The 72089-nt window shown below is 37.0% G+C and overlaps 2 long non-coding RNA genes and 3 other non-coding genes across 5 annotated transcripts; all 5 read right to left on the reverse strand.

Annotated features, from left to right (window-relative positions):
- Positions 1 to 2605: 2605 nt before the first annotated feature.
- Positions 2606 to 3150, reverse strand: LOC131244446 (uncharacterized). The gene is made up of 3 exons (XR_009170283.1): positions 3060 to 3150; positions 2886 to 2977; positions 2606 to 2803 (listed from the first exon to the last, which is right to left on the reverse strand). It is a non-coding gene; the product is annotated as an uncharacterized LOC131244446 (long non-coding RNA).
- A 6935-nt stretch (positions 3151 to 10085) lies between these two features.
- On the reverse strand, positions 10086 to 10192 carry LOC131244735 (small nucleolar RNA R71). Its single transcript, XR_009170511.1, has one exon. It is a non-coding gene; the product is annotated as a small nucleolar RNA R71 (small nucleolar RNA).
- Positions 10193 to 29027: 18835 nt separating this feature from the next.
- On the reverse strand, positions 29028 to 29134 carry LOC131244915 (small nucleolar RNA R71). Its single transcript, XR_009170683.1, has one exon. It is a non-coding gene; the product is annotated as a small nucleolar RNA R71 (small nucleolar RNA).
- A 24909-nt stretch (positions 29135 to 54043) lies between these two features.
- On the reverse strand, positions 54044 to 57739 carry LOC131242988 (uncharacterized). The gene is made up of 3 exons (XR_009169796.1): positions 55312 to 57739; positions 55174 to 55223; positions 54044 to 54101 (listed from the first exon to the last, which is right to left on the reverse strand). It is a non-coding gene; the product is annotated as an uncharacterized LOC131242988 (long non-coding RNA).
- LOC131244964 (small nucleolar RNA snoR136) lies at positions 54175 to 54314 on the reverse strand. Its single transcript, XR_009170729.1, has one exon. It is a non-coding gene; the product is annotated as a small nucleolar RNA snoR136 (small nucleolar RNA).
- Positions 57740 to 72089: the final 14350 nt, after the last annotated feature.

The following is a 72089-nucleotide window of genomic DNA, read 5'->3' on the forward strand; positions in this document are numbered from 1 at the left end:
GTGTTACTCTCATTGATTTTGAACCATCAATACCAGTCACTTCAGTGGTAGGTGGGTTCTATTCAGTCACTGTGGCTTGCCACACACTCTCATCCATTGATTTGAGGAAGATCCTCATCCAGGCTTTCCAATAGGCATAATTGGAGCCATCAAAGGGTGGAGGCCTAGTGATTGATAGGCTATCAAAATTTGACATCTTATATATAGCTTCGATCGTTAGCTCAGGAATTAAATCCAAATAAAAAACAATAAGAGCGAGCTATTAGGATCTGATACCACTTGAAATAGCCAAGCTATATGTCCTAGAGGGGGGAGGGGGGTGAATAGGACTATGCCAAATTAAAAATAAATATAGCGGAATATGAACCAAAGAATAGATAGCACTATACATCAATCACAGTATAAGAATGAAAGGCAACCTAAAATAGAGAAATAGAAACAAAAATTGTTCTAAGGACAACCTTACACAAAAAACCAAAGTTTATGGTAGGACAACCTTATTTCTAGAACAAATAGAGAAACTGAAGCTCAACATAATAAAGAGATAGCAAAAATATAATGTTGAAATGTAAATCTAAATTATTACAACATTCCCCACTATGCTTGAAATGAAATGATTACAACATTCACATTCACACATACATTCCACAATTCAGAATGATAAAAGATAGGAAATATAAATCACACATCCACAACACAAAAAATTATAGTGGTTCGCCTGTGTGTTCACCAACTGTTAAACAACAGCCACACAGAATGCTACTCCATTCCTAATATCCTCACACAGGGGATATTAGCGTTCACTATCAAATAGGTTTTCACAGGTTCACCCAAAACCTTCACAATCGTGTCTTTTTCAAAGGGCTTACACAATTCAAAAACCCTCACTTCTGAGTTTTCTGACTCTCCTCAGATAACCAACAACTTTGAGATTTTTCTGGCTTAACCTCAAATAAAACCAAAACAATGTAAATTACACAAATTGTAAAATACCTGATTTTCTCCTTCATTGTAGCAGCCCAAAAGAACTAAGTCGGAGTAGAGATTTGAATGTCAAAGTTCAATGTCCAATACTCACTTTATAATGGTTCTAGGTTCTAATAGATTTTAAATTAAAACAAAAGGGCTAACTCTAATTGATTTTGATTCCAGAAAAAGGAAAACAACAATTCCTCTTTTCAGATTAGATTGGAATGCAAGAAATAAAATCAATTAAGAAAGCTAAAGAAAGAGAATATTAAATATGCACACTTAGCTTAAATGGAGCACCGACTTATCTCTCAGAAGACCGAATTAAATTAACTTGAATTGCTTGTTTTATTCTAAGATTCATGCTCTATTTATAGGTGAGCAAATCACGCCTTTGACTGGTCTAAGGACCTCTACTACTGGTCATAGAACCGACAGATATTTAAAAATTTAGGTGTGATAAGATTTGGCAGTTTCACGACTGGTCGTAGGTTTCCTTCGACTGGTCGTAGGTCTCCTTCGACTGGTCGTAGGATCCCTTTCACTGGTCATAGGTGGCTGAATTTCACCGCTATTCTTTGAGTCGTAGGTCTACGACTGGTCGAAGATGTAGTCGACACTGTTCTTACGACTAGTCGAACAGTCCCTAGGACTAGTCGAAGCATAACAGAAAATTTTTTATTTTTATAACAAACTTACGACTGATCCAGGAAATGTTTAGACAGGTCAAAGCAGTGCTAGGACTAGTCTTAGAACAGACCAAACTCACTTATATAAAACATATGAATTATGTATTCAAAATGGCCTACTCTAAAGGTCAACTTAAGGTCAGTTATACCTCAATAGTGAAGTAAGGACATTGAAACTTTAGAGACGAGTGACCTTTGAAAGTAATGGAGCTTGAAGTCTTGCTATCATTTAAACTTGAAAGCTTTTTGAGATCTTGAGATTGAACTTGAAAGCTTTTTAAGATCTTGAGTTTGAACTTGAAAGCTTCTTGAATTTAGTCGAACAATCTCACTTTCTCGAGTCTTGACTCATGAACAGTGCTTGTTAATCAAAGTTGATCTTGAGTAGAGCATTGTTCTTCATAGATGTAAGCTTCATAAAAGTGTCTTTGGCACCACAAATTTGACAACACAAAGGGCTATAAACTATGACACTTACACAAATACATATAAGTTTAACATTCGTATATAAAATAAATCATAAATAAAATATAAAAAATCACAAAGATGAAGGCGGAGCCGGTGGGGCATCGGTGGGTAAGTGTGCAGCGATATCCTAAAACATCTCTGTCATCTGTCGCTCATGCTCCACCCACATCTCCTCGATCCTCCTCTCCTGCTCCTCCCTTTGCCTCTCATGCTCCTCCATCTGCCTCTCCAGCTGCTCTCTGATGTCATCGACGACAACCTGTAACTGCTGAACCTCTATCTCTGCGATATCAACTCGGCTTAGGGCGCTGTCACCAGTGCCGGATCGGCTGGAGGCAGCTCTAGCGGGTGTCATGAGCTTGACACCATAGCCAAGCCCACGCACATATCTAGAACGGGTGACAAGCACATCGCATAGGATCTCTGGCTCACTCCGTTGAGTACCATCGGGAGTAGGCTGACTCCGTAAGATGTCTATTGCCGCCTGTAATGAAAACATATAAATTTTCATAATGAATGACATTATTATAATTCAATGCAATTAAATTTTATAATGTAAGGATTTTTACCCAATTCTTGCTGGCTCTAGGATGTACCCAAGATCCCATCGCCTACCGACAGTGAGTCCCTCTGTAGAGGTCTACTAGTCTGGGCTCCTGGCCAGTGACAGAATCTCGCTGCGCAATCGAAAGGACAATAGAGTTAATATAAATACATGGAAACAATATATCAACTTAATAATCACCAGTAATTTCTTACCATGTCGTGACGAAGTTGTACAAATGACTTTGAACCAGCTACGTGGTTCACTTCTAACTTTTCCCTGTTGTTAGAATTTATTCTGCTCATTTCTGAACACATTATTCATAATACATTGTTAGTAATTACAAATTTAATTGTTACCTTAAGATATCGTTAATATGTAAATATTACCTGAAAAGATTCAGATAAAAATCTCTCGCAGAGTATCCGCCAGTCGTCAAGGGTCACATGCAGCGGTGTGGACAGTACGCCCTCCTCGTGGCTCATGTACTACTTGTACCGCTAGTGTAAGTCACCGCAGTACTCCTTGCATCGCTCCTTGACCATGTCATTGACGGCATGGGAAATGTACGGAACAGTCAAATTCAAGACAAATTTATCTTGTAGTTTCATAAATAATAGATTAAAGCAATAAACTCATTGAGAAAATAACTTAACCGTAAATGAACTTTTACAAAATAAATTTTAATTCACTAAAATTTACCTAAAGGCGCTGACGGATGAGTTGCCGCACATCATCTGTCACGTCTGCCCAACGGGGGGTGGTGGCGGGGATCAGAGATCGCCATAAGACACCAAACTCCGACGTAAACAACCTGACATTGTCCCCAACAGGTATAAGGCAGTCCTATGGGAACTCTACCGTCACCCTACCCTCACGCGTAAGTTGCTTTAAAATTAACCCATGCGTGGGTCCACGTCCTCGTCGATTGGTCGACAATGCTGTCGCAAAAGAAATATGTAGGTTTAAACATAAACAGAAGTCATTAAAGTCTAGACTTACATGCAGTACCCGGTGTATGCATGACTGGGGGATCAGACGCCTGTGATGTAACATGTGGCAGCGATGCTGTCTCCGTCGGATCATGGGTGGAAGCGGTAGATCCAGTGCATGAACGACGTGATCTCCCACTTCGTGCCATCACTGAATATGTGTGAGCTATAAACTTCTAAATTTAAACAATGTTAGTACAAGTGGATATACTAAATATTATACAAGTATTGTTGATGGTATAATGCATTTGTACTTATACTTAGAGAGATGATTAAAATATGATTAGACCATTACACTATACTGCAAGTAGAATATAATAAAACTATAAACTTTAATCTATAACCTTTGAAAATCCCATTATATATTGTCATTCTATATTAAATACACATATTTCATTATAATACGAAACAACTTTGAGGTGAACTATCCGAAGTACTCCCTGCGTAAGTTATTATAAGCTGCAAAAGCATATGTCAAGCTATGTGAAGCACTCGACATTGTTACAGCCAACATGCCAGTCACAATAGGAGAAATCTGGTCTCTCGGGACTCCATTCAGATGTACAAGTGACAAAACTGCATTTTCCATATGAAATTTCCCGTTGTTATATTCCTCCATCAGCTTAGGAATTTTTTTGAGATTGTATAATATTTCATATGAGTCATCGTCGATATATTCATCCCTACACTCATTGACTAGACCGAGTATCTCTTTGACCCTACCAGAAGAAGATAGGGCTGGAAAGTCTATCCACAACAACTGATGAAGTATGCCGCGTGCTTCCGCTACGCTCCAATTTGAGGAGGACATGATTAGAAATTGACTCAACTGCAAATGTGGATTATAAACAAGCCGATTAAAGGAATAAATCATGACTTGTAATTTTCACGTATACATGTAATACATAAATTATTTAAATTAAAAAATGACATGTAAATCATGTGTACATTTAATAATCATCATCTGTATCACTATCGCTTAGGACTATTTCTTCTTCACCATCACTATTGCTGCTCAGTATTTCCTCTTCATCGTCTATAACGTCGTCATCAATGAAACTGCTATCATCTCTAACAATGTCGTGTATTATTGAGGCATCAACATGATCAGGTGACACATCATCTCTGTCTAATTGTACCACATCAATATCAACATTTGGATTAGTCCCTATATTTCCAGATGGCATGTCTTCTTGATATGTTTATTCAACCCTATACGTTTCATTTCTCCCATCCACGCTATCTTCAACTTCTGGTATGGGAACATTAAATATGTTCCTGTGCTTTATTTTCTACACCATATGCCAAGAGCCGCCTAACTTGGTGTTAGCGAGGTAAAATACTTGTTCGGATTGGCTAGCGAGGACAAATGGGTCGTCCTTAAACCACTTCTGAGATAAATTTATGCTCGTAAAGTAGTTCTCAGTCTGTATTCTCAACTTCTTATTTTCAATGTCCCACCAATCACATTTAAATAAGTACACCCGCTTTCTCATACAATAACTTAGCTCAATAATATCCGTCAAAATGCTATAAAAGTCAATTTCTATCTCCTTATGCATTCCTTTCATAACCACCCCTCTATTTTGTGTGGTCCTATACTTTTCACGTTCTTTAGTGTGGAACTGAATCTCGTTTACAATACAACCTGTATATCTAGATACACATCTATCAGGGCCACACGCTAGTGATTAGAGTGCATCAGACACATCAGCAGAGTTGTTAGCACGCAACATCTTCATCTATTATCACGTACATAATGTAATTGTTTAGGGATTTTCTTAGGTTTAAATATTGTCCAATACAACAAAATTCAAGTACGGTGAGATACAATGTGAAATCTTATACGTTTTGCAAACCACTCTGGCACCACAAGAAAATTCACTTTTACCGATGAAAATTTTTGTTGCTAAATCCATAAAAATCGTAGGTAAGAAGTTTTACCGACGAAAATTTTCGTCGGTAAAAGACTGATGGTAAAGGCTTTTATCGACAAAAAAATTTTCGTCGGCAAAGGTAAGACTTTTACCGACGAATTTTTCCGTCGGTAAAATATAAGTAAAAAAAACTTTTACTGACGAATATTTTCGTAGGTAAAAATATTTACAAAACTTTTACCGACGAATTTTTTTGTCGATAAAAAATAAGTAAAAAACTTTTACCAACGATTTTTTTCGTAGGTAAAAACATTTACAAAACTTTTACCGACGAATTTTTTCGTCCATAAAAAAATATGTAAAAAACTTTTACCTACGATTTGTTTCGTATGTTTCACGATACTTTTACCTACGAAAATTTTCGTAGGTAAAAATATTTACAGAACTTTTACCAACGATTATTTTCGTAGGTAAAAATATTTCAGGATACTTTTACATACGAACCTTTTCAAAGGTAAAAATATTTACAGAACTTTCGTTGGAAAAAATAAGTAAAAAACTTTTACCAACGATTTTTTTCGTAGTTAAAAATATTTACAAAACTTTTCCCTACGAAAAGTTTCATAGGTAAAAACGTGGATGAGACTTTTACCTATGAAAATTTTCGTAGGTAAAAAACGTGGATGTTTTGTAGGTAAAAGTCTCTTTTTTTTTTCAATATTCTAGCACAAAATTCCTGATATACACCTATCACAATATATTTCATCATATTCTTCCTGGTATACACCTGTTATATAATATATTTCATCATATTCACATTCACATCCATCTAAACCCAAATGTTGAGGGTCAAATATTGCATATCAGACCCCAGTCATTGCCAGGATTTACAAACATAGTATTGTTTAACGGCCCGATTTAATCATGTTTGTGATACAGGGCATATTCACGAGCTTGGACTGGAAAAGGGTACTAAGAGCATGGATTTAACAGTCTGAAGTCACCAAGGCAAGCGACGGACCCTAGGAGACCAAGATCGACAGATTTGCACGCCAGGGATCCAAGAAAATCGAGGAACTGAAGCTCAAGTGGCCTGAAAAGTGTCCAGAATGCAAGATCATAGGGTTCCCACCATCTGATCAGTTCGAAACTTCATACGTGGCCTGAGGACCATAAAGTAACCGTACACATTGAATTTCATCCATTTGATCCCTGTGGAAGTGGCCTAACGGACATATCAGCCCATAAAACCATTGATTTTGGGGCCCACCTGATATCTGGATATACTTCAATTTTGGTTTCAACCCCTTAAATGAGATAGAAAAACGGATGGATGGAGCGGATTTCGCATGAACATCATGATGGGCCCCACCTTAGGTTGCATGTGTACACAGTACATGGGAGGGTGATGTGCACCGAACCCATGAAATCGGTCAGCGTGCTCGCTGACCGATCCCTTCTAAAAAAAATGAGTCTCTCACCTGCGAATGCAAAACAGAGCTTGCGGACGTGTCTTTGTGGGCCACCATCATGATGCGACGGTCCGATCTGGACCGTCCATTGGAATTCCACGGGTCCACTGGCCAAAACCTAGGTGGCAGTTTTGCTCCAGGCAAACACCGTACATACATGAAGACTCAAACGCAGGAATGGACGGTGGGAACGAAGATCGCATGGGCCACATTGAATCTAACATAAAACCAGCCGAATCTTACTGGTTTTTCGACGAAAATCTAATGGTCGGCGTGGATTTATCCATCACCGTCAATCTTGGACCCCCCTGCCATCACAGCGCATAAACCGGAAGCTCTGTTCACGAACGGCTTCTGCGGACGAGCCAGGTGGGCCACCATCAAGGTCTCAAGTGTCTGATCCGGACTGTCTACCTTGTCTGGGGCATAGTTCAATTCAAAACCGCAAATTTTGGAGAATGCATGCAAGATACAGCGTGCACAGGTTAATTCGCAAGGGAAACCGACTCCTTGTGAAACTGGGGAACCTTGGTCGTTCTGTGATCAGCGGGCCACTCTCTGATGCGATCAGGACCATGAAATCTCATCCCAGGGCTCAACCGACCAATGCCAAGAAGTCTGACCGGATCAGATCATGCAACAAGCCCTGCGTTGCTGAGTTTTATTCCAAGAAGCTGTCGCGTTTTTGTTTCGCACGCGGTTGCGAAAGAAGCTGCGAAAACTCCACTGATTCTCCTTTTGCGTAAAGGAGGCTTCCGCACCGACCTGCTGGCTCTATATGAGGAAAAAGAAAAAGAGAGAGAGGGGTATCTACGGCTTTTGGTGAGAGGCAGTTGGGTTTGTGAGGGATTAGACCGTGGGAGGTTAGACGGGGGGCTTTTGCTAGAGACGGTTGGGTTTGAGAGATCAAACAGAGAAGACAGGGAGCAAGCTCCACCTAAAGGAGAAGCTGGAAACGTGATTTGAAGGAAGGACAGTTCGGTTTTGGAAGCTGGCAGCGTGTGGAGATGAGAAAGGATTGAGGAGGTTGGCCTTATTTTCTCTTATTTTCTCTTGGCTGTCATTCCTTTCTTTCCTTATGAATCCTAAGGATTTTAGCCTAATCATGGTCGGCTAAACCTCTTCGCTAGGGCTAAGAGGTGAAGCTCGTATTGAGATGGGAGACTTTATTTAATTATTTAAATTAAACTTGATTATGGTTTGATTATTCAAGGAATATTTTTCTTAGTTTTTAATGGTCTGTTGTGACTGAAATTACAATGGGTTTGCAATGACTTTGAATATTTCTTTCTTTTTTTTGTTTATGAAGTCAGGAAGCCCTGTTGTTCATCATTGTTCTATGGGCATGGTAGGATGACAGTACCCTTCCTGATCTTCATACATTGTTGATATATGGTAATTAGTTTAATCCTATTGTTTGCTTTGTCTCCTGGGCATGGTTAGATGATGGAATCCATTCTAATTCATATACTTTTCATCTCTTAAAAACCAGATCAAGTAGGTTCAGTTTGATTTCCATAAATCTTAATGCAGGCATAAGATCTCCCTGATCCCTACAAGTGGATCCTCTGAATCCCTAGTTTCCTTCCTCTGAATTCCTTAAAGTTTTACATTAATCTCTCACCATTATTCATCAATTTATATTTGATTTAGACTGTATCTTAGACTAGTTCTATTTCTACCTAGTTTCAGGAAATGTACAAGTTTCAGTCCCTGTGGATTCGACCTCGGTCTTACCGAGTTTATTACTACATCACAACCCTATACTTGGGGAGTGAACAAGTTTTTGGCGCCGTTGCCGGGGACTGACGGTTACGATTCTCTGAAATTAATTGGTTTTAGGATTAGTTTAAGATTAGGATTTTACTAACCTTAGTTTTTTATTTATTTTTATTTGAGTTCAAAACTAACTTGTTTCCTATTTTATAGGATCTTGACATAAGTTTCTCAATTGGTAATTCCTTCCTAATCTCTCTACTTTTTCCTATTTTTAGAATTAGGGTTTAAATTTTAAGAAATTTTCTAATTCTAGTATCCTCACTTCTGTAGGAAATAGTTTATTTTTAGAAATTAACTTTCTATTTTTATTTTAGTAACTTTCTAATTTTAACTTTTTTAATCTCTAATTTGTTTCTTAAATTATTTTTGTTTAGAAACTAACCTTCTTATTTTGTAGGCCTTTAAGATAGAAATCTCTAATTCGGTAAGCTCCTTCCCTACTTTTTATTTTTCAGTTCTCTTTTAATAATTTACTTTCTATTTTCGATCTTTCCTAATTTATTTTAGAAATTTTTACTTTCTTTTAAGAATTCCTTCTTTTAGAAATTAATTTACTGCTATTTTTCTTTTAAAGGATCATTCTTCTCTTTTTAGAATCTAACTTATTTTTGTTTTATTTTGCAGGTTTTTAACTTAGGACTCCAATTTGGTAATTTCTTTCCAACTCTCTCTTTCTTTCTAGATTTTCTTTTCCTTTCTTAGGATTAGGTTTTTAATTGAGGGCTGCGAGTGTTTTCATGCCCAAGTGGGCCCGTGACGACACTCGACGTCTCTTGACTGAAGGAGGATTGGTTGAGGGGTTGACTATCCATCGCAGGACTAGACACCACTCGAAATCCCCTGAGTTAAGTGAAGTTATGGCTGAAGACCAACCTCCTCTACTTCCACCCAGGGTGGAGGATACCCAAGATGAAAATGAGGTGCAACAGGCACCCCCGCCTCGTACTTTACGAGATTATCTACAACCGGCGGGAGTGAGTACGCCCTCATGCATGATTTTTCCTGAAAACACAGGACAAATGGACATCAAGCCAGGAGTTATCCAACTCCTTCCCAAATTCCATGGACTTGAATCAGAGAGTCCATATTTACATTTGAAAGAGTTCGATGAGATTATGGCTATATTATGTTTTCCTAATGTATCTGAGGATACAGTCAGGCTGAAACTCTTTCCTTTTTCCTTAAAAGAGAAAGCTAAGACGTGGTTACATTCACTGCGTCCTAAATCCATTGGCACATAGAACGACATGCGGAGGGAATTCATAAAAAAATTCTTCCAACATCATAAAATGATTACCCTCAGAAAAGCAATAATGAACTTTGCCCAAAAGGTAGATGAAACATTCTTCCAATGTTGGGAAAGGTTTAAAGATTTGGTCAGTTCATGCCCACAACACGGATTTGAAACGTGGTGCATTACAAATTTTTTCTATGATGGACTGACATCTTCCATGCGCCAAATGGTCGAGACAATATGTAATGGAGAGTTCATTAATAAAGATGTTGATGAGGTATGGGATTACCTCGATAGTCTTGCTGAAAAAACACAATCATGGGACTATTACCCAATGGCGAACACCACGTCTAGGCTGACTCAATTAAAGGAGAAAGGTGGATTATATCTCTTGAAAGAAGAGGATGATCTCAAGTGTAAAGTGACTACGCTCATAAGGAAAGTTGAGGCCATGGAAGGAAAGAAGGATAAGGTCAATGAAATTGTTTGCGGCATCTATGATTGCAACATTCACACAACTGAAAACTATCCTACAATACCTGCCTTTCGAGGAGTGTTGAATGAACAAGCCAATGCCGTAAATAACTATCAAAGACCTTTTACTGGGCCTAACTCCAATACATACAATCCTAGCTGGAAAAATCATCTAAACTTTAGTTGGAGGAATGGACAAACGGCGACTCCTCCAGGTTTCTTCAATCAAAATCCAAATCAAGTGAAACCTCAGGAGGAACCGGTTCAAAATCCCATACAAGAGCTGGCTCAGGCAATGCGGGGAATTACAGATTTTATGCAAAAGATAGATTCTCGTATGACGATTATAGAAAAGGGGATGCTTCCTGCACAACCTCTCCCCAATCCTAAACCGCAGTACGAGAATAACGATCCCAGCTCTTCAAATCAGATGGGGCATGCTAAATCCATCACCACTCTTAGGAGTGGGAAGATCATTGATAAAACTCTTCCGGTTAGGCTCGAAAAGCCTCAAGAACCAGAAGAGGACAACAATGATGGATCCAGTGATGCCCCACAAAAAGTAGAACTGGAACTTCTAGAGAAGCCAGTTGCTCCATTCCCCCAACGGTTGGTTTCACCAAAACCTCTCTCTAACTCTCAGGATATCCTGGAGGTGTTGAAACAAGTGAAAGTCAACATTCCTCTACTTGATGTCGTTAAACAGATACCTTCATATGCCAAATTCCTGAAAGACTTATGCACGACCAAACGACGGAAAATTATTCAAAAGAAAATCTTCTTGACTGAGAAAGTGAGTGCTATCCTGAAGCAAGACGTGCCACAGAAATTCAAGGATCCCGGTAGCCCAACCATATCATGTGTAATCGGGAACCATCGAATTGATCACGCACTTCTTGACTTAGGAGCGAGCGTCAATCTGATTCCCTACTCGGTATACAAACAGTTAGGTTTGGGTGAATTAAAACCCACCCTAACCACACTACAACTTGTTGATCGCTCTGTTCGTGTACTAAGAGGGATAATTGAGGATGTGTTGGTCCAAGTTGATAGATTTTATTACCCTATAGATTTTATCATCCTGGACACCGAACCCATCAATAACATGAGCACTCAGATTCCTGTCATTCTTGGTCGCCCATTCCTTGCCACGTCAAATGTAATTATCAATTGCAGGAATGGTGTCATGACTATGTCTTTTGGAAATTTGACATTAGAGTCAAACATTTTTTTCAATAACGGCAGCAGCTCAGAGGATGATGACGATTTTCATGACATTAACATGATTGACTCTTTCGTGGAAGATACGACACCGCTGACCTTATCCTCCGACCATCTGGAGACGTGCCTAGCCCACTCCCATGATTTTGATGATAACATGATTAGGGAGATGTGTGCCTTGCTTGATATTGCACCGGTACTTGAAGTTAACCGGTGGAGGCCACAATTTGAAGAATTGCCACAAACCGATGTAGTGCCTCTACCGTCTAACCTCAAGCCACCGAAGCTTGACCTAAAACCTTTGCCCTCTGATTTGAAATATGCCTATTTAGGTCAAGATGAGACATACCCGGTGGTGATCTCTGCCCACCTGGAGAAAGAACAGGAGAGTATGCTCATATCTACTCTCATTGAGCATAAAGGAGCCCTAGGATGGACGATAGCGGACCTCAAGAGAATCGATCCCTCGATTTGTACACACTGCATATATCTTGAGGATAATGCAAAAACCGCTCGGCAACCATAACGTAGACTAAATCCAAACATGAAGGAAGTGGTTAAAGCCGAGGTTCTTAATCTATTGGACATAGGTATTATATACCCTATATCTGATAGTCAATGGGTGAGTCCAACTCAAGTGGTCCCTAAGAAGTCCGAAATCACCATCGTAGACAATGCTAATAACGAACTCGTGCCAACTAGAGTCACTACTGGTTGGAGAATGTGCATTGACTACAGGAAGTTGAATACCGTCACGAGGAAAGACCACTTTCCTTTACCATTCATTAATCAGATCCTGAAAAGGTTAGCTGGTCATTCCTATTACAGTTTTCTTGACGGGTATTCGGGCTACAACTAGATAGAGATAGCCCCTGAAGACCAGGAAAAGACCACATTTACATGTCCCTACGGCACCTTTGCCTATCGAAGGATGCCATTCGGACTATGTAATGCCCCTGCCACCTTTCAGCGATGTATGCTTAGTATCTTTTCTGATATGGTGGGGCAATATCTAGAGGTCTTCATGGACGACTTCTCTGTTTATGGTCCATCTTTCAGCAAATGCTTGGAAAGTCTTAAATGTGTGCTGAAAAGATGTGAAGAGAAGAACTTGGTACTTAATTGGGAGAAGTGTCATTTCATGGTTCAGAAGGGAATTGTCCTTGGGCATATCATCTTGTCCAAGGGAATCGAGGTAGATAAGGCAAAAATCGATCTTATCTCTAACCTACCTCTACCCAAGAACATCAGAGACGTGCGATCCTTCTTAGGACACGCAGGATTTTACAGGCGATTCATAAAGGACTTTAGTCTCCTCTCTCATCCTTTATGTAATCTTCTTCAAAAGGATGCTCCGTATGAGTGGACTGAGCAATGCCAGGAAGCTTTCACCAAGCTTAAGGGCACGTTAACCACTGCACCTATCATACAGCCACCCGACTGGAGCCTTCCTTTTGAGCTTATGTGCGACGCTTCTGATTATGCTCTTAGGGCGGTCCTAGGCCAGAGAAAAGATAAGAGGCCCTACGTCATTCATTATGCGAGTAGGACTCTAAATCCTGCCCAGGTGAACTACTCGACTATGGAAAAGGAACTCTTAGCTGTAGTGTTCGCCTTGGACAAATTTAAGTCCTACTTGATTGGATTCAAGATCATTATCTACACAGATCATGCGGCACTTAAGTATCTTCTTTCGAAGAATGATTCTAAGCCCCGTTTGATATGATGGATCCTTCTACTCCAAGAATTTGATTTAAAAATTAAAGATAAAAAGGGAGTAAAGAACGTAGTGGCCGATCACCTTTCTCGCCTTAATACCTCTGAGTCCCTTGAGACGCCCCATATCAACGACATGTTCCCTGATGAACAACTGTTCAGAGTTTCCCATTCACCTTGGTTCGCTGATATTGCTAATTATCTTGCTACAGGTGCCATACCGACACAGTGGACTGCGCAAGATAAGAAGAAATTTTTCACCGAGGTGCGCAACTTTTTCTGGGATGATCCTTATTTATTTAAATATTGCCCAGACCAAATTCTAAGGAGATGTGTACCAGACGATGAGCATCAAAGTGTCATCTCCTTCTGTCACTCATAGGCCTGTGGTGGTCACTTTTTTGCTAAAAAGACCACGGCCAAGATTCTGCAGTGTGGCTTTTACTGGCCCACTATGTTTAGGGACACTCATGAGTTTTGCAAAGCTTGTGAGCATTGTCAGAAATTGAGAGCATTGTCCCGTCGAAATATAATGCCTTTGAATCCCATTCTTATCATTGAAGCATTTGATTGCTGGGGCATCGATTTCATGGGACCATTCCCTCAATTGTTTGGAAATCTGTATATTTTGCTCGCTGTGGATTATGTCACTAAATGGGTCGAAGCGATTCCGTGTCGAACTAATGACCATCGCACGGTCATTAAATTTCTAAAAAAAAACATCATTTCTCGATTCAGAACACCTCGAGCCATCATTAGTGATGGGGGCTCACACTTTTGTAATAGACCATTCGAGAGCTTAATGAAAAAATACGGTATCTCTCATAAGGTGAGCACCCCATACCATCAACAGACAAGTGGGCAAGCTGAGATTTCTAATAGGGAAATTAAACACATCTTGGAGAAGACGGTCAACCCTGATCTTAATGATTGGTCAATTCGATTGACCGATGCCTTATGGGCATACCGTACTGCATTTAAAACCCCTATTGGAATGTCTCCCTTTAGACTTGTCTATAGGAAGGCTTGTCACTTGCCTGTGGAGCTGGAACATAAAGCGTACTGGGCGATCAAAAATCTTAATTTCAATCTTGACAACGCTGGCTCGCTACGCAAACTTCAATTGAATGAACTTGAGGAAATCCGGAATGATGCATACAATAATTCGAGAATTTACAAGGACAAGATGAAAGTATTTCATGACCAACATATTTTGTGAAAATCATTCACGCCTGGTCAAAAGGTCCTTTTGTATAATTCTCGATTACATCTCTTTCCGGGTAAGCTTCGATCTCGTTGGACCGGCCCTTACATTGTTGTTACTGTTTTTCCTTATGGGGCCGTTGAGATAAGAGATCCCGACAATGGCAAGGACTTTAAAGTCAATGGACAACGATTGAAACCATTTGTCGAGAAATTTGATTCAGAGGACATGTCCATGCCCCTGACTGCTCCTGTTTACCAGGATTGATCTTCTAGTCTGATGGAGGTACAGGTAAGTTTATCGCTTTCATAGGACTAGGGTAGCTGCTTTATTTGTCTGGCTGAAGACGGTAAACTTAGCACTCCTGGGAGGTAACCCAGCTCTTCATTTCATTTCGTTTATATCATTAGTTAGTCCAATGTTTGTGGGTAACATTACTGCAAACCCTCACGAGACTACAACTCGTCCACTAGGGGCAACCTAGGGGTTTAAAGGCTTGTTGCATATGCTAAATGCAATCGAGAGTACCTGCGAAAGTGGTATAGGTAGGATTTTATCTTTACTTTTGTTGGTTTCTCTCTTGTACTGACCCCCTTTTATGTAAATAGCTATGGAAAGCCTCTTGATTCTTTCAGGTATTATCTTCCCATCACTTCTCATTTACTTATTTTGTCCCATGTGCATTGCATGCTTATTTCTTTTACATTGAGGACAACGTAGATTTTTAGTTAGGGGTGGGAGATTAGGTTACCTAATTAGTATTTTTTTGGTCTTAAGCAGAAATTGTGAAAAAAAAAATTTCAAAATTTTTTCTGGAATTTCTTATGAATTCGAAGTGATTTTGACGGCCATCTAGGGCACTTAGAATTTCAAGATGCGTGATGTTGGTACTTTATGACTCTTGGATTCAGTTATCTATCAAATTTCACAGCTAAGTTTGAATTGTTAATCCATTATTAGAATTTGTAAACATTGATTGAGTCATGAATTCGAAGGACACATCTCGCTTGCATATTAAGGTTTCAGTTCGATATTAGAGGATTAACTTGGCAATCACTAAACATGAAAGGAACCAACTTGAGAAATCGAATGGATTGGGCGAACAGTCTTTACCATAGGTTTGCTCCCTATAGGTGAGGATTCGATTCCCCATGAATGATATGTGAAAAAGTTGGGTGTATAGTCCTTACCTTAGGTTTGCTCCCTATAGGTAAGGATTTGATCCCTCTTCTTGGCGTTACTTTTAATGAAAAAGTAAAAAAATTAAAAGAATAAAAAGATAATGTGTGAGGCAAGTTTTGGTTATCGTGAATTCTCTTATTGGTTACTAATGATATCCTTAAATAGAGAAGTGAATTTTAATGTTGATAATTCGATATTAGACTATGCATCCATGGAATTTAATGTTTAGAATTTTTCTAATTGATGGACTAATATTTTGAATTTAATTATGAAGTTACCGTGTGCTTAGTTCTAGGAGAGAAAGTAATGCCAACATTCATGAATCTTATAACTCGAGTATCGGAATTGTTTTGCATAAATCTCTTGAGTTTGTAGAAAGTGTCCAGTAATTCTCAATTTATTTTTCGCATACCTTGCTCGGGACTAGCAAGATACTGGTTGGGGGTTGTGTTGAGGGTCAAATATTGCATATCAGACCCCAGTCATTGCCAGGATTTACAAACATAGTATTGTTTAACGGCCTGATTTAATCATGTTTGTGATACAAGGCATATTCACGAGCTTGGACTGGAAAAGGGTACTAAGAGTATAGATTTAACAGTCTGAAGTCACCAAGGCAAGCAACGGACCCTAGGAGACAAAGATCGACAGATTTGCACGCCATGGATCCAAGAAAATCGAGGAACTGAAGCTCAAGTGGCCTGAAAAGTGTCCAGAATGCAAGATCATAGGGTTCCCACCATCTGATCAGTTCGAAACTTCATACGTGGCCTGAGGACCATAAAGTAACCTTACACATTGAATTTCATCCATTTGATCCCCGTGGAAGTGGCCTAACAGACATATCAGCCCATAAAACCATTGATTTTGGGGCCCACCTGATATCTGGATATACTTCAATTTTGGTTTCAACCCCTTAAATGAGATAGAAAAACGAATGGATGGAGCGGATTTCACATGAACATCATGATGGGCCCCACCTTAGGTTGCATGTGTACACAGTACATGGGAGGGTGATGTGCACCGAACCCATGAAATCGGTCAGCGTGCTCGTTGACCGATCCCTTCTAAAAAAAATGAGTCTCTCACCTGCGAACGCAAAACAGAGCTTGCGGACGTGTCTTTGTGGGCCACCATCATGATGCAACGGTCCAATCTGGACCGTCCATTGGAATTCCACGGGTCCACTGGCCAAAACCTAGGTGGCAGTTTTGCTCCAGGCAAACACCGTACGTACATGAAGACTCAAACGCAGGAATGGACGGTGGGAACGAAGATCGCATGGGCCACACTGAATCTAACATAAAACCAGCCGAATCTTACTAGTTTTTTGACGGAAATCTAATGGTCGGCGTGGATTTATCCATCACCATCAATCTTGGACCCCCCTGCCATCACATCCCGTAAACCGGAAGCTCTGTTCGCGAACGGCTTCTGCGGACGAGCCGGGTGGGCCACCATCAAGGTCTCAAGTGTCTGATCCGGATCGTCTACCTTGTCTAAGGCATAGTTCAATTCAAAACCGCAAATTTTGGAGAATGCATGCAAGATACAGCGTGCACAGGTTAATTCGCAAGGGAAACCGACTCCTTGTGAAACTGGGGAACCTTGGTCGTTCTGTGATCAGCGGGCCACTCTCTAATGCGATCAGGACCATGAAATCTCATCCCAGGGCTCAACCGACCAATGCAAAGAAGTCTGACCGGATCAGATCATGCAACAAGCCCTGCGTTGCTGAGTTTTATTCCAAGAAGCTGTCACGTTCTTGTTTCGCACGCGGTTGTGAAAGAAGCTGCGAAAACTCCACTGATTCTCCTTTTGCGTAAAGGAGGCTTCCGCACCGACCTGCTGGCTCTATATGAGGAAAAAGAAAAAGAGAGAGAGGGGTATCTACGGCTTTTGGTGAGAGGCAGTTGGGTTTGTGAGGGATTAGACCATGGGAGGTTAGACGGGGGGCTTTTGCTAGAGACGGTTGGGTTTGAGAGATCAAACAGAGAAGACAGGGAGCAAGCTCCACCTAAAGGAGAAGCTGGAAACGTGATTTGAAGGAAGGACAGTTCGGTTTTGGAAGCTGGCAGCGTGTGGAGATGAGAAAGGATTGAGGAGGTTGGCCTTATTTTCTCTTATTTTCTCTTGGCTGTCATTCATTTCTTTCCTTATGAATCCTAAGGATTTTAGCCTAATCATGGTCGGCTAAACCTCTTCGCTACGGCTAAGAGGTGAAGCTTGTATTGAGATGGGAGACTTTATTTAATTATTTAAATTAAACTTGATTATGGTTTGATTATTCAAGGAATATTTTTCTTAGTTTTCAATGGTCTGTTGTGACTGAAATTACAATGGGTTTGCAATGACTTTGAATATTTCTTTCTTTTTTTTGTTTATGAAGTCAGGAAGCCCTGTTGTTCATCATTGTTCTATGGGCATGGTAGGATGACAGTACCCTTCCTGATCTTCATACATTGTTGATTAGTTGGTAATTAGTTTAATCCTATTCTTTGCTTTGTCTCCTGGGCATGGTTAGATGATGGAATCCATTCTAATTCATATACTTTTCATCTCTTAAAAACCAGATCAAGTAGGTTCAGTTTGATTTCTATAAATCTTAATACAGGCATAAGATCTCCCTGATCCCTACAAGTGGATCCTCTGAATCCCTAGTTTCCTTCCTCTGAATTCCTTAAAGTTTTACATTAATCTCTCACCATTATTCATCAATTTATATTTGATTTAGACTGCATCTTAGACTAGTTCTATTTCTACCTAGTTTCAGGAAACGTACAAGTTTCAGTCCCTGTGGATTCGACCTCGGTCTTACCGAGTTTATTACTACATCACAACCCTATACTTGGGGAGTGAACACCAAACTACGTAAATCCATCCAAACATAAACTACATTCATCCAAACATAAACTACATCCATCCAAACACAAACAATCTTCTCCACATCACATTCATCCATGCATAAATACGTATAAGTTTAATATCATAAATAAAATATATAAAATTATTCATAGCCTATTTCCTGGTGGGGCTCACAAAATTTAGTGTGGTGAACACATCGCCGGCTGTGCACACACACCTAGGTCCTTACTCATGCCTTCATGGTAGATTCAAAATAGTTTCATTATAAGGTCACGAGTTCAAGTACCCATTGTGGCCATAAGCGACTCTGGTGTGTGAATGTGTGTTAAAAGAAAAAGAAATAAGAAAATGCTGATTTATCTTTTTGAGTTGAACCTAATGGTACTTGGTGATTTCTCATTAGGTAGAAACTATTATTAGTTGTTTTTAAAAAGGTGAGATTAGGCCACTTATAATTATATTAACATGATAAAATGTTGTACGTGAGAAGACACCATAAAATAAACAATCCTATGGAAAAAAATAAATGAAAAGAGAGAGAACATATGAGAGGTGATCCTTATCTCCTTTGATGGATTCAAGCTGCATGTGCCCTACCCAACTTCCTATAATGAGAAGTTATATGGGTCTTGAAATAATGTTGGTGACAAATCCACCTTGTCTATTAATATTATCATATTGTGTTAGGACATGACTCTAAAAATGAGATAAATCCAAATCTTAAATAATCTATGCTATAAGAGATAGTGGAGATGGAAATAGATGCATTGTGATGCTTGAGTTCGAGTATGCTTGCCAACAAAGCAAGATTTTCTTGTTTGTTGCCATGTGATTGAGCTATATTATTACATCAATCGGGTTTGGGTTTAGGTTTGGGTTTTCAAGTTTAGGTTAGGGAGTTGACATTAGGATTAGGTGTAGGTTTAGGTTTAGTGATTTGAGAATACATTTAGGTTATAGGTTTAGGTTATAGGTTTAGGTTATGGTTAGGTTATAGGTTATAAGTTTAGGTTATAGGTTATAGGTTAAGGTTTAGTTTATAGGTTTAGGTTTAGGTTAAGGTTTAGGTTTAGGTTATAGGTTTAGGTTAAGGTTTAGGTTTAGGTTATAGGTTATAGCTTTAGGGAATTGAGAATAGGTTAAGGTTTAGGTTTAGGAAATCGGGTTCAGGTTCGGGATCGAGTTTAGGTTTGGGTTTTTAAGTTTAGGTTTAAGTTTAGGTTAGGGAGTTGAGATTTTAGGTTTTAGGTTTAGGTTTAGGTTTAGGTTTAGGTTATAGGTTTAGGTTTAGGTTATAAGTGTAGGTTATAGGTTTAGGTTTAGGTTAGGTTATAGGTTAAGGTTTAGGGAATTGAGTTTAGGTTATAGGTTAAGGTTTAGGTTTAGGTTATATGTTTAGGTTTAGGTTAAGGTTTTGGTTTAGGTTATAGGTTTTGGGATTTGAGAATAGGTTTAGGTTCTAAGTATAGGTTTAGGTTAATGTTGTAGGTTATAAGTTTATGCTAATGTTGTAGGTTATAGGTTTAGGTTTAGGTTTAGGTTTAGGTTTAGGGATTTGAGAATACATTTACGTTTTAGGTTTAGGTTTATGTTTTACGTTTAGGTTAAGGTTACAGGTTCAGGTTTAGGTTTAGGTTTAGGTTATAAGTGTAGGTTATGAGTTTAGGTTTAGGTTAGGTTATACGTTAAGGTTTAAGTAATTGAGTTTAGGTTATAGGTTTAGGTTATAGGTTATAGGTTAAGGTTTAGGTTATAGGTTAAGGTTTTAGGTTTAGGTTATAGTTTTGGGTTTAAGTTTAGGTTACAGGTTTTGGGATTTGAGAATAGGTTTAGGTTATAAGTATAGGTTTATGTTAATGTTGTAGGTTATAGGTTTAGTTTATAAGTTTGTATTAATGTTGTAGGTTATAGGTTTAGGTTTAGATTATAGGTTTAGGTTTAGGGATTTGAGAATGCATTTAGGTTTTAGGTTTAGGTTTAGGTTTTACGTTTAGGTTATGGTTACAGGTTATAAGTGTAGGTTATAGGTTTAGGTTTAGGTTAGGTTATATGTTAAGGTTTGGGGAATTGAGAATAGGTTAAGGTTTAGGTTTAGGAAAGAAGGTTCGGGTTCGGGTTGAGGTTTGGGTTTTCAAGTTTAGGTTTTGGTTAAGGAGTTGAGATTAGGATTAGGTGTAGGTTTAGGTTTAGGGATTTGAGAATACATTTAGGTTTTAGGTTTAGGTTAAGGTCATAGGTTTGGGATTAAGTTTAGGTTTAGGTTATAGGTTATAACTTTAAGGATTGAGAATAGGTTAAGGTTTAGGTTTAGGAAGTCGGGTTCGGGTTCGGGATCGGGTTTAGGTTTGGGTTTTCAATTTTAGGTTTAGGTTTAGGTTAGGAAGTTGAGATTAGGATTAGGTGTAGGTTTAGGTTAGGGATTTGAGAATACATTTAGGTTTTAGGTTTAGGTTATAGGTTATAGCTTTAGGGAATTGAGAATAGGTTAAGGTTTAGGTTTAGGAAATCGGGTTCGGGTTCGGGATTGGGTTTAGGTTTGGGTTTTCAAGTTTAAGTTTAGATTAAGGAGTTAAGATTAGGATTAGGCGTAGTTTTAGGTTTAAGGATTTAAGAATATATTTAGGTTTTAGGTTTAGGTTAAGGTTATAGGTTTAGGTTAGCGGTTTAGGTTAGGTTTAGGTTTAGGTTATAGGTTATAGGTTATAGCTTTAGTGAATTGAGAATAGGTTAAGGTTTAGGTTTAGGAAATCAAGTTTGGGTTCGGGATCAGGTTTAGGTTTGGGTTTTCAGGTTTAGGTTTAGGTTTAGGTTTAGGTTAGGGAGTTGAGATTAGGATTAGGTGTAGGTTTAGGTTAGGGATTTGAGAATACATTTAGGATTTAGGTTTAAGTTTTAGGTTATAGGTTTAGGTTTAGGTTTTAGGCTATAAGTTTAGGTTATAGGTTATAAGTTAAGGTTTAGGTTATAGGTTTTGGTTTAGGTTAAGGTTATAGGTTTAGGTCTGCGTGAACTTACCAACAGGTTGGATCTCAAATAACCAGCATGGTGGGTCCCAGGAAGGAATCAACGGTCGGGGGCACTGTCCCCATCATAATGTTTAGTTTTAGGTATTAGTTTTAGGTGTAGGTTTAGGTTTAGCGTTATACTAGGGTCCGCTCCAACAATTTCGAGCTAATACATAAACAGGGCCTATCCAAATGGCCAGGCCACTTTAATATCATATATAGGAAATGGACAGCTTCATCATGGTCATAATAGCAGTTCTCACCTTCCAGGGACCCTTGCTCAACATCCGGATAGCTCCGACGCACATCTGGGTCTGCTCCATCAATTTCGAGCAAATTCATAAATAAGGCCTGTCCAAATGGCTAGGCCACTCCAATACTGTCCATAGGAAATGGACAACTTCATCATGGTCATAACAGCGGTTCTCACCTTTTAGGGACCTCCGCTAAACATCCGGATAGCTCCGATGCACATCCGAGTCTGCTCTATCAATTTCGAGCTAATACATTTAAAAACAACATAAAAGGTAAGTAAAGCAAGAAACATCCATGTAAAGATATTGAGGGGAATTACTAGTGTATCTATATTCCTTCTTTGTACTAGGTTGATTTTGATTTGATTATGACTAAGATGTTGATATTACATATATGTGATGAGGGTTGCATTACTAGTGTATCTATATTCCTTCAAAGCGATCACTTGGACAGTTATGGATCACCAAATGGCATGCCAACACATGTACAATTTGCTAGTCCTTGTAAAATTAGTTGACTGAACATTGTGTATTTCCTCTATTTAAAATGGTGTTCATTAAAAGAAATTCTTAGAAGAAACTCACAGTTTAATGGGCTTAGAACTTCTTTTCTCCTGCCTTCCAATTTCTCCTTCATATCAGAAAGAGACTCGAACTGACGAACATATGAAACCTATAGTTGATTCCCGAGGAAAATAAACTCATCTAGTTTCCTCTTTGCAAACCTGCAAAAATCAGGCCACATATTCAAATACACCATGCTATGGCCCTACATTCACAGTTGAATACTCCAATGGCCACATAATGGAAATTATGAAAAACAAAGGTATATTTGTTTCATTTTGAATCGGTTGCACCTTATTGAAAAAAAATGTACATATTTAATAAATAACCCAAATTAGATGCTAGAACATGTTATAATTAAAAATTCATTATGAAAGAAATTCAAATATTCCAAACAAAAAGTAAAGATCGATGAGGGAAAAACTTTCTCAGGTTCATGGTAACTAAGTGGAGTCTTAAAACTTAGTCGAGTCGAAGAACTCAACTTGTAGAAGAAGGTAGGCCCATATTCTTTTTTATTTTTTACTCTCTTTTTTTTTCCGCACTTCCTATAACTGATATTCTTCTTAGAATTTTAAAAATTAAATTAATTGACTTGCAGAGTTCCAAGTTGGCTCAGCCTGGTTAACCAGCTCTATTTTTCAAGCCTTTTTGTGCATGGGTATCAACCAAGAATTGTGAGGTAATGAAATACCGTGAAGAGAGTAACATGCAATTGAAATAAAGGCAGCTTGTCAAGGATGCATTGAATGGCAACCCGTAAAATGAATTAAGAGGACAGAGAATTCAAAAAGTAATGTACCTAGTCTTTTTAAGAGGACAAAGAATTCAAAAAGTAGACAATGGCATATGATCAATTAGTTCTGGATTCTAGATTGAACGCAGCCCCATTTGCTAACGACTTCAGTTATTCCAAGTATTTTAGTTAACACATTAACAAAACCATGAACAATGACTTTTCAAGCACTTTAGTAGCATTGAAAAAGACCTTATATAGAAACTTTCATTTTAGATGGATTCAAACATTCCATAAGAATTACCAAGATCATTGAGTACAAATGCAACAACAACAGTTCTGCTTTGCTCAGACCTGTAATATTCTCTGTAATTTGGTCATCATATTCATTAGTTCCAATAAAAGAAAATTTTAAAATTCAGATGACTGCATTATCATTAAATCCACAAGAAAAATAGAATTTTTGGAATCGACACTAAATATATGAAAATTGCACAGTAACTGTTGAGAATGAAAAATCTCTCAGCTGAACTAAATATATGGGATAGGTGAACTGTTGCTCAACATTTTTTAACTGTCCATCTTCTCCATACATGAATGCCAACCAGTTTAGTGAGGCCAAGAAACATACTTGGTGGATCTATCTGATGGATGGCTCTCACAAAGCAATACATGTGACATGCTGGCAAGTCTTATCCGCAAGCATCATCTCTGAAGCATCTGGATAGAGACATTTATAATTGTAAAGGTGTAAGCAATGCAAATGCCTATCCCTGAATTGGTCAAAAAGGACAATTTGAGGATTTTTATGTCCATATGCTGAAGTGCCTATGCATTGCATCCAATTTCAAGAAAAATTCAAATCATTGAATCTCATCTCAACACTAAGATGCGACATGGCATTAAACATATAAGCATGTATAAATTGTTGAAAATGCAAGTGATGGTCATCTAATAAAAAATTATATGTTGAAGAACTTGGGAAGAAGCTAAGCGACAAATCAAATATCAACCATCATACTATTTGCTGAAGAAAAATTTAGCAGATCTTTAAAAGAATGAACTAGTTATACCAATATGTCTTCCTTGAGTGATGCTTTCATATAGCTATCTGATGCTGTACGTGCAGAAGGCAGGGAAGCCCTTTCCAATTCTTGTTGGAAATCCTCATTGTTTAGGGTGGGTGCTGAGGGAAGAACTTTCAAATCTTTTCTAAGATTTGATGGAGATGCCAATATCGAGGCTCCTGCAATAGCTGAAGGATCTCTGGACCTTGTTTCAAGGTGAATTTCTTCAATAGGTGCACTCTAGTTTCCTGTTATTCTAACTGACGAAGGAGCAGCTAGAGTAGTTAAGTTCTCATTTCCCAGTTGCTGAAAAATCTGAAATTTTGTTAAGGAATCTGTAAAATCAGTCAAAAGTCATGTATATCATTGCCATGATTGGTATTTATTTGCAAACCAAGCAATACATCATAGTAGTGACAAATGGGTCACTCAAAAGAAAAAAAAAAGGTATAATAATCCATATAAGCAAAATCAATCATAAATCATGTATATCATTCCCATGATTGGTATTTATTTGCAAACCAGGCAATACATCATTGCCTTCCTTTGATTCATGTTGGCCACTGGTTTCACCTCTCCTAATGTTTCTCCTGTAATCTGTCATTAAAGAACGTCTTTCAGCAGTATAAGAAAATGACAATAGATGGTAGAAGCAAGAGAAGAAAGGCATCTACTTACTTCTTTGCACATGAGAGTCCTCAGTATGATCCTATAAAGAAAACCCATCAAAGAAAAGGTCAAAAACCGTTCATTAATCCAATGAAAAGCAAAAAACCATATCAGAAATCATTCCTTTTTTTATGATTATGTTGGTTTTTCTCACCCTAAAACATGCCCTCCTCCTTTATGAACAACTTCAGAAACTAGTCCCACATTTTTTGATGGGTTTTCCTCATTTTGAAAGCTTCTTCAAGGTAATTATCCTAAAAATATGGCGTAAGAAAACACTGATTGAATAACCACATTTATGTGGGAACAATCTTTTTTTTTTCATGGGAATGATTTGTAATGGTTGGTACCTAAATCATGTCTACGGTCTAAAGTGCTTCCCCACGTGTGAAAATTATTGCATGATTTTGATTTTGATCGGAATTTGAACCACTAATAAATGATTAACACCATCTACTTGCGATTTGGGCCATGAACATATGGATAATGAGAAGCACATAACATGAATAATGAGAAGCACATAAGAAAATCAAACCATTAAACTATAAAAGTAATTTTTTTGGGAAAGCCCTAAACCTTTTCCCATTACAGATTTTAGGAAACCCCTAATTCCAATATTGTTTCTCTATAATCTGCGGATTTGTAGATTTATAAACAAAAAAACCTAAATCTCCATTTGAGAGAAATGAGTACCTGTCAGGGAAGATGTGAAGGGTGGGAGCTGCTGGCTGCACCAGATTTGGAGACAATGATGGTGGCAATGGAGACGATGGGCCAAGAGGGAGAGGTAATCCGAGACAGAGAGGGAGATGGAGCAAGAGGCGAAGAGAGATGGAGCACTAATGAGGGTCGAATATTACATATCAGACCCCAATTATTACCTGATTTTACATATATGATAATGCTTAACGGAGTATTTTAATTATATTTTTGTTGCAGGATGAAATCAGGAGCGTTGATGGAAAAAGACTACTACAAGCATGGATTTGATGTTCCAAAGTCACCAGAGCAAAAGACGCACTCCAGAGAACTAAGACTAAAGAATTTACATGCCAGGGACCCGAGGAAATCAAGTCGTTCACGTTAAAAAAGCCCGAAAATGGTCCAAAATGCAAGATCACATGGTTTTCATCATCCGATTGACTCAAAATTTCATACATGGCCTGGAGGCCATAAATAAACCGTACATATTAAATTTCAACCATTGGATATCTCGAGAAGTGGGCCAATGGATAGATCAGCCCATTAATCTCCAATTTTAGGCCAGCCTACAATCTGGATATACTTCAAAATTGACCTAGACGGTTTAAATAAGATGAGAAATAGGATGGACGGATTGGATTTCTCAACAGAATCATAGTGGACCCCACCTTGTGTGACATGTGCATAGTGCACATGTGCACTGCCTGTGCACCGAACGAACTCACGTCGGTCGACAGCGCTAACCCGACTTCTTTTCAAAAACGGCAGTTGCCGTTTCTAGCACCGTGTAACGGACGGAAAGTCCGTTTTTACGGACCGTTGTGGGCCCCACTGGTAGCACGTATGTCTGATCCAAGCCGTTCATTGTGTAGAAGGGTTCAAGAGCTACAAAAGCATGTTTACAGTTTGTGCCCATATGTGCACACGTGTGAGATACAGGGGCCATAAGTGGACTGTCCTGTGACGTTCAAAATTGATTTTATTATAATTTCTTTTATGGGTCGCGTCAATGGATGTTCAAAACCATCCATATCTGACCGAAATTTCGTCGTGCATCCAATGGATGGCTTGAATTTCTCCAAAAACGCTTATGTGGGGCCCACCGAGCATCACAGCGCCGGACGTGCGAAGGCTTACGCACGTCCGCGAAAAGCAGACTTTCGGGAGGTTGTGGCCCACCATCTTTGATCAGATGGAAGATCTAATCCATCCATCATATAGAACAGCCAAAAACGTCCCAGGAGACGTTGATTTTACGGATAAAGTGCAAAGAATGAGGGACTTATGCAGGTACAAAAGTTTGCTGTGAAAAGGGCTTTCGCTGCGCATACGACAGCTTTCTAAACCCGATTTTCTCCATTCCAGCCACTCCAGCAGCTATAAGAAGAGATGTAAAACGTAGACAAGAGGGAGGAGAGCCAGGGAACAGATCCAAAGAAGAGAAAGAGAAGAAAAGAGAAGAAAAGAGAAGAAGAGAGAGAAGGATGTTCTCCTTGTATCAATTTTATTTTTCCTTCTTTTTATTTGAATTCATGGATTGCTAATCTTTTAGCTAGGGCTGAGATGAAGCCCCTAATTTGAATAATCCTTGTTATGTGTTGATTTTATTTTGATTTAATTGAATTGTTTCTTTCTCTAGTGTGCTTAATTGAAAGTTTTGTACTTCTCCATTCTAAGAGCTCAACCAAAGTCTAGTTATGGATGTTGTTTGGAATATTATTCTAGGTGCTTGTGTCTGACCATGAACAGGTTCCTATAGAGGAAGAAACAGGAATCTACATCTCTCCATGCCTGACCATGGATGGAAAGATATGATCCATATGCTTTAAGGAATTATACATTCTATGTGCCCGACCAAGGACATAGAGTGCGCTTTATTTATTTTGATATCAATCTGAATTAGGGTGAATCAACAGGTAGAACAAGGTTTATGATAATTAGGGGTGGATTCGAAAGTCCTAATCTTCTCCTTGATTGAATTTTTCTTATCGCTCTTGGTTATTTTTCCACTGATTTTTATTTAGTTTACTCAATTACTATCTCAAATATTTGTTGGATTAGTTAAGAAGAGTCTTTAATTTTGAATTGTGACAACCAGTCCTCGTGGGAACGATCTCGTAATACGTACCATATCTACATCTGATTCATATACTTGCGAGTTTAAAATCATTTAAATCAGGTTGGTTTAAATAAAACATCAAGTTTTTGGCGCCGTTGCCGGGGACTGTTTCGGTCCAATTGGATTTAGGATTCTCTCTTATCATAATTCATAGTCTTAGGTTTTTTTACTAACTTTAGGTTAAATTTTTATTTTTTATTTTTTATTTTTTTTTTAGAAACTAACATATTTCCTGTTTTGTAATCTCTTTCCAAATTTTTTTTCTCTAATTTCTATTTTTAGAATTAGGGTTTTATTTTTTTTAGAAACTTTCTATTTTCTAATTTTAGATTTTGATTCTTCTTTCAAGTAACTTTCTATTTTCTAGTTTTAGAAATTTTTTTCCCTTTTTAGAAACTAACTTAGCTTTTATTTCTAAGATTAGAAACTTTCTTTTTTAGAAATTAACCGTTGCTTAGGATTTTTCTAGCATTATTTTAGGAATTCAATTTATTTTTTTATTTTTTATTATTATTATTTTTTTTATGTTTACAGGAATTGAGGAAGGAAGCTGCTAAATAAGATTGTCTTCAAAAGGAGGAGCTCTCAAATCTTCAGACATTCATCATCGCCTTTTCCGGGTTCTTCCTTCCAATTCTCGTTTACATAGCTTTCTCTTATTTTTAGGAATTCATAACTTTTATTTTTTAGTCTTATTCATCTTAGGTTGCATCTTAGTTTAGTTTTCTTTCTTATATTGATAACATAGTTTATGTTAGGACGTAGATCTCTGAACATAGAACTAGCACCTTTTGATCCTGAAATAGAAAGAACCTTTCGTAGAAGATTTAGAAACATCCTATTTGAAATGGCGGAAGAGAATGGAACTAAAGCTCTTAGAGACTATTCAGCTCCTGTCCAATTCAATGCCCCTTCATGTATAGTGTTGCCTGCCACCACGGCAGCACACTTTGAACTTAAACCTGGGGTCATACAATTGTTGCCCTCCTTTTATGGTTCAGATAAGGAGGATCCATATCATCATGTGAAAGAATTCTTAGACATTTGCTCCACTTTTAAGTTCCAAAACTTTTCAGATGATTCGATCCGTTTGCGCCTCTTTCCTTTTTCTTTGAAGAATAAGGCGAAAGCATGGTTGAATTCTCTAGGAGTTGGGTCTATCACTACATGGGACCAACTGTCTAAGAAGTTCTTAAACAAGTTCTTCCCGGTTCACAAAACTAATGCTCTCCGTAGAGAAATTACAAATTTCACACAAAAAGAGGGTGAGCACTTTCATGAATGATGGGAAAGATGGAAGGATTTACTTCTTAAATGTCCACACCATGGTTTTGAAAAGTGGCAACAGGTTCAATACTTCTATGACGGTCTGACACCCTAAAACCATCGCATGGTTGACGCCTCCAGTGGAGGGTCATTCATGACCAAAAGTGATGTCGAAGCTTGGAATTTCTTTGAAACCTTGTGTGAAAACTTCCAGCAATGGGACTATTCAAATAGAGGTGAAAGAAGCCCTCAACCACTGAAGAAAGGGGGTATATATGAGGTAGGAGTCACGCCAGATCTTTATGCCAAAATTGATACCCTGACAAAGAAGGTGGATGCTTTAATGTTAAACAATGGACCTCCACAAACAACTCAAGTCGAGTCATGTGCCATATGTTTTATCTCGCCCATCCTACGCAGTCTTGTCCATCTAGTTCAGCATTTCCAGAATTTCTCTCTGAACAAGTACATGCTATGAACACCTTTCAGAGAACTGAGAATAATCCTTACTCAAACACCTACAATCCAGGGTGGGCTAGGCATCCAAATTTTTCTTGGGCAAAAGGACCACAACAAGGAGGACCATCTGAAAATCCTCCTATACAACCTTACTCCTAAGTTGGCAGTCAACAACCCCAACAGTTCTCACAGTATCAACAAGTGCCTCCACAATCTAAGAAACCATCTCTTAAGGATACACTCAATCTTTTTATGCAGAGTTCACTTCAATTTCAAAAAGACACCCAACATACTTTACTAGCTAACCAGCAGAGTTTACATGCAAATGCGCAATCCATTGCCAAGCTGGAAGTACAGTTGGGTCAACTTGCTACCACATTGAGTGAGAGAGAGAAGGGCAAGTTTCCTAGTCAACCTGTAGTAAATCCAAAAGGACAGTATGAGATCGGCTCTAATTCAAACCAAGAACAATATCATGAGCAAGCCAAATCAATCATTACCCTTAGGTCCAGTAAACAGATCGAGAACAAAGTAGATATGCCTAGGGAAGAATCAAAGTCTAATGCGGAAGATCAAAATGAAATAGAGAGACATACTAGTGCATCCAAAGTCCAACAACACTCTGACTCTCCAGGAACCACTCATGTGCCATCTTATGTGCCTAAAGCACCTTTTCCTCAACGTCTGGCACCGGTTAAGAAAGGAAACAACTTTAATGAGATATTGGACATGTTTAAGCAAGTCCAAATCAACATTCCGTTGCTTGATGCTATCAAGCAAGTTCCTGCTTACACTAAGTTTCTTAAAGATTTATGCACTCAAAAGCGTAAGATGAATGTTCATAAGAAGGTCTTCCTTGCAGATCAACTCAGCTCCATGATTCAAAACAACACTCCTCCTAAATTTAGGGATCTAGGAGCTCCTACCATTTCTTGTGTCATAGGAGAGCATAAGGTTCAGAAAGCGTTGCTTGATTTAGGGGCCAGTGCTAATTTGTTACCATATTCGGTCTATGAGCAGCTAGGACTTGGTGAGCTGAAACCACTAAAATAACATTACAACTAGCTGATAGATTTATCAAGGTGCCCCATGGTATTATTGAAGATGTGCTAATCCAGGTTGACAAGTTTTATTTTCCAGTGGATTTCCTCGTTCTAGATACTCAACCTGTCCAGAATCCTACAAGTCAAATCCCGGTTATCTTAGGACGTCCATTCTTGGCCACATCCAATGCTATCATAAATTACAGGAATGGAGTTATGAAGTTGTCCTTTGGTAACATGAAGATCAAGCTCAACGTTTTCAATGCTGCACAACAACCAGCAGACTCGGAGGATATATGTGAAGTGGACATGATTGAGAATCTAGTGCATGAATCTTTCCTTCAATCTTCCAAAGACGCACTTGAGACTTGCTTAGCACATTTTGGCATGGATTTTGACATAGAGAATTCCATCCAAGAAGTTAATGCATTGCTCGATTCTTCTCCTATAATGGAGACTGTCAAATGGAAAGCGAAAGTGGAACCTCTTCCACCCTCTGAGTCTAAACCGGTCCCATCTATTGAGAAACCACCTGAACTTGACCTTAAACAATTGCTTAAAAACCTCAAGTATGCATTTTAGGTCCGTCTGAGACCCTACCTGTCATCAAAATGTCTAACCTTGAGAAGGAACAGAAGAACAAGTTACTTAAAGTGCTTAGAGAATATAAGGCAGCTATTGGGTGGACGATAGAGGACATGAAGGGAGTAAGCCCCACTTTGTGTATGCATCATACTGATCTTGAAGAATATGTAGAAACATCGCGTGAAATGCAAAGGGGGCTTAACCCTAACAAAAAAAAGGATGTTCGAGCGAAGGTGCTTAGATTGTTAGACGTTGGTATCATTCCAACAGAGGTGCTTAGGTTGTTAGACATGAAAGAAGTCATTCGAGCGGAGGTGCTTAAATTGTTGGATGTCTACCCCATTTCAAATAGCACGGTTCAAGTTGTTCCCAAAAAGTCTGGGATTGGTTAATCAAGATGTTGAGGAAATTTATTTAGTGGACCCAGGTTATCAAGATTGATTAGTTCATGGTCCATTCTTGTCTGGCTGAAGACGTTAAACTTAGCGCTCCTGGGAGGCAACCCATCTTTTCATTTCATTTCATTTTCCTAGTTAGTTAGTTCAATGTTTGTGGGTAACATTACTGCAAACCCTCATGAGACTACAACTCGTCCACTAGGGGCAACCTAGGGGTTTAAAGGCTTGTTGCATACGCTAAATGCAATCGAGAACACCTGCGAAAGTGGTATAGGTAGGATCTTCTTTTTGTGATGTTATTTTTGTTATTTTGTTTTTGTTGATTTCTCTCTTGTGCTGACCCGCTCTTACACTGATATCTTTCCATCACTCCTCTTTTATTTTCGTTGTCCCATGTGCATTGAATGTTTATTTCTTTTACATTGAGGATAATATAGATTTTAGGTTGGGGGTGGGCGATTAGGTTACCTCATCAGTATTTTCTTAGTCTTGAGCACAAATTGTGAAAAATTTTAAATTTTTCTGGAATTTCATGTGCATTTGAAGTGATTGTGAAGGATAAGGGTGATTTTAACATTGCAAGGTACAGAATGTCGGTAATTTATAACTCTTGGATTTAGCCATCCGTTAGATTTCACAGTTAAGTTTGAATTGTTAACCCATAATTAGAACTTTTAAACATTGATTGAGTCATGATCTCACATATCACATCTCGGTTGCACATTAAGGTTCCGTTTCAACATTGAATGATTAACTTGGTAATCACTAAGCATGAAAGGAACCAGCCTGAAATTTTTAGCTTCGGTCTATAACTAAGAATTGAGAGAAAGTGTAAGTCATATAATCTTCACCATAGGTTTGCTCCCTATAAGTGTAGATTCGATTCCCTATGGTTGTCATTTGAAAAAGTTAGGCGACAAGTTTTCGCCATAGGTTTGCTCCCTATAGGTGAGGACTTGATTCCCCTCCTTAGCGTTACTATTCATAAAGAAAAGCAAAGGCTAGTAGAATGAAAAGTTAACCTATCAGGCAAGTGTTGGTTTCAATTGTTATGCATTCCGTTGTTAATTACTAATGATATCATGAAATTGACAATTGGATCTCTTAATGATAATAAGCCGACATTACACTATACACTTATGGAACTCAATATTTAGAATATTCTAATTAATGGATTAATATTTTGAAATTGATTATGAAGTTTACCGTGAGCTTGATTCTAGAAAGAAAAATTCTGTGCACCATTCATGAATCTTAAAATTCTCGCGCCTCGACGATCTGTTCACAAGTCACTCGGGTTCACAGGAATTGTCAAGTATTTCTGAAATTATTTTTCGCGTGTTTTGCTCGGGACTAGCAAAATGCTGGTTGGGGGTTGTGATGAGGGTCGAATATTACATATCAGACCCCAATTATTACCTGATTTTACGTATATGATAATGCTTAACGGAGTATTTTAATTATATTTTTGTTGCAGGATGAAATCAGGAGCGTTGATGGAAAAAGACTACTACAAGCGTGGATTTGATGTTCCAAAGTCACCAGAGCAAGAGACGCACTCCAGAGAACTAAGACTAAAGAATTTACATGCCAGGGACCTGAGGAAATCAAGCCGTTCACGTTAAAAAGGCCCGAAAATGGTCCAAAATGCAAGATCACATGGTTTTCGCCATCCGATTGACTCAAAATTTCATACATGGCCTGGAGGCCATAAATAAACCGTACATATTAAATTTCAACCATTGGATATCTCGAGAAGTGGGCCAACGGATAGATCAGCCCATTAATCTCCAATTTTAGGCCCGCCTACAATCTGGATATACTTCAAAATTGACCTAGACGGTTTAAATAAGATGAGAAATAGGATGGACGGATTGGATTTCTCAACAGAATCATAGTGGACCCCACCTTGTGTGACATGTGCATAGTGCACATGTGCACTGCCCGTGCACCGAACGAACTCACGTCGGTCAGCAGCGCTGACCCGACTTCTTTTCAAAAACGGCAGTTGCCGTTTCTAGCACCGTGTAACGGACGGAAAGTCTGTTTTTACGGACCGCTGTGGGCCCCACCGGTAGCACGTACGTCTGATCCAAGCCGTTCATCGTGTAGAAGGGTTCAAGAGCTACAAAACCATGTTTACAGTTTGTGCCCATACGTGCACACGTGTGAGATACAGGGGCCACAAGTGGACTGTCCTGTGACGTTCAAAATTGATTTTATTGTAATTTCTTCTATGGGTCGCGTCAATGGATGTTCAAAACCATCCATATTTGACTGAAATTTCGTCGTGCATCCAATGGACGGCTTGGATTTCCCCAAAAATGCTTATGTGGGGCCCACCGAGCATCACAGCGCCGGACGTGCGAAGGCTTACGCACGTCCGCGAAAAGCGGACTTCCGGGCGGTTGTGGCCCACCATCTTTGATCAGATGGAAGATCTGATCCGTCCATCATATAGAACAGCCAAAAACGTCCAAGAAGACGTTGATTTTACGGATAAAGTGCAAAGAATGAGGGACTTATGCAGGTACAAAAGTTTACTACGAAAAGGGCTTTCGCTGCGCATACGACAGCTTTCCAAACCCGATTTTCTCCATTCCAGCCACTCCAGCAGCTATAAGAAGAGATGCAAAACGTAGACAAGAGGGAGGAGAGCCAGGGAACAGATCCAAATAAGAGAAAGAGAAGAAAAGAGAAGAAAAGAGAAGAAGAGAGAGAAGGATGTTCTCCTTGTATCAATTTTATTTTTCCTTCTTTTTATTTGAATTCATGGATTGCTAATCTTTTAGCTAGGGCTGAGATGAAGCCCCTAATTTGAATAATCCTTGTTATGTGTTGATTTTATTTTGATTTAATTGAATTGTTTCTTTCTCTAGTGTGCTTAATTGAAAGTTTTGTACTTCTCCATTCTAAGAGCTTAACCAAAGTCTAGTTATGGATGTTGTTTGGAATATTATTCTAGGTGCTTGTGTCTGACCATGAACAGGTTCCTATAGAGGAAGAAACAGGAATCTACATCTCTCCATGCCTGACCATGGATGGAAAGATATGATCCATATGCTTTAAGGAATTATACATTCTGTGTGCCCGACCAAGGACATAGAGTGCGCTTTATTTATTTTGATATCAATCTGAATTAGGGTGAATCAACAGGTAGAACAAGGTTTATGATAATTAGGGGTGGATTCGAAAGTCCTAGTCTTCTCCTTGATTGAATTTTCCTTATCGCTCTTAGTTATTTTTCCATTAATTTTTATTTAGTTTACTCAATTACTATCTCAAATATTTGTTGGATTAGTTAAGAAGAGTCTTTAATTTTGAATTGTGACAACCAGTCCTCGTGGGAACGATCTCGTAATACGTACCATATCTACATCTGATTCGTATACTTGCGAGTTTAAAATCATTTAAATCAGGTTGGTTTAAATAAAACATCAAGCACGAGATAGGGAGAGGGAGAATGGAGAACGAGAGGGAGAGGGAGATGGAGCACGAGATGAAGAGGGAGAGACAGATTAGGGAACAGAGAGAGAGAGAGAGAGTGAGGAAGATGATAGAGATGGAGCAGAGAGAGGGTTAGGGAACGAAGTAGAGAGAAATAGTGGAGATTTTTTGGGCGCAGCTCTGTTTTAAGCGCGCGCCCATTTTTAGGCGTGGATGGGGTAAGACGAACCATGGACAGTCCTGTTAAGGGCTCCGTGGGGCCCACCATGATGTATTTAGTTTATCCATTCTGTCCATTAATTTTCATAAATATTTCTAGTTCTTTATCCCATAATTAAAATAGATTGAAGGCCCAAGTGGACCACACCATAGGAAGCACATGTGATTTAATCTTCATGTTTCCTACCATGTGGTTCACTTGAGCCTTCAATCTAGCTAATTTTTGGTTCAATATCATAAATTAATATTTTAAAATATATGGATGGCTTAGATAGAATATATATATTTTTGTAGGTCTTATAGAGCCCCTTACACCACCATTAATTATTAATGGTGTGGCAACTCTTTAGCCACGGATTAAAACCGTAGTGATCGCTTATCCTTCTCGGGACGTATCATCCTTTGACAGTGTCCTTGGGACCAGGTCCTCTAATTGAGGAGTTGATCTGATTAGTCCCAGTGTCTGCAGGGGTTGCTTTGAAAATATTCCAAATTAGAAGGATTTTAGCCCTTCAATCAGTGGTCCACAAATGGACAGTTAATGTGGAGCCCATACCATCAATGGATTTTATCACTGAACAATGGTCGTATAGATTCTGTACCATTTGTACATGCTACAAATGATCAGGAACCTTTATTTCTTCCTTAAGCATTGTCCCCCAAATGATGAAATTACTGAAATCACCATTTTGGATAATTCTATAAAATGATCTCAAAAAATGGATGAATGGTGTGGGTTGATCCCAAATTTTTGGTAAATCCAAAACTCAAGTGGACCATGCCACACAAAACAGTGTGGAATAATGATTTCCACCGTTGATACCTTCCTTGGGCCCACAGTAATGTTTATTTGTCATCCAACATGTTCATAATATCAAAAAGATATGAATGAAGGGAAAACACAAACATCAGCTTGATCCAAAACTTCAATGAATGTTATTTTTAATGGTGGATGTCCAATCCCCACTTTGTAGTCCACTTAAGCCTCGGACCCACCCCATTTTTTAGTTAATATCTTAAAATGATCCGAGAATAGCATTGAATGGTATGAAGAATGGCAATCCATGACTTGGGTGGGCCACGCCACATAATATAATGGAGACGGGTTTCCTTAAAACTTTCATAATCATATATTGGGCCTGCTTAAATATGATTCACATATCTAACCCACTCATTATGTGTGTCCCACTTGGATGAGGGGTCAAACCCAGTTTCAGCCGCATTCAAAACTCATGTGGGCCCCACCAAGTGCTTTTTTTATTCTTTTAGATGTCTTCACATAGTTTTAGATGGTATGGCCCACCTGAGTTTCGTATACAGATGATTTTTGGGATATCTCATAAGCTAAAGGGGACACATCAAATGCATGGTGTTGATGTTCGACAAACATCATGATGTGCCCCACAAAACTTACTAACATTAATTCATAGGTTCTTTGGGTGTCAATAAGTTGGGTCACAATTTTGACCAAAATATTTGGCCCATTTTACATGTCTGGTCCATTCACTCTATTTTACTGATCATTACCCTCAAATTGACAAGTTACTCACCTCGATCATGCTACATATGAGAAAGATATTGGGCAAACAAAATTGATTAACAATTTGAGTGAATTTTGATTTAAACATCTGAAGTTATTTACTCTTCAATCTGGACTGATCAAATTGTGAAATGGCCAAGCTATAAGTCCTAGAGGGGGGGTGAATAGGACTATGCCAAATTTAAAATAAATACAGTGGAAATAAAGAAAGAGAGATAGCCAAATAAATAAATCAATACACAATGCTGAATGCAATCTCAAAATATTGATTGTTCTAAGGACAACCATGCACCATAAAAATGGCAGGGCAACCTTACTAGAACAAATAGAGAAACTGAAGCTCAAACTAATAAAAAGATAACAAGAGATAAATTGCAGAAATATAAATCTAAACTATTACAATATTCGCCACTGAGCTTGAAATAAACTGATTACAACATTCACATCCACATATATATCCCACAAATGAATAATTAAAGATATGAAATATAAACCACACAACCACAAAGCACAAGGGATTATAGTGGTTCGCCTGTGTGTACACCAACTGTTAATAAACAAACACACAGCTACTCCACTCCTAATATCCTCACACAGGGGATATCAGCGTTCACTATCAAAGATAGGTTTTCCAGGTTCACCCAAAACCTTCACAATTGTGTCTTTCTCTGTAGGCTTACACAATTAAAAAAACCCATCTTCTGAGTTTTCTTGACTCTCCTCAGATAACCAATACAATGAGATTTTTCTGGTAAATCCCAAAAGAAAACCAAATGAAAGTAAATTACATAAACGTAAAATACCTGAATTTCTCTTTCGTTGTAGCAGCCCAGAAGAACCAAGTCGGAGTAGAGATTTGAATGTCAAAGTTCAATGTCCAATACTCACTTTATAATAGTTATAGGTTCTAATAGATTATTTTAAATAAAACCAAATGGGCGAGCTCTAATTGATTTTGATTCCAGAAAAAGGAAAAATGAAACTTCCTCTTTTTCAGATCAGATTGGAATACAAGAAACAAAATCAATTTGAAAAGCTAAAGAAAGAGAATATTAAACATGCACACTTAGCTTAAATGGAGCACAGACTTATCTCTCAGAAGGCCAAATTAAATTAGCTTGAATTTCATCTTTTATTCTAAGATTCGTACTCTCTTTATAGGTGAGCAAATCACGTCTTCGACTGGTCTAAAGATACGTGTCTAAAGATCTCTACGACTGGTCGTAGAACCAATAGAAATTTAAAAATTCAGGCGTGATAAGATCTGGCGGTTTCACGACTAGTCGTAGGTGGTCTACCACTAGTCGTAGGTCTCCTTCGACTGATCGTAGGTTGCTCATGACTAGTCGAAGCTAGCCGAATTTCAACACTATACTTTGAGTCGTAGGACTACGACTGGTCGAAGAAATAGTCGACACTATTCATACGACTAGTTGAATAGTCCCTAAGACTAGTCGAAGCCTAACAGAAAATTTTTAAATTTTGCAACAAACTTACGACTGATCCAGGAAATTCTTAGACAAGTCGAAGCAGTGCTAGGACTAGTCAAACAAAGTCCAAGAGTAGTCTTAGAACAGACTAAACTCACTTATATAAAACATATGAATTATGTATCCAAAATGACCTACTCTAAAGGTCAACCTAAGGTCAGTCATACCTCAATAGTGAAGTAAAGACATTAAAACTTAGACACGAGTGACCTTTGAAAGTAATGAAGCTTGAAGTCTTGATGTAGCTCAAACTTGAAAGCTTCTTGAGATTTTGAGGTTGAACTTGGAAGCTTCTTGAGATCTTGCATTATCCTTGTCTTGAATTAAGTCGAATAATCTCACTTTCTCGAGTCTTGACTTGTGAACAGTGTGTGTCAATCAAAGCTGATCTTCAGTAGAGCTTTGTTCTTTACATATGCAAGCTTCATAACAGTGTCTTTGGCACCACAAATTTGACAACAAAAGGGGCTATAAACTATAGCACTTACAATCTCCCCCTTTGTTAAATTAGTGACAAAACACACTTTCAAGGTATGTTACATAACACAAAATATCTGATTAAAGAATCATGCACCAGTTGTTATCAACCGGCATACTAACATGATCTTGCAAACCTGTAAATCAATATTCAACATAACATACAGTCCACTTCTGCACATACTCCCCCTGAGTAACATACATAAAAAACGCAATGCTACTCCCTCCTCATAACATAATCATTAGACACATCTATATCCATTCTCTCCCTTTTGTCACAATAGGACAAAGGAAGCACAGAACAGATGGCTGAGGAGAAATAAGTAAAGAGATATATGAGAGGTAACAAGACAAGATATGATTAACTAGCATAAACAACCCACATAACTCATAAACTGAGCTAAGTCAAAGATAGCTACAATCTCAAAACCAGTTAAGCTAGCGCGAGAGTAATAAAGTTAAAACAAACTAGTAAACTGAAAAGAACTAATCTGAACCAAATGAAGGAGTAGGGATAGAAGGATCAAGTTGATGCATGCCCTTGTTCAAGCGCCTAAGATATTTACGCATATACTTGAATTGAAAATCATGGGCAACAAACATGTTTTCCATCTTAACATTCATATTCTCAACCTTATCTTCCAATGCACGCAGACATGCATCAAACTCAGAAGGCTCATAATCTAGATCATTTGCAGAATCAGATTCAAGTTCGTCAAAAATATCATCCATGTTGATATCATCAGGAGGAAGATCACTAGCTTCTTCCTCATGTTCAGCTTCAGCATTGCCAACACCAGCACCTTGACCAGGAAGGAAATTAAGCTTCATCTTATTGATATTAGAATTATTAAATATCAGATGATGGATAGGGGCCTCTCCAACCGGCATATCGACTAACATATGCATAGCCAACACAGTCATCAAATAACTAAAAGGAATGTCACTGTGACCTGGATGGAGTCGAAACTAAATAATGGAGTGACAAATCAAGGATAGTAGACAAACATGAGCACCGCTGGCAACAACATGAAGAACATGAACCATGAAGGAAGTTAATTCATATTTATTACCCGATCGAGGATACAAGTTAGACACAAAGATTTTGTGAAGAACTCTATATTTGGGTAACAGATACTTTGAGGGAAGTGCATTCCCTTTATGTGTTCATTGAACATCCAAATTGCATAAATCTTTAATGAGCATACATTTTTCAATTACTGAGGGTGTTTTAAATAAGTTATGGATAGGAATGCCCTCATCATTCACAAGAATTTCCATAAGAGCTGAAATCAAATGACGATCAATGTCAAATGGTCCTTCTCTTATGGCTATCTTAAAAGATAAATTTTCTAATGAAAAATCACTTATACATACGAACATGGACTGGGCAATGGACTGGTATGCTGGCCCACCCCAATGCAATAAGTTATCCCAACCTAGAGCTTGGAGCATAAGAAGGATATCAAAATGAGCAACATGATTAGTATCAACAGGATGTTCAACAATAACGTTACGCAATCTGATGTCCCGAACATAAGATGGATCGTCCTCGGGAGCCCGAAGATGACACTTAGTGATAGGGGCCGATCTGGAGGAAGAAGATGGACCACAGGATGTTGTCTTTCTCCCTCTAGATGCCATTTGCAATAAGGATTTCAAGAGAATAAAGAGTTGCAAAGGATTGAGAAGAGGGTTTTCTCAAACCAGATTTTACAAAAGAAATACCTTAAATCTCAACGAAATTTGAAATAGATAACTTCAAGAGTAAAATAGAAGTAATCTAGACACATATCTACAAAAAAATGCAAATGGAACACTAACCTTGAAGATTTTGAAGGAGGGGTTCGACTAGTCGAACATCGGCTCGTTAGAGAGTGAAGAGGAAATGAAGAAGATGAAGTATTTTTTCCAATTTTAAGTGATTCACGCAATTCACGATTGGTCATGGATGTACACGACTGGTCGTGTATACTCACGACTAGTCGAGTACCAGCCAAAAGTCTGATTTCCAGCATTATATACAAAAATTGAAATCTAATCAAGCAAATATATACAATATGATACAAATAAGCATAAATACTCATTTTAAAATGCACATGCCAAGATCAAATTTCATTTTGTTAAACCTACTTTTGTCGAGCGGTTTAGTGAAAATGTCAGCACGTTGATTCTCGATAGGGATATATTCCAAAGATATAACCTTTTCTTCTACTAATTCTCGAATATAATGAAATCTAATGTCAATGTGCTTAGAACAAGAATGTTGAATTGGATTTTTCGAAATATTTATGGCACTGAAATTATCACAATATAAAAACATAGAATCCTGTTTAATTCCATAATCACTTAGCATACGTTTCATCTAAACAAGTTGTGTACACGCATTACTAGCTGTGATATATTCAGCTTCAGCTATTGAAAGTGATATAGAACTTTATTTCTTGCTAAACCAAGAAACTAAACAGTTTTCAATATAAAAGCAACCACCACTGGTTGATTTTCTATCATCAAGATTACCAGCCCAGTCAGCATCTGAGTACCCACCTAATTGAACACTAGTCTCATGTGGATACCAGAGACCGAGATTAACAGTACTTGCGACATATCGCATAATCCGCTTAACAGCAATCAAGTGCGAATTTTTAGGATTAGATTGATATCTAGCGCAAATACCAACACTTAGAGCAATATCGGGTCTACTAGCAGTTAAATACACTAAACTACCAATCATACTCCGATATAATTTCGGATCCACATTTTTACCAGTAGAATCTTTTGAGAGTTTCAAAGTTGTACTCATAGGAGTATCAAAATTCTTACCATTCTCAAATATAAATCTCTTAATCAAATTCATAGCATATTTAGATTGAGAAATGAACATTCCATCAGGTTTTTATTTTACTTGCAACCCAAGGAAATAATTCAATTCCCCAACCATGCTCATTTCAAACTGAGATTTCATCAAATCTGCAAACTCAATACTCATGTCAGTACAGGTAGATCCATAAATGATATCATCAACATAAATCTGTACTATTAAAATGTGATCATTATGTTTTTTTTAATAAACAGAGTCTTATCAACACATCCCATTTAAAAATTATGGCCTAATAGAAACTTTGTTAGTTTCTTGTACCATGCCATAAGAGCTTGTTTTAAACCGTAAAGTGCCTTTTTAAGGCGATACACATGATCAGCATTTTTGAGGTCTTCAAAACCCATCAGTTGTTCAACATAGACTTCCTCATGCAAATCGCCATTTAAAAATGTACTTTTCACCTCCATTTGGTAAATATTAAACTTTCTAAAACACGCAATGGCTATAAAGAGTCTAATTAATTCAAGACGTGCTACTGGTGCGAAGGTTTCATCATAATCAATACCTTCAATTTGAGTGTAACCTTATACCACTAGCCTAGCCTTGTTTCTAATTATATTGCCAAGCTCGTCAGACTTATTTTTGAAAATCCATTTGGTTCCAATGATGTGTTTATCTTTAGGTCTAGATACGAGATATCAAACATCATTTCTCACAAATTGGTTAAGTTCTTCTTGCATCGCAACAATCCAGTTTTCATCAGTAAGAGCTTCTTTTATGTTAAATGGTTCTATCTGGGATCTAAAACATACATAATTACATATATCCTCAAGTTGTCTACAGGTAGAACACCAGTGAGAGGCTTTACAAGAATCTGTGTGGTTGGATGATCTTTAACAGTCCTCAGTTCAGAATCAGTCTGATTAGATGAAGTATTGTATTTATCAATTACTAGAACTTCATCATTATCTGAACTTGAGACTGATGTGTTTAAGTGATCATCAATGACTATATTGATAGACTCTTGAATCACACCGGTCCTTTTGTTCAGAACCCTATAAGCTCGACTGTTTAAAGAGTATCCTAAAAAGATCCCTTCATCACTCTTCGTATCATACTTTCCCAGATATTCACGATCTCGTAAAATATAGCACTTGCTGCCAAAAACTCAAAAGTATTTGACAGTAGGCTTTTTATCGAACCACATTTCGTAAGCCGTTTTATTACTACCTTTACTAATGTAAACCCGGTTAATGATATAGCAAGATGTATTGACTGCTTAAGCCCAAAAATTCTTAGAGAACTTCATACTATTCAACATGACATTAGTTATTTCTTAAAGCACTCTATTTTTCCTTTTAACTATACCATTTTGTTGTGGAGTTTTGGGCACTGAGAATTCATGTAATATTCCCTGGTTGCTACAGAACTTCTCAAAACCGCTATTCTCAAATTCAGATCCATGATCACTATGAATCTTACTGACTTGAAAACCTTTTTCAGTTTGAATCCTTTTAAAAACCTTTTTCACTTCTTCAAGGGTTTCTGAATTGTCCCTTAAGAAGACAACCCATGTATATCTGGTAAAGTCATCTACTTTTACCAAGATATATCTTTTGCCACCTCGACTTTCCGTCCTGGTAGGTCCTACAAGATCCATATGGAGAAGCTCGAGTAGTCTAGATGTGATATTGGAATTCACCTTTTTGTGTGAGTTCCTCATTTGTTTGCCAATCTGGCATTCACCACATATTTGATCTAATTTTTATAGTTTGGGTATATCTCTTATAAGTTCCGTTTGCTCAATCTATATAGATTTCGGTAGTGTACATGTCCAAGATGTTTGTGCCACAAATCAATCTCGTCTGTATGGACCATGTAACACGATTGATTAGATGAGCTGGATTCGCTAATAATATAGCAATTTTCAGATGTTCTACGTCCAGTTAGTATTACTGAACCCTTATTGTTTAGAATCTCACAGCTTTGATTAGAAAATCGTACACTATGGTTATTATCACAAATTTGAGATATGCTTAGAAGATTATATTTCAATCCTTTAACATACAAAACATTTTTAAACAAAGGAAGGTTATAAAGTTGAACCGTACCTTGGCCCATGTGACTGAACCATCAGTCATGTCTTTGAAATCGGTAAATAAACTTTTATCACCAGTCATATGCCTTGAGCATCCACTGTCTAGGTACCACTTAGAATGGCTTGTTGCTTTAAAAGCAGTGTGAGCAACCAAACAAGTGACCTTTGGAACCCATTTCATAACCATTTTGGATTTAGGTGGATAGTTGGTCTTCTTTCGTTTGTAAGAATTATAAGTATGACCTATTGAGTTAGACTTTAGAAGCTCCTTAAGTAAATCAACTATCTTTTCAGCCAAAAGATTTTGATTTTACTTTTTATAGTTGATATAATTACTTTTAGGTTTTTGAAAAGATTTAGAGATTTTAGAAAACATCCGATCTTTCCCTTTTAAGTTTAAGGTCTCTCCCTTTACAAACTTAGGAGTATTCTTTGGTTTAGGAGAAACATTCTTATCATAACCTAGACTAGATCGATCGCCACATTTTCTCGATCCTGATAAGAGTTTTTCTAATTTATGATCACCTTGGGCATATTTCCAGGTTTCCTTTAAACTCAAGAAAGAAGAGACTTCATGTTTTAGTTGTTCGTTTTCAGATTTAAGATTTTCAAACTAGGAGGTTTTAAAATCCAAATCACATTTTGTCTTTTCAAAACAGTCTGAAATGTGGGACTTTTCTAAAACAAGAGATTCATGAATTTTTTTGAGTTTAGAAATTTTCTCTTTTTGAAGTTTCAATTTCACAGCAATTTTACAACTTTCCTTGTATAGGGCATTGTATGCATCTTGAAGATCACCTTCATTTTCACATTCACTATTCAGATTTTCTTCACTAGTCGAGTCATCATTATCTGAAAAGGTAAATTTGGCTAGAGTCATAAGGGCCTTAACATCACAACCCGACTCAGTTTCAGAATCTTCTGATTCAGAGGAGGCTTTAGAATCAGAGGACTCGTCCCAAGTAGCCATCATACTTTTCTTTTCTGACTTGCCCTTATTGGGACATTTGTTAGCCAAATGCCTATACTCATGGCAATTGTAACATTGACTGTCTTTTAATGATTTTCTTGATTTAGGTTTAGGTTTCTTTTTATAAAATGTTTTACTTTTAAAAATTTTATAAAACCTTTTTACCAAAAGAGCCATATCATCTTCAGAGTTTTCTAAATCAGAGTTTAAATCATTTTCTTGAAAACCATTTTTAGAAGTTTTTAAGGCAATAGATTTACCTTTTGGAGCTTTAAAGGTTAACTCATAAGTCTGTAATGAGCCAACTAATTCCTCAACCTTCATATTGTCCATATTATGAAGTTCCTGGATTGTGGTTACTTTAGAATTGAACCATTCAGGAAGTGAGCGTAGTATTTTAGCACAAATTTTGCTTTCAGGGATTTTATCACCTAGACCCCACATAGAGTTTACAATGTCATTCAATCTAGTATAGAAGTCCATGAACATTTCAATTTCTTTCATGCGTATATCCTCAAATTTAGTTGTGAGGATTTGTATCTTAGATTTCTTGACAATTGAAGTACCTTCATGTGTCATTTCTAATATATCCCAAGCTTGTTTTGCAGAATCACAGGATATAATTCTTTTGAATTCATCCGGTGATAGTGCACAAGTAATTGCATTTAGTGCTTTAGCATTTGCACTACTCTCATTTTTTTGAAGTGTGGTCCAAGAGAAATATGGTGTAACTTTCATATATTTTGAACCATCAATCCCGGTTACTTTAGTGGTAGGGGGGATCCATTCATTCACTGTGGATAGCCACACACTTTCATCCATGGATTTAAGGAAGATCCTCATCCTGGCTTTCCAATAGGCATAATTGGTGCCATCAAAAGGTGGAGGCCTAGTGACTGAAAGACTATTAAAATTTGACATCTTATATAAAGCTTAGATTGTTAGCTCAGGAATTAAATCCAAATAAGAAAGAAAGCTATTAGGCTCTGATACCACTTGAAATGGCCAAGCTATAAGTCCTAGAGGAGGGGGGGGTGAATAGGACTATGCCAAATTTAAAATAAAGAAAGAGAAATAGCCAAATAAATAAATCAATACACAATGTTGAATGCAATCTCAAAATATTGATTGTTCTAAAGACAACTATGCACCAGAAAAAGGGCAGGGCAACCTTACTAGAACAAATAGAGAAACTGAAGCTCAAATTAATAAAGAGATAGCAAGAGATAAATTGCAGAAATATAAATATAAACTATTACAACATTCACCACTGAGCTTGAAATAAACTGATTACAACATTTACATCCACATATACATCCCACAAATGAATAATTAAATATATGAAATATAAACCACACAACCACAAAACACAAGGGATTATAGTGGTTCGCCTGTATGTACACCAACTGTTAATAAATAGCCAAACAGCTACTCCACTCCTAATATCCTCACACAGGGGATATCATCGTTCACTATCAAAGATAGGTTTTCCAAGTTCACCCAAAACCTTCACAATTGTCTTTCTCTATGGGCTTACACAATTAAAAAAAAAAAAACCTCTTCTGAGTTTTCCTGGCTCTCCTCAGATAACTAATATAATGAGATTTTTCTATCAAAACCCACAAGAAAACCAAATGAAAGTAAATTACATAAACGTAAAATACCTGAATTTCTCTTTTGTTGTAGCAGCCCAGAAGAACCAAGTCGGAGTAGAGATTTGAATGTCAAAGTTCAATGTCCAATACTCACTTTATAATGGTTCTAGGTTCTAATAAATTTAAATTAAACCAAATGGGGCTAGCTCTAATTGATTTTGATTCCAGAAAAAGGAAAAATGAAACTTCCTCTTTTTCAGATCAGATTGGAATACAAGAAACAAAATCAATTTGAAAAGCTAAAGAAAGAGAATATTAAACACACACACTTAGCTTAAATGGAGCACATACTTATCTTTCAGAAGGCCAAATTAAATTAGCTTGAATTTCATCTTTTATTCTAAGATTCGTGCTCTCTTTATAGGTGAGCAAATCACATCTTCGACTGGTCTAAAGATCTCTACGACTGGTCATAGAACCAACAGATATTTGAAAATTCAGGCATGATAAGATCTGGCGGTTTCACAACTGGTCATAGGTGGTCTACGACTGGTCGTAGGTTGCTCATGACTAGTCGAAGCTAGCCGAGTTTCAACACTATACTTTGAGTCGTAAGACTACGATTAGTCGAAGAAATAGTCGACACTATTCATACGACTAGTCGAACAGTCCCTAAGACTAGTCGAAGCCTAATAGAAAATTTTTAAATTTTGCAACAAACTTATGACTGATCTGGAAAATTCTTAGACAGGTCGAAGTGGTGCTAGGACTAGTCAAACAAAGTCCAGGACTAGTCTTAGAACAGACTAAACTCACTTATATAAAACATATAAATTATGTATCCAAAATGACCTACTCTAAATGTCAACCTAAGGTCAGTCATACCTCAATAGTGATGTAAGGACATTGAAACTTAGAGACGAGTGACCTTTGAAAGTAATGAAGCTTGAAGTCTTGATGTAGCTCAAACTTGAAAGCTTCTTGAGATCTTGAGGTTGAACTTGAAAGCTTCTTGAGATCTTGGATTATCCTTATCTTGAATTAAATCAAGCAATCTCACTTTCTCGAGTCTTGACTTATGAACAGTGCTTGTCAATCAAAGCTGATCTTGAGTAGAGCTTTGTTCTTCACATATGCAAGCTTCATAACAGTGTCTTTGGCACTACAAATTTGACAACAAAAAGGGGCCATAAACTATAACACTTACAAATTGTCCAAAAACGGTTAAAGGTTATTCATAATATCAAAAATATATGAATGAATAGAAAACACAAAAATCAGCTTGATCCAAAACTTCTATGGCCTCCAAGAAATTTTAAATGATAGAGGTTCAATCACACTATTTCCTGTGGTGTGGTCCACTTGAGCTTTGGATATGCTTCCTTTTTGTTCTTTAGGCCTCAAATTATCTGTTAACATGGATGAATGGAGTGGATAAAATAAATAAATAATGGTGGACCCCACAGAGTTTACTTTGGTATGGGTAACGAGTAACTCACCTAAATGTAGTGGAGAAGGGTTTCCTTAAAACATTCATAATCATATATTGGGCTTGCCTAAATGTGATTCACATATCCAACCCACTCATTATGTGTGTCCCACTTGGATGAGGGGTCAGACCAATTTTCAGCTGCATTCAAAACTCATGTGGGCCCCACTAAGTGCTTTTATATTTTTTAGGATGTCTTTAATTAGTTTTAGATGGTATGGCTCACTTGAGTTTCGTATACAAATGATTTTTGACATATCTCATAACCTAAAGGGGACACATCAAATCCACGGTGTTGATGTTCGACACACATCATGATGGGGCCCACAAAACTTATTAACATGATCAATTCTTAGGTTCTCACGAGGTCAGTAAGTTGCGTCACAATTTTAACCAGAATATTTGGCCCATTTTACATGTCTGGTCCATTCACTCTATTTTACTGATCGTTACCCTCAATTTGACTAGTTACTCACCCCAATCATGCTACATATGAGAAAGATATTGGGCAAAAATGAGGCATATCATAATCTGAAATGGACCACGTTATAGGAAATAGTGTTGAATGAGCGTCAACCATTTAAAATATTCTGGGGGCCATAAAAGTTTTGGATCGAGATGATTTTTGTTTTCCCCCTTCATCTAGGCCTGTATGACATAATAAACAGATTGGATGCCAAATAAACAGTACAGTGGGCCTTACGAGGATTTTAATGATGGATATCCAATCACTATTGTTTTCATATGGTGTGGTCCACCTGATATTTATATACCTCTCATTTTTAAGCCCCACCATGATATATGTTTTATATCCACACCTTCCATCCATTTGGAGAGATCATTTTAGGGCAATATCCAAAGATAAATCCAAAGCTCCAGTGGACTCCAGCATAGAAAATAATGGGGACAGTGACACCCACCATTAAAAACTTCTAAAGGCTACATAAGTTTTAGATCAAGCTGATATTTGTGTTTTACCTTATTTCATGTCTTTTTTAACTTTTGAACAGGTTGGATTTCAAATAAAAATTATGGTGGGCCTGAGGATAGTTTCAACGGTGGGAATTACTCTCCCCACTGTTTTCTATGGTGAGGTCCACTACATCTTTTTATCTGCCTCATTCTTTGGCTCATGCCCTAAAATAATATCTCAAAATGGATGGATGATGTGGATACAACACATACATCATAATGGGGCCCACAGAACTTGGTGAAGTCACTTCAGCAGCCAACTCGCTACTCAACCTGTATCTAAGCCGCGCCCGTGAGACTGCGGCAGTCTCTCTCTCTCTCTCTCTCTCTCTCTCTCTCTCTCTCTCTCTCTCTCTCTCGCACCCTCTCTCATAGCCTCTCTCTCTCTCTCTCTCTCTCTCTCTCTCTCTCTCCTTAAACCTTGGAAACCCAATTGGAGATCTCTTAGCTCAACTCTCTCAATCTATCTCCTCAAAGCTCGAAAATCGGATTGGGGATCCAACTCAAACCCTCCTCTCGTTCTCTTCCTCTCACCTCGAAAGGTAAAAACCCTAACCCATGACCCAAGCACACACCGACAAAATGAAGGTGGGCCCTAATCCCATTTTGAATTTGGGAATTTTGGTACCCTAATCCCAAATCAAATTTGGTGGTTTTGAAATTGGGGATTTGGGTACCCAACTCCCACTTCAAATTTGGGGATTATGGTACCCTAATCACATTTCAAATCTGGGTGTTTTGAAATTGGGGATTTTTGAATCCGGGGGTTTTGAAATTGGGGATTATGGTACCCTAATCACATTTCTAATCACATGTTGTAATGGATCTAACCATATTGGTAGTTCAATGGGTTTGGTGTGTGCAGCCTTTTTTGACAATAGAAAGTGTGATTCATACTGCATTATGGGATAATGATTGTTCATCATTGTTGTTGAGTATTCTGATTTATGCATTTGTTTGAATCAATTAACTGACAGATCTCTCCCCGATTTTAGAATGCTGATTAATGACTTTTGAATATCAGTGTGTTTCTTGATTTGTATTGCAAGTCATCTCTATTGGCCCGCTTGTTCAGACCTGAAATGATGAATGGAGCAGATGGCTTTGGAGGTCTTAGACAGTGTGACCCTCGACTTGAGATATGAACATCTTTATACAAGTGGGTGCCCATGTTTCAATGCATCCAGAGCACTTCTCTGTTGGCACTACCTTTTGATGGGCCATGCACTGTAATTCTCCTTCATTTGACAATCATAACCATCTGTGGGAAAATTGTAAATAGGTAGTTAACAGAGAAGTTCGAGCAATGGTCCGCTTTCAACCGATAAAAGGGCCAAAGATTGAATTGGCTAGATTCTCAATTGGGAGGCTTTTGGTGCTACCATTTCAACGGTCTGGATCACAGGACCATGGCCCCACTTGTACAAACTGAAAATCTGAGTATACTATCTATGTCCCATCATCCTATGGTAAATGATCATATGATTTTTAATCTTCCTTAGTGCTGTTTGGATGCAACTTGTAAAAGCAAAATCAATGTTTTCATTTAGTAGGTGAAAACCAATCTGATTGATTTTCAGATGGGTGGCATTTTAATTCCTATTTTATCAGTTGATCTTGAAAACTGATCTTGAAAACTATGTTTTCAAGTGGGTTTTCCTATGACTGCCAATTAACCCTTGTTTCCCATCAAAATTAGGTTTTCTTTTCCAAACATGGGTTTTGATAGTGCACAAAAGGGGCCCTTAGAGTTTATTTGGACTTGAGGATTATCATAATACATCATAATAATGTAATAAAAAGCTCTGTGTGTGTGTGTGTGCGCGTGTGTGTGTGTGTGTGTGTATTATCTAACACAATAATTATAAATTTCTTTATCCATCAACCAGCAATTGTCGTGCTTGATTTTCAATCAATACATTACTATGGTCCTTTTCAATCTGTTTGGATGTTCGAGTTTTGAGGGTTCATTCCCTAGGTAGGATTTTTGCTGGAAAAACTGCTGGTTGGGATTGGGTAGTGTGTTGCAGGCCAGCGTTTGACAATTTTACTGTGGGTTTATTTTGTTTTATTTTCTATGGTTGTAGATCATGTACATCTCTCTATATCAAGATACGTATGTGCATCGGAGCTATCCAGATGTTGAGCGGGGGTCCCTAGAAGGTGGTAACCGCTGTTATGACCATAATGAAGCTGTCCATTTCCTATGGATAGCATTGGAGTGGCATGGCCATTTAGACAGGCCATGTTTATGTATTTGCTTAAAATTGATGGGGCAGACCTGGATGTGCGTCGGAGCTATCCGGATGTTGAGCGGGGGTCCCTAGAAGGTAGGAACCACTGTTATGACCATGATGAAGCTGTCCATTTCCTATGGACAATATTGGAGTGGCTTGACCATTTGGACATGCCGTGTTTATGTATTTGCTCGAAATTGATGGAGCAGACCTGGATGTACGTCAGAGCTATTCGGATGTTGAGCGAGGGTCCCTAGAAGGTGGGAACCGCTGTTATGACCACGATGAAGCTGTCCATTTCCTATGGACAACATTGAAGTGGCCTGGTTATTTGGACAGGCCGTGTTTAAGTATTAGCTAGAAATTGTTAGAACAGACCCTAGTATAACCCTAAAACTAAAACCTACACCTAAAACTAAACATCATGGTGGGACAGTGCCCCCGACTGTTGATTCCTTCTTGGGACCCACCATGGTGGTTATTTGAGATCCAACCTGTTGGTAAGTTCACATAAACCTAGACTTGAAGAAGGAATAACACAAATATCAGCTTTATCGAAAACTTTTGTGGCCCTAATTCGTTTCGAGGTTCACTTGAGCTTTGGATCTACCCCAAAACCTAAACCTAAACATAAACCTATTCTCAAATCCTAAAACCTAAACCTAAACCTATAACCTAAAACCTAAACCTAAACCTAAACCTAAACTTGAAAACCCAAACTTAAACCCGAACCCAATTTCTTAAACTTAAACCTTAACCTATTCTGAATTCCCTAAAGCTATAACCTAGACCTAAACCTTAACTTAAACCTATAACCCAAACTTATAACCTAAACCGAAACCTTAACCTAAACCAAAACCTATGACCTAAACCTTAACCTATAACCTACAACCTATAACCTAAACTTATAACCTAACCTTAACCTAAACCTAAAACTTAAACCATAACCTATAACCTAAAACCTAAATGTATTCTCAAATCCCTTAACCTAAACCTACACATAATCTTAATCTCAACTCGCTAACCTAAACTTGAAACCGAAACATAAACCCGAACCTGAATTCATAAACCTAAACCTTAACCTATTCTCAATTCCCTAAAGTTATAACCTATAACCTATAACCAATAACCTAAACCTAAAACCTAAATGTATTCTCAAATCCCTAAACCTAAACCTACACCTAATCCTAATCTCAACTCTCTAACCGAAACCCAAACCTAAACTTGAAAACCCAAACCTAAACCCAATCGCAAACCCGAATCCGATTTCCTAAACCTAAACCTTAACCAATTCTCAATTCCCTAAAGCTATAACATATAACTTAAACATAAACCTTAACCTAAACCTATAACCTAAACCTAAACCTAAACCAAAACCTAAACCTATAACCTAAACCTAAACCTAAACCTTAACCTATAACGTATAACCTATAACCTAAACCTATAACCTATAACCTAAACTAAATTCCTTAAAACTTAACCTACAACCTAACCTAAACCTAAACCTATAACCTACACTTGTAACCTAAACCTAAACCTATAACCCAAACCAAAACCTAAAACCTAAAACCTAAACCTAAACCTAAAACCTAAATGTATTCTCAAATTCCAAAACCTAAACTTAAACCTAATTCTAATCTCAACTTCCTAACCTAAACCTAAACTTGAAAACCCAAACCTAAATCCCATCCCGAACCCGAACCCGATTTCCTAAACCCAAAAACCTATTGTCAATTTCCTAAAGCTATAACCTATAACCTTAACCTTAGCCTTAACTTAAACCTATAACCTAACCTAAACCTATAACCTTAACCTAAACCAAAAACCTAACCTAAACCTATAACCTTAACCTATAACGTATAACCTATAACCTATAACCTAAACTAAAACCTATAACCTATAATCTAAACTTAAAACCTAAAACCTAAAACCTAGTCCGTAGCACGTCCCTCGCTATTGGTGGGGTAGCTAAAGGTCAAAAAACCTATGGCTACGGATTATACTCGTAGCAATAGATATCAATCACTATGGACAAAAGCCGTAGCTATAATTTCTGTAGCAAAATGTAGCTATGCTTACAGATTGAATCCGTAGCAATAGATATCAATAGCTATAGATAAAGGCCGTAGCTATAATTTCTGTAGCGAAATGTACCTACTGCTACGGATAATAGCTACGGTTTTTAGAGCAATAGCTACAGCTAAAATCCGTAGCTATTTTTTGAAAAATTTAAAAAAAAACTATAATAATGGTGCCTGTTTCCATTGCAAGAACATGCGGTGATTGATAACTCATCTAAGCTTAATGCTGATTGGAATAGTACATAAAATGCAATCAATAAAAAAAAAAAAAAAAAACCGATGCATTTATTACAAATAGCAATCAAATCATTCAATGCATCCCACATTCACATTTCTAAATAAACAATAAAATCACAAGTTATATCACGGACTAGCTTATCAGAAAATCCTAAAACAAGAATAAAGCAACAAAGAGTGAATAACAACCAATCAGTCGCAGATGGGGAACTATTTCTCTGTACCGCATCAGTGCTTCCTCAAATCCATTACAGAGTCTATCATCTGGGTAGAAGCTGAAGACATCTTGATCATGAGTCGATGCTGCCAAAATACAGAAGGTACTCATCATCTCCAAAATCGAGAAAAAATCTCTTTAAAATAATTAATTTAACAAATCACTTCAAAAGAAACTACCATCTCCAAATCCAAAACAGGGGATCAAGTTATCCTTCAGCTGGGCCCTTAATTTCCTAAGTGCATAAGAGTTTCTCAGTTTGCCCAATTAGGAGGGTGGACAGCCACTTGGTTATTGCATCTATGTCCCAAGATCCATCAATCCAATGTAACTAAAGCACAGTCCCACCTGTACAAATTGAAAAATATAGTACACCATTAACTTAGTCTTGGAAGTAACATATCATTCTTTAGGGCAAAAATGGGAAGGGACAGTCCTTATTTACCTCAATGTTCCTAGACAAATCCTTCAACTGCAGTTAATTCTTATCTTTTCTTTAGAGCTGCAACCGGCAAGAACTCTTGTTAAAGACTCTAGATGAGAATGTATCACTACACAAACACATTGGAGATGGTGAAAATAACATTCTGCATTACCCTAGTTAGGGATGTCTTCTATTGTTTTGGAAGTCCTCACTGCAAACCGCTGGAAGGATGGACTGAAAAAGCAAATAGAAGATCCTATTATCAGCTTAATATAGAAAATTCAGGTTTTAAAAAATAATGATTTTTATGTGTTGCTTCCCAACATCCAAATACAACATAAAACGCTGCATTGGATAGCGAGGGGAGCTTTCTTTTTTGATTCACTTCAATGAATAGCTGCAAGAGTGGAACCATTCAAGCAGCCAAAAGAATACACAAAAGAAGCTGTGATATTCACAAAAACTGTTGCAACTGCAGTACACAATAGCTGACAAGGTTTGCAAATCTGTTTCGCAGCACCAAACTAGTCAAAAACGGCTGTACCAGGCTGATACAATAAGCCAAACCATGATAAATAATCTCAAAAAAAAAAGTGCATGCATAAAAAAAGGAGAGTATAGATCGCACAGATCTCCAATTCATTCACATATGGGAAATAATTATTTTTTTGAAAAAAAAAGTTTCAGCCCCTTAGATGTTCTTTGTTCCGATCATCTCCGCATTCGGTACAGGTCTATGGAGTCATCATCGACATATGGCAAATGGAAAATTAATGCCCACTAAAAAATAAAAAAGCAAAACCAAGGGTCATGAAAATATATTACAGGGATTTCATCTGACCTACAATGCATGCACAGGTTTAATTAGAGTGTTGCACTAAGTTCAAACACATACAAATCTCACCATGAACCAAATCATCCATTTTTGAGTGGTGAGCCCACCAGTGTATGGCCCACAAAAAAAAGTTATTATTCCTTGTTTGTATTTAGCAATAACTTCCAAGGGAATATTAACCTTGATGATGAAGTATGAATATATTCCACAAAATGAAATGCTCTAAATTATGTTCTAAATTTGGCCACAAAAGAACAAGAGTAATATTCTGTAGAAGGCTAAAAGTAATCAAACAAAACAAAATTTGTATCATCCTAGCAAGTGCAGAATATGCAACATGATGCAGGAAGATGCTAATTTGAACTAAAATACACCTAAATATGCAACAATCCAAGTAAAAAACCAATATAAATTGCTAGAGAAAAATTGAAGAAAGCAGTGGAAATTTTAAGCAAGTATAAAAACTTTCACCTATCAACAACCAAAGAGGTAGCACGACCAGATGCAAACGAAGTTAGAACCTGGCAAAGAAAAATAAAACCATCAATTCCCCAGACAACCAAAAAATATAATGGTCTGGTGAAAGTGGAATGAGGAATCCAACATAACCTGTGATAGGGTTTTCAATTGTACTAGTGTCAATTCAATTCAGATATGCAATCAAGAGATGGACAGAGAGTGTACAGCATTCTTGGCTAAAAATAATGCAGGGACTTTGTATTTTTCAAACATGAGTTCTGCTGTCTTGTCAGGGATCCAATAGAACAAGTTAGAAGATACACTATGAAGAGAAACAAGTACATTCTCCAATATAAATTATACAGCCAACAAAAATGCCTAATAGATGAAAAGGTAGACACTTCATTAGGATATCCAGTCAAAATTATAAATTAAAAGAAGCAAGCCACAATAGAATTAATTACCAAAAGCCTAGGCCTACAATCCAGAAACATAAACTCCTAAATACATTCTTGCTTCTTTTTTTTATTCGGCCAAAGCTCGACAACCTCGCACCTAGTGAAATGTCAAAAGAAGAGCAGAGAACCTTGAAAAACAATAGAAGAGAAAGAAATAAGAGAGCATTGCCTTTGGAATTCACGACCAACCTTGAACTGCCACCATCAAACCCAAGCAGACAATTCAGTGGAAGATTTAGAAATCAAAACAAACCAAATTTCCAGGAACTAATGAGTTCTGCACAAAATAAGAACAGAAAATCCAGCGAGCAATTAAAAAAGAAAAAAGAAAAAAGAAAAAAGAAAAGCAACAAAAAGCCCACAAAGAAATCAATGTAATATATAATAAAACCAAGCAAAAGATTATCTACAAACAATTGTGAATACAAAGGAGGCAGGGAAACCCATGAACAAAATAAACTTACAGAATCCAAATGACCCAGAGAAAAGCTAAAAGGATTACCCTCCATCTGGCTTTACCAAATTGTCCCCCTCCACCATTGGGTCCATATTGGAAGAGGCTCTCCATAGATCTAGGCATAACCCAAGAAACCTTCAAATGGATAAAAATACCAGACCAAACACCTAGGAAAAGGTGCAGTGAATAAAAAGATGATCGACAAACTCCACATCCTCAAGGCACAGAAGACTGACATTTGGCAATATCATTACTCTTTTCCGAAAATTGTCAATTGCAAGAATTTGATTCCTACCAGCAAGCTACGTAAATGCTGCAATTTTAAGAGGAACTCCATAAGATTGGACAACTCTGACCACCCATTTGTTGTGAGCTTTGCATGTTGAGAGGATGGTTGGCTGATTTGTAGCAAACAGTCACATTTTCAGGCCTCAGATCGGATGGCTACTACAGACCAGTCCCCTGGATTATAGGGATATGCCCCATCCATTTGGCATATTACAAAATCAATGGTCCTGATCACCTTGCGCTAGTGCCACATGGACAATAGAGATGCATGGGACTCGGTAAAGTTGTATTCAGGGGATAAAACAAATAAAAAAATGTATGTATTTGACAGAAGATATACACATGAGAAATACAAACATCGAACTTTCCAAAGGGAATAATACCCAACAATCACAAGGCAAAATCATCAAAGAAAAACCAATTTGCAATCTTTTAACAAAAGGAATTTCATGGAAAATTCAAAAGCTTTTAAAGTCAGATAAGGAACATGCATTGAAAGAACCATTTCAGATTCACCTCATTAGCATCAAAACATGGAATTGGAAACAAAGCAAGAATCAAAGAAGAATAAACAAGCAAAATAGGCAAATTTCCAAATCCTGAAATTGGAATTTCAGAAAAATGCAAAACAGTGTAACAGAATCTCTAGTAGCACTAATTCAATCCTAAAGCAACCCCACCTGGAAACATCAAAACTGTTCATCCCAAACAATCACAACCGCTCAATTACACATGGATCGAAACGACTTTCCTGTCGAACCCCTTTATGTCTGTGTGAATCTCTGACCACGCCAAATCTCCTCCAACCAATCACATTACCACACAATGTACAGAAACACGCCACTTCATCTAACCAATCAACATCCCAAAACCCCAAAATTTCTCCACTTCAAAAAAAAAAAAAAAAAAACTTTTTCCACAAATTTAAAAATACAGATAACTGAATTAAAATTCTCACCAAAGCCCAATATTTCAATTTCAGAAAATGCAATAATCTGCTAACACCACAACAGAATCTCTATCAGCACCCATTCAATTCAAAACCAATCCCATCTAGAAACATCAAAACCGTCCAGCCCAAAACAATCACCACAGCTGAATTATGCATCCACCAACCCATCACATTGCCATTCATTTAACCAATCAGCATCTCAAAACCCCAAAATTTCTCCACTTCCCATATGAAAAAAAAAAAAAACTATTTCCATGAATTTGAAAATACAGATAACTACTAAATAGAAATTATCTTAAAATAATTGGAAAAAAAAAAAACAGAGAGAGAGAGGGAAAGAGATTCGTCCTTGCCATGGGATCCAACCTGAAAAAGGCGGCAGTGTCGACCTTCGAAAGAAGCAAGAATCAATCCAGAAGGACTAGAGACTCTAGAAATGAAATCCAGTAGAAGCAAGAAAAAAGATTCAGAGAGAGAGGGAGAGCGAGAGCGCGAGAGAGAGGAGGAGACTGAGAGAGATGGAGCAGAGATCGGGAGGGAGAGAGAGAATTAGGGAAAGGAGATTAGGGAATGCGGAACCGAGAGAGAGTGAAATACCCTTTTTGGGCGCGCGCCAAATTTGGGCGTCTATCTCACGAACGGATAGTCTTAGGCCCATGGCCCTTAAGACACCGGTCCTAATTATTAATATGTGTAATTTGCTACTAATTGTAGTTAAGGCCCAATCCATAGCATAAGAACTAATGGTTTATATCCATTCCTCCTTTTTGGTATTAAACTAATTTTAATTCACCTATAACTAAATTTCCAAATATATTCTAGATAGAACTATACCTACACCTAAGAGCCAATTACAACATCCATAATTTAATACCGTGTGTCAACTCTACATAAATCGATAAATTCTAGAACTAACCTTTATATCATTCTCATTCCTCTAAACCTAAATTTAACCTAACCTATAACTTAAAACATAAATGTATTCTCAAATCCCTAAACCCTAAACCTACACCTTATCCTAATCTCAACTTCCTAACGTACTTAAACTTGAAAACCAAACTAAACCCGATCCTAAATCTTAAACCTAAACCTTAATTTATTCTTAATTCCCTAAACCTAAAACCTAAACTTAACCTAAACCTAAAACATAAATGTATTCTCAAATCCTAAATCAAAACCTACACCTTAACCTAATCTCAACCTACCCTTAACCTAAACTGAAAACCCAAACCTAAACTCCAATACCCATAACGTATAACCTATAACCTATAAACTAAACTCAATTCCCTAAAACTTAACCTATAACTTAACCTAAACCTAAACCTATAACCTACACTTATAACCTAAACTTAAACATATAACCAAAACCAAAACCTAAAGCCTAAACCTAAACCTAAAGTTAAAACCTAAATGTATTATCAAATCTCAAAACCTAAACATAAACCTAACTCTAATCTCAACTCTCTAACCTAAACCTAAACCTAAACTTGAAAACAAAACCTAAATGTATTCTCAAATCTCAAAACCTAAACCTAAACCTAACTCTAATCTCAACTCCCTAACCTAAACCTAAACCTAAACTTGAAAACCCAAACGTAAACATGAAAACCCAAATCTAAACCCTATCACGAACCCGAACCCCATTTCCTAAACCTAAAAACCAATTATCAAATCCCTAAACCTATAACCTATAACCTAAACCTTAACCTTACCCTAAACCTATAACCTAAACCTAAACCTAAACCTATGACCTAAACCATAACCTATAACCTAAAATCTATAACCTAAACTTATAACCTATAACCTAACCTTAACCTTAATCTAAACCTAAAACTTAAACCTTAACCTATAACCTAAAACATAAACCTAAACCTAAAACCTAATTGTATTCTCAAATCCCTAAACCTAAATCAACACCTAATCCTAATCTCAACTCCCTAACCTAAACTTAAAAACCCAAACCGAAACCCGATCCCGAACCCGAACCCAAACCCGAATTCCTAAACCCAAACATTAACCTATTCTAAATTCCCTAAAGTTAAAACCTATAACCTATAACCTAAAACCTAAAACCTAAATGTATACTCAAATCCCTAAACCTAAACCTACACCTAATCCTAATCTCAACTCCCTAACCTAAACCTAAACCTAAACTTGAAAACCCAAACCTAAACTTGAAAACCCAATCCTAAACCCGATCCCGAATCCTAACTCGATTTATACTCAAATCCATAAACCTAAACCTAAACCTAACCTAAACCTAAACCTAAACTTGAAAACTCAAACCTAAACTTGAAAATCCAATCCTAAACCCGATCCCGAATCCTAACTCGATTTCCTAAACCTAAACCTTAACCTATTCTCAATTCCCTAAAGCTATAACTTATAACTTAAACCTAAACCTTAACCTAAACCTATAACCTTAACCTAAATCTTAACCTTAACCTAAACCTATAACCTTGATCTAAATCTTAACTTAAACCTAAACCTATAACTAAACCAAAACCTTAACCTATAACATATAACCTATAACCTAAACCTATAACCTATAACCTAAACTCAATTTCCCAAATCTTAACCTATAACCTAACCTAAACCTAAATCGATAACCTACACTTATAACCTAAACCTAAACCTATAACCTAAACCAAAACCTAAAACCTAAACCTAAAACCTAAATGTATTCTAAAATCCCAAAACCTAAACCTAAACCTAATTCTAATCTCAACTCCCTAACCTAAACCTAAACCTAAACTTGAAAACCCAAACCTAAACCCTATCCCAAACCCGAACATGCTTTCCTAAATGTAAAAACCTATTCTCAATTCCCTAAAGCTATAACCTATAATCTAAACCTAAACCTTAACCTAAACCTCTAACCTAAACCTAAACCTAAACCTAAACCTATAACCTTAAACTAAACCAAAACCTATGACCTAAACCTTAACCTATAACCTATAATCTGTAACCTAAACTTATAACCAATAACCTAACCTTAACCTTAACCTAAACCTAAAACCTAAACCTTAACCTATAAATTAAAACATAAACCTAAACCTAAAACCTAAATGTATTCTCAAATCCCTAAACCTGAACTTACACCTAATCCTAATCTCAACTCCCTAACCTAAACTTGAAAACCCAAACCTAAACCCGATCCCGAAACCAAACCCAAATTCCTAAACCTAAACCTTAACCTATTCTCCATTTCCTAAAGCTATAACCTATAACCTATAACCTATAACCTAAACCTAAAACCTAAATGTATTCTCAAATCCCTAAACCTAAACCTACACCTAATCATAATCTCAACTCCCTAACCTAAACTGGAAAACCCAAACCTAAACCCGAACCCGAATTCTTAAACCTAAACCTTAACCTATTCTCAATTCCCTAGAGCTATAACCTATAACCTATAACCTAAACCTAAAACCTAAACCTAAAACGTAAATGTATTCTCAAATTCCTAAACCAAAACCTATACCTAATCCGAATCTCAACTCCCTAACCGAAAGCTAGACTTAAACTTGAAAACCTAAACCTAAACTTGAAAACTCAAACCTAAACCTGATCCCGAACCCGAACCCGATTTCCTAAACCAAAACCTTAACCTATTCTCAATTCCCTAAAGCTATAACTTATAAATTAAACCTAAACCTTAACCTAAACCTTAACCTAAACCTATAACCTAAACTTAAACCTTAACCTAAACCTAAACCTATAACCTAAACCTTAACCTTAACCTATAACCTAAACCTTAACCTATAACGTATAACCTATAAACTAAACTCAATTCCCTAAAACTTAACCTATAACCTAACCTAAACCTAAACCTAGAACCAAAACCAAAACCTAAAGCCTAAACCTAAACCTAAAGCTAAAACCTAAATGTATTCTCAAATCCCAAAACCTAAACCTAAACCTAATTCTAATCTCAACTCCATAACCTAAACCTAAACCTAAACTTGAAAACTCAAACCTAAACTTGAAAACCCAAACCTAAACCCTATCACGAACCCGAACCCGATTTCCTAAACCTAAAAACCAATTATCAATTCCCTAAAGCTATAACCTATAACCTAAACCTTAACCTTAACCTTAACCTAAACCTATAACCTAAACCTAAACCTTAACCTAAACCAAAACCTATGACCTAAACCATAACCTATAACCTATAACCTATAACCTAAACTTATAACCTATAAACTAACCTTAACCTTAATCTAAACCTAAAACCTAAACCTTAACCTATAACCTAAAACATAAACCTAAACCTAAAACCTAATTGTATTCTCAAATCCCTAAACATAAACCAACACCTAATCCTAATCTCAACTCCCTAACCTAAACTTGAAAACCCAAACCTAAACCCGATCCCGAACCCGAACCCGAACCCGAATTCCTAAACCCAAACCTTAACCTATTCTAAATTCCCTAAAGCTATAACCTATAACATATAACCTATAACCTAAACCTAAAATCTAAATGTATTCTTAAATTCCTAAACCTAAACCTACACCTAATCCTAATCTCAACTCCCTAACCTAAACCTAAACCTAAACTTGAAAACCCAATTTTAAACCCGATCTCGAATCCTAACCCGATTTCCTAAACCTAAACCTTAACCTATTCTCAATTCCCCAAAGCTATAACTTATAACTTAAACCTAAACCTTAACTTAAACCTTAACCTAAACCTATAACCTAAACCTAAATCTTAACCTAAACCTAAACCTATAACCAAACCAAAACCTTAACCTATAACATATAACCTGTCACATAAACTTATAACGTATAACCTAAACTCAATTCCCCAAAACTTAACCTATAACCTAACCTAAACCTAAACCTATAACCTGCACTTATAACCTAAAGCTAAACCTATAACCTAAACCTAAAACCTAAACTAAAACCTAAAACCTAAACCTAAACCTAAACTTAAAACCTAAATGTATTCTCAAATCCCAAAACCAAAACCTAAACCTAAACCTAATTATAATCTCAACTCCCTAACCTAAACCTAAACCTAAACTTGAAAACCCAAACCTAAACCCTATCCCGAACCCGAACCCGTTTTCCTAAACCTAAAAACCTATTCTCAATTCCCTAAAGCTATAACCTATAACCTAAACTTAAACTTAACCTAAACATATAACCTAAACCTAAACCTTAAGCTAAACCTAAACCTATAACCTTAACCTAAACCAAAACCTATGACCTAAACCTTAACCTATAACCTATAATCTGTAACCTAAACTTATAACCTATAACCTAACCTTAACCTTAACCTAAACCTTAACCTATAACCTAAAACATAAACCTTAAACTAAAACCTAAATGTATTCTCAAATCCCTAAACTTGAACCTACACCTAACCCTAATCTCAACTCCCTAACCTAAACTTGAAAACCCAAACCCAAACCCGATCCCAAACCCGAACCCGATTTCCTAAACCTAAACCTTAGCCTATTTTCAATTCCCTAAAGCTATAACCTATAACCTAAACCTAAAACCTAAACCTAAACCTAAACCTAAAACCTAAATGTATTCTCAAATCCCTAAACCTAAACCTACACCTAATCCTAATCTCAAATCCCTAACCTAAACTTAAATCTAAACTTGAAAACCCAAACCTAAACCCGGTCCCGAACCTGAACCCCATTTCCTAAACGTAAACCTTAACCTATTCTCAATTCCCTAAAGTTATAACTTATAACTTAAACCTAAACCTTAACATAAACCTATAACCTAAACCTAAACCTATGACTAAACCTAAACCTTAACCTATAACGTATAACCTATAACCTATAACCTAAACTCAATTCCCTAAAACTTAACCTATAACCTAACCTAAACCTAAACCTAAAACCTACACTTATAACCTAAACCAAAACCTATAACCTAAACCTATAACCCGAACCAAAACCTAAAACCTAAACCTAAATCTAAACCTAAAACCTAAATGTATTCTCAAATCTCAAAACCTAAACCTAAACCTAATTCTAATCTCAACTCCCTAACCTAAACCTAAACATAAACTTGTAAACCCAAACCTAAACTTGAAAACTCAAACCTAAACCCTATCTCGAACCCATGCCCAATTTCCTAAACATAAAAACCTATTCTCAATTCCCTTAAGCTATAACCAATAACCTAAGCCTTAACCTTAACCTAAACTTATAACCTTAACCTAAACCTAAACCTATAACCTTAACCAAAACCAAAACCTATGACCTAAACCTTAACCTATAACCTATAACCTATAACCTAAACTTATAACCTATAACCTAACCTTAACCTTAACCTTAACCTAAAACCTAAACCTTAACCTATAACCTAAAACCTAAACCTAAACCTAAACCTAAAACCTAAATGTATTCTCAAATCTCTAAACCTAAACCTACACCTAATCCTAATCTCAACACTCTAACCTAAACCTAAACATAAACTTGAAAACCCAAACCTAAACTTGAAATCCCAAACCTAAACATGATCCCAAATCCGAACCCGATTTCCTAAACCTAAACCTTAACCTATTCTCAATTCCCTAAAGCTATAACTTATAACCTAAACCTAAACCTTAACCTATAAGTATAACCTATAACCTAAACCTATAACCAATAACCTAAACTCAATTCCCTAAACCTTAACCTATAACCTAACCTAAACCGAAACCTATAACCTACACCTATAACCTAAACCTATAACCTATAACCTAAACTCAATTCCCTAAACCTTAACCTATAACCTAACCTAAACCTAAACCTATAACCTACACTTATAACCTAAACCTATACCTATAACCTAAACATATAACCCAAGCCTAAACCTAAAACCTAAACCTAAACCTAAAACCTAAATGTATTCTCAAATCCCTAAACCTAAACTTAAACCTAATTCTAATCTCAACACCCTAACCTAAACCTAAACCTAAACCTTAACATATTCTCAATTCCCTAAAGCTATAACTTATAACCTAAACCTAAACCTTAACCTAAACCTATAACCTAAACCTTAACCTAAACCTAAACCTATAACCTTAACCTAAACCAAAACCTATGACCTAAACCTTTATCAATAACCTATAACCTATAACATAAACTTATAACCTATAACCTAACCTTAACCTTAACCTAAACCTAAAACCTAAACCTTAACCTATAACCTAAAACCTAAATGTATTCTCAAATCCCTAAACCTAAACCTACACCTAATCCTAATCTCAACTCCCTAACCTAAACCTAAACCTAAACTTGAAAACCCAAACTTAAACCCAATTCCGAACCTGAACCCGATTTCCTAAACCTAAACCTTAACCTATTCTCAATTCCCTAAAGCTATAACTTATAACCTAAACCTAAACCTTAACCTAAACCTCTAAACCTAAACTTTAACCTTAACATAAACCTAAACCTATAACCTCAACCTAAACCAAAACCTATGACCTAAACCTTAACCTATAACCTATAACCTATTACTTAAACTTATAACCTATAACCTAACCTTAACCTTAACCTAAACCTAAAACCTAAACCTTAACTTATAACCTAAAACCTAAACCTAAACCTAAAACCTAAATGTATTCTCAAATCCCTAAACCTAAACCTTCACCTAATCCTAATCTCAACTCCCTAACCTAAACCTAATCCTAAACTTGAAAACCCAAACCTAAACCTAAACCCGATCCCGAACCTGAACCCGATTTCCTAAACCTAAACCCTAACCTATTTTCAATTCCCTAAAACTATAACTTATAACCTATACCTAAACCTTAACCTAAACATATTACCAAAACCTAAACCTATAACCTAAACCTAAACCTTAACCTATAACCTAAACCTACAACCTATAACCTAAACTCAATTCCCTAAACCTTAACCTATAACCTAACCTAAACCTAAACCTATAACCTAAACATATTAACCAAACCTAAACCTAAAACCTAAATGTATTCTCAAATCCTTAAACCTAAACCTAAACCTAATTCTAATCTCAACTCCCTAACCTAAACCTAAACCTAAACTTGAAAACCCAAACCTAAACCCGATCCCGAACCCGAACCTGATTTTCTAAATCTAAACCTTAACCTATTCTCAATTCCCTAAAGCTATAACTTATAACCTAAACCTAAACCTTAACCTAAACCTAAACCTTAAAGTAAACCTATAACCTTAACCTAAATCTTAACCTAAACCTAAACCTATAACTAAACCAAAACCTAAACCTATAACCTTAACCTAAACCAAAACCTATGACCTAAACCTTAACCTATAACCTGTAACGTATAACTAAAAGTTATAACCTATAACCTAACCTTAACCTTAACATAAACTTAAAACCTAAACCTTAACCTAAACCAAAACCTATGACCTAAACCGTAACCTATAACCTATAACGTATAACTTAAAGTTATAACCTATAACCTAACCTTAACCTTAACATAAACCTAAAACCTAAACCTTAACCTATAACCTAAAACCTAAACCTAAACCTAAAACCTAAATGTATTCTCAAATCCCTAAACCTAAACCTTCACCTAATCCTAATCTCAACTCCCTAACCTAAACCTAAACCTAAAATTGAAAATCCAAACCTAAACTTGAAAACCTAAACCTAAATCTGATCCCGAACCCGAACCCGATTTCCTAAACGTAAACCTTAACCTATTCTCAATTCCCTAAAGCTATAACTTATAACCTAAACCTAAACCTTAACCTAAACATATAACCTAAACCTAAACCTTAACCTAAACCTAAACCTAAACCTTAACCTATAACCTAAACCTTAACCTATAACGTATAACTTATAACCTATAACCTAAACTCAATTCCCTAAACCTTAACCTATAACCTAACCTAAACCTAAACCTATAACCTATACTTATAACCTGAACCTAAACCTATAACCCAAACCTAAACCTAAAACCTAAATGTATTCTCAAATCCCTAAACCTAAACCTAAACCTAATTCGAATCTCAACTCCCTAACCTAAACCTAAACCTAAACCTAAACTTGAAAACCCAAACCTAAATCCGATCCCGAACCCGAACCCGATTTCCTAAACCTAAACCTTAACCTATTCTCAATTCCCTAAAGCTATAACTTATAACCTAAACCTAAACCTTAACCTAAACCTTAACCTAAACCTATAATATAAACCTAAACCTTAACCTAAACCTAACCTATAACCTTAACGTAAACCAAAACCTATGACCTAAACCTTAACCTATAACCTATAACCTATAACTTAAACTTATAACCTATAACCTAACCTTAACCTTAACTTAAACCTAAACCTAAACCTTAACCTATGACCTAAAACCCAAAACCGAAACCTAAAACCTAAATGTATTCTCAAATCCTTAAACCTAAACCTACACCTAATCCTAATCTTAACTCCCTAACCTAAACTTGAAAACCCAAACCTAAACCTGATCTCGAACCCGAACCCGATTTCCTAAACCTAAACCTTAACCTATTCTCAATTCCCTAAAGCTATAACCCATAACCTATAACCTAAACCTAAAAATTAAATGTATTCTCAAATCCCTAAACCTAAACCTACATCTAATCCTAATCTCAACTCCCTAACCTAAACTTGAAAACCCAAACCTAAACCCGATCCCGAACCCGAACTCGATTGATGTAATAATGTTGCCCAATCACATGGCAACAAACAAGAAAATCTTGCTTTGTTGGCAAGCATACTCGAACTCAAGCATCACAATGCATCTATTTCCATATCCACTATCTCTTATAGCATAGATTATTTAAGATTTGAATTTATCTCATTTTTAGTGTCATGTCCTAACACAATAGATAATATTAATAGACAAGGTAGATTTGTCACCAACATTATTCCAAGACCCATATAACTTCTCCTTATAAGAAGTTGGGTAGGGCACATGCAGCTTGAATCCATCAAAGGAGATAAGGATCACCTCTCATGTGTTCTGTCTCTTTTCATTTGTTTTTTTTTCCATAGGATTGTTTATTTTGTAGTGTCTGCTCAAATATATGTACTACATTTTATCATGTTAATATAATTATAAGTGGCCTAATCTCACCTTCATAAAAATAACTAATAGTAATTTCTACCTGATGAGAAATTACCAAGTACCATTAGGCTCAACCCAAAAGATAAATCAACATTTTCTTTCTTTCTTTTTCTTTTAACACACACTCACACACCAGAGTCGCTTACGACCACAATGGATACTAGAACTCGTGACCTTGTATTGAAACTATTTTGAATCTACCATAAAGGCATGAGTAAGGACCTAGGTGTGTGTGCACAGTCGGCAATGTGTTCACCACACTGAATTTTGTTAGCCTCCCCAAGAAATAGGCTATGAATAATTTTTTGTATTTTATTTATGATATTAAACTTATATGTATTTATGCGTGGATGAATGTGATGTGAATAAGATTGTTTGTGTTTGGGTGGATGTAGTTTATGTTTGGATGAATGTAGTTTATGTTTGGATAGATTTACGTAGTTTGGCTTTAGATGGATGTGAATGTGAATATGATGAAATATATTATATAACAAGTGTATATCAGGAAGAATATGATGAACTATATTGTAACAGGTGTATATCAGGAATTTTGAAAAAAAAAAGTGACTTTTACCTATGAAATATTTCGTAGGTAAAAGTTTTATCCATGTTTTTTACCTACGAAATATTTCGTAGGTAAAAGTCTCATCCACGTTAACACTTTACCGATGCAAATATTTGTCAGTAAAAGTGATTTTTTGGTTTTTTACCGACGAACATTTTCGTCGGTAAAACTCCGCGCCAAAATTTTTGACCTTAAAAATATAACACTTTTACCGACGAAAAGTTTCGTCAGTAAAAACATTGTTCCCGACGTTTTTACTTCGTTGGTAAAACTCAGCACAAATTTTCTAAGTTAAAAATATGACACTTTTACCAACAAAAATGTTCGTCGGTAAAAACATTATTCTCGACATTTTTAGTTCGTTGGTAAAACTCAGCGCAAAAATTTTCCAAGTTAAAAATATGACACTTTTACCGATGAAAATGTTCGTCGATAAATGTGGTTTTTGGTTTGTTACTCACGAACATTTTTGTCAGTACAACTACCCACCAAAATTTTCAACCCTTAACATAACACTTTTACCAATGAAAATATTCATTGGTAAAAACATTATTCCCGACAGTTTTAGTTCGTCGGTAAAAATCAGGGTGAAAAATAGAACACTGTTACCGGCGAAAATTTTCGTCGGTAAAAACATTATTCCCGATGGTTTTAGTTCGTCGGTAAAAATCAGGGCGGAATACTTTTATCAACGAACATATTTGTCGGTAAAAACATTAGTACCGACGGTTTTAGTTCGTCGGTAAAAATCAGGCCGAAAATTTTCTAAGTGAAAAGCAAAATACTTTTACCGACGAAAATTTTCGTCGTTAAAAACATTATTCCCGACGGTTTTAGTTCGTTAGTAAAAATCAGGGCAAAAAATTTCTAAGTGAAAAACAGAACACTTTTACAGACAAATTTTCGTCGGTAAAAGTGGTTGTGTTTTTTACCGACGAAAATTTTTATCCATAAAACTCTTACCGCAAAATTTTCAGAATGCCGTGAAAATTTTCTATCTTAGAAATTAAAATAGTTTTTACTAATGAAAGTTTTCGATGGTAAAAATATTATTACCGATGAAAAAAAATTTCATCGGTAAAAATGTTCTTTTACTGACGAAATTTTTTTCATCAGCAATAATTTCGTCAGTAAAAACGCTGTTTCTTGTAGTGTGGAAACTAATCCTGATGCATTCGATCACGATTTGTTAGGTATTGGGACTTCATCTCATCGATGTGTTCGCTACACGTAATTGGCACGTCATCAGCAAGAAACATTAAGATCATCGTATGTATAGATATAATTATCGAGGGAAGACTACTCTAAGTATGACTTTATTTCTTCGCAATTATGTAACACATATCACCGCACCTTTGCTTGATCCCCAAGGTCCATATCTTGAAACGTCGGGGATCCTAAAGGACGGACGTTATATATAGATATGAGTCCTTGTTCATGCTCCTGCCCTTCATCGGCATTCCGATCTTCTCGATTAAATCTAGTCTTTATGCCATAAAGATATATAGAGCAAAATGTTAGGCACTCATTATTAATGTACGCCTCAGCAATAGATCCCTCTAAACGTGCCTTATTGCTCACAAATCGTTTTAGTATGTGAAGGTATCTGTATACAAAACCACTATGTTATAAAACATGGATATATGTAGTTTATGGAATGAATAAAAATTTTAATAGGTGATACCACTTTTCGATCGGATACATCCGACGATATTGTATTGAGCCTGCAAGCTTCGCCTCGTGTGGTAAGTGAATCGCTAGTTCTACTATGACATCAAAAAATGCAGGTGGAAATATTCTTTCAAGTTTGAAAAGGATTACGACAATCTCTCTCTCCAGTCGTTTAATAACCTCTACATTTAACAATTTTAAACAAAAATCCTTAAAGAATATCTGCAACTCAATCAATGCTGCACTGAGATCCTTGCTTAGGAATCCACGAATCGCAACCGGTAGTAGACATTACAGAAGGACGTGATAATCATGACTTTTCATTCCTGTTACCTTACAGTCCGTAATGTTTCGCGCTGAAAGATATTTGATGCATACCCATCAGGAAACTTCACTGATCTCAACCATTCATATAAACACTTTTTCTCTAATTTTATCAATGTATAGCATGCTGCTAGTATAGTATATGAATTTTCATGTGGTTGCAAGTGTAACTCTTTCCTTAAACTAGTTGCTTATAGATCCAATCGAGCCTTGAAACTGTCTTTTGTTTTCTTCTTTATGTTCATCAATGTTTCGAAGACATTGTCACATATATTCTTCTCAATATGCATGACATCCACGTTGTGTCGCAATTTCAAATCACTTCAATAGGGCAACTCAAAAAAATGCTCTTCTTCCTCCAGTTATACTCCAATACTGTACATTTCATTTTCTTCAAGTGTGGTGCCTTACCAAATCTAACTTCTCCAATGTTACTCAGTTGTTGTATTACATCTTCTCTAGATACCTCTTTCGGTGATGGCCTATGATCTTGTTTACCATCAAAGATCATTGTCTTCCTGCGCCAACTATGATCGCTCGGAAGGAAGTAATGATGGCTCATATAACGGGTTTTTTTACCATGCTTCAATGATAATGAACAAGTCTCAATACTACATGTAAGACAAGCCAACTTTCCCTTCGTGCTCCACCCAGACAAATTTCCATACGCGAGGAAGTCATTTATTGTCCAAGAGACAGCTACATGCAATCAAAATGTCTGTCCTGCAAATGTGTCATACGTTTGTACACCTTGACTCCACAACTCATTTAACTCATCTACTAACAATCACAAATACACTTCAATGTCATTCCCGGGTGACCTGGGTCCAGGAATAAGTAATGACATCATGAAAAATGACTCCTTCATACACAACTAAGGAGGTAAATTGTAGGGCATAAGTACCATTGGCCACATACTGTACAAGCTACTCATGTTACCAAATGGATTAAAATCATCACTTGCAAGACCTAGTCGAACATTGCAAGAATCCTCTGCAAACCAGTCATATTGCTTGTTAAAATTTTACCAGACTTCAAAATCTGCAGGGTGCCTCAGTATACTATCATCATGAATGTGTTTTTCCTTATACCACCTCATATCTTCAGCCGTCTTACGAGACGTAAACAATCTTTACAATCTGGGTTTCAATGGGAAGTACCTTAACACCTTTTGCGGGATTTTCTTACGCTTGGCTTCGTCATACTTCCACCTAGACTCTCCGCATTCTGAACACTCTTTAACATTTTTATGCTCTTTCCAATACAATACACAATCATTTATACATGCATGTATGGGGATGTAACCAAGGCCCAAGTCTCGCATCAAGGATTTTACCTCATAATGAGACTTAGGCAATGTCTCACTGTCCAGTAATGCTTCTTTCAACAAGTCAAGCAACATGTCGAATGATTTGTTACTCAAACGATTTATTGTCTTCAAATGAAGTAACCTTATAAGAAAATTCAACTTAGAAAAGTTCTCACACCTTGGATAAAGTGGAGTTGCGCATCCCTTAACAACCTACTAAACTTTTTTGATTCGACATCACCCATAAGAGGAATATCTTGACTACTACTTGTCACTTAAAAATCAGTATTTGCAATTGTTCCCCTAAACACATCCCCTATGATATCTTGCATTTCGTCAATGTCTTTATCCTTGTCATCTGGCACAATTGGGTCAGCAAGGACTTCAGCGGCCTTAACTATTTGGTGGATATCTTCACCATGATGGATCCACCATGTGTAACCCTGGTCAATCCCAACTATGAACAAATTGTCTTCTACTTTGTCTAAAGTCTTATGAACCATGTTCTTGCATTTTCAACATGGGCACGTAATCTTATTACTTGAATTTGCTTGATTTTGCACAAATTTCATGAACCCTTGAACCCCTTGTTTATACTCCAAGCCAAACTTTTTCTTAGCTCGCATCCAACTCTTATCCATCTTTACAATGAAAATACTAGAATCAGTTTACGAAAATAGGTTTAAGATTAGGTTAGGGTTATAGGTTTAGGTTAAAGGTTATCGGTTATAGGTTTAGGTTTAGGTTATAGGTTTAGGTTTAGGTTATTGGTTTCGGTTTAGGTTAATGTTATAGGTTATAAGTTTAGGTTTAGGTTAAGGTTATAGGTTATAGGTTTAGGCTATAG

Source organism: Magnolia sinica, chromosome 4 (genome assembly GCF_029962835.1).
Source record: "Magnolia sinica isolate HGM2019 chromosome 4, MsV1, whole genome shotgun sequence".
In the NCBI taxonomy this organism is placed as follows: domain Eukaryota; kingdom Viridiplantae; phylum Streptophyta; class Magnoliopsida; order Magnoliales; family Magnoliaceae; genus Magnolia; species Magnolia sinica.